The sequence below is a fragment of the Vicugna pacos genome, chromosome 22 (assembly GCF_048564905.1).
Source record: "Vicugna pacos chromosome 22, VicPac4, whole genome shotgun sequence".
NCBI classification, from domain to species: Eukaryota; Metazoa; Chordata; class Mammalia; order Artiodactyla; family Camelidae; genus Vicugna; species Vicugna pacos.
Window position 1 is genome coordinate 16,468,922 of NC_133008.1, and position 72,089 is coordinate 16,541,010.

The following is a 72,089-nucleotide window of genomic DNA, read 5'->3' on the forward strand; positions in this document are numbered from 1 at the left end:
CAATCATTTAATGGTTGGAGTCAGCACATCTTCACTAAGAAATGACACTTTATGGTACACAGAACAAACAGCTAGTGAGATGTATGTATATTTTTAATTTTTTAACCAAATATTGGATCAACATTTCTAATGTTAACTTTTTATATGGAAAAAAAAGACTGCATTTACAGATCCTCATCCTTGCGTAGGGTACTATGTTTTTACGTTTTAAGAACAGACATTTGTAAGGTTCCTCTGCTATACATCAAAGCATAGATTCAAGAATTTTATTTGAGAATAGATACCTTGGGCAGCTTCTGTATGTACTTGGCAAGGAATTGCATTTCAGCTCAGGGAAATTTCTCCATTTAAATTTTAAATAGAAAACTATAACTTAAAAACAGAGAGAGAGAGAAAAGTAAACAAAAAAAAACCTGTACATATATGGGATTTTGATTCAAGTAATTTAAAAGAATGCTACTCTACCCAAAAGGCAGGAAATAAATTATTAGTCACCACTAATCCACTGAAGTTGGTTGCTACAATCACTCAGTAGCTTAGCTCAGGGATTTGTGCATACTTTCACTCAACAAAACCTCTGCAGTCATTAAATTAACGTACAGACCCTGAGCAGAATATCTATTAAATTAACCTTTTTTTTTTTTTTGGATGCTGCTGCCTTTGTTCTCAAGGTTTTAACTAAAAAGAGATGCAGGTGGAGTCAAACAGAAAGAGTACTTCTGGATGTTCCTACCTTGTACTTGCACCCAAGATATATTCGTTTTAGCAGATTCAGTCTAGATTAAAGTGAAAGACAGAGATCTAGGAATAACAACTTGATCCTTAGTTCTGCCAGAACTGTATGACCTAAGCAATTCACCTGGCCCCTCAAAGACTTACTTTCTTTCATAAATTTAATATCCAAGCTTTTTTAACCACAGGATATAATGACATGGTAGATGGGATTGTGTTATGAAAAATTAAGAGAATTAAATGAATACATGGAATATATGTATGTATATATATATATATATATATATATATATATATATATATATGCATGACTGGGACATTGTGCTGTATGTCAGAAACTGACACATTGTAACTGACTGTACTTCAATTTTAAAAAATTAAGAGAATTAGAAGAAGGCAAATTATTATGAGGAAAAAAGTAACTGTTAATAAGTCATTATTTTCTCCAAAGCACCTGGCTACTTTTTATTGAGGTATGATTTTTGGAGTGTGAATGCATAAATCTTAAGAATACAGATTGATCAGTTTTAACAAATATATACATTCAGTAAGCTACATGCCAATCAAGATCCACAGTACTTCCATCATCCCACTAAGATCCTTCATACCCCTCCCAGCCAGTCTCCTGTACTCATGCAAAGCAACCACTTTTTTTAAACAGCTTTATGATGTATAATTGATGCACAAAAAAAGTGCTCATACTTAATGTGCACGATATGATGAGTCTGAACATATGCCAACACTGGTGACACCAACACTGCAATCAAGGCAGTAGACATATCCAAAACTTCCTGAGGTTGCTTGTATGTCTTTATTGTTGCTGTCATTTCTTTTAGTAAGAGCACTTAACATGAGATCTACTCTCCCAACAAATTTTAAAGTGCAGAATACTACACTGTTGGCTGTAGTCACTGTGCTGTATAGCAGATCTCTAGAATTTATTTACTCAGCTATCATAATTGAAACTTTATACCTGTGGAACAACACCCAACTTCCTCCAATGCCAGTCCCTGGCAAGCACTACTGCACTGTCTGATTCTATGAGTTTGATTATTTTTGGTACTTCATAGAGGTGGAACCACGCAGTATTTGTCCTCTGTGGCATGTTGTTGCAAGTGACAGGATTTCCTTCTTTATTAAGGCTGAATAACATTCCATTTTATGTTTATACTGCATTTTCCTTACCCAGTCATCTGTGGATAGACACTTCAGTGGTTTCTATGTCTTAGCCTTTGTGACTAATGCTACAGTAAATAGGGCAAATATTTCTTCACCATCCTGATTACATATGCTGGATCATAGGGTAGTGCTATTTTTAATTTGTTGATAAACCTACACATTGTTTTCCATAGGACAGATACACACACACACACACACAAATGGAACAGAATTGAGAGCCGAAGAATGATTCTATGTATAAAAAGTCAACTCACCTTTGACAAGGACACCAATAACACACAAAAGAGAAAAGGTGGTCTCTTCAACAAATGGTTTTGCAAAAACTGGATATCCACACACATTCAATGAAATTAGAAACTTTTACCCTACACCATTCACAAAAATCAATCCAAAATGGATGAAAGACTTAAAATGTATGCCTTGAACCTCTGAAATTCCTAAATAAAACATAGGGAAAAAAGCTTCTTAGCACCAGTCTTTACAATGATTTCTTGGATATGACACCAAAAATACAGGCAACAGAAATACAGACAGACAAGTGGAACTACATCTAACTAAACAGAGTTTGCACAGCGAAGGAAGCAATCACCAACGAAAAGGCAACCGACGAAACGGGAAAGAATATGTGCTAAACAGGCATCTGATAAGAAGTTAAAATTCAAAATATGTAAAGAACTCCCACCACTCAGCAGCGAAAAAAAACAAACAATTTGATCAAAGCAACTGCTCTTCTGGAAGTTTCCCTCACCATAGATTTGCTCTGCCTGTTCTGTAACTCCACAGAAAAGGAAGCACAGGGTATATAGCTGAGATGAACCCACATAGATTGTTCCCTTTTTTTATTCCGAAGGAGCACTCCATTGCATAAAAATTGTATCTTTTGTTATTTTCCTGTTAGAACAACAGAAAGACTGCTCCCAGGTGTTAGCGCTTATGAGTAAGTCCGCTGTGAACACCCTGGTACAAGACTTCCGTTGACAAGTGTTTTCACTTCTCTTGGATAAAGTCCTAGGAGCACTGTGCTACTTTACAAGAATTTACTCTGAACATAGACTCTAAGCATCATGGTTATTTTAATATGTAACCTAGATGAATTTAACTATTATTTTCTAAGAATCCGCATTCCACATTGAAGATGGCCTGTTCTACTGAAGGGGAACCTTTCTTACCAAAGGACACATGTTTCAGTAAGAAGTAGCTTTCCTTCCTCTGCTCTCTGTCCTTGAAGAAGAAAATGATGGGAAAGGACTTGGAAGTCATGTCCAGCATATTAAATGGGTAATATATGAGCAGATGACAGAACTGATGGAACTGATGAAAATATGTATCTTTGGGGCAAGGGTGGAAATGTGTGTGTATGTGTGTATGTGTGCATAATTTCTCACTTATTTATTCCTAATGGTCCTGAAATAAATGTATCAATGGAAATTAAAGTATGAAAACCTATTCGATGCTCCCATATGAATATCACCATTAAATTTCAGTCTTTAAAAACATAATACCACAAGTTATCCAGGACACTAAAAAGTACCAGAATTTTGATTCCTATTTTGGTTGAAAAACTGAAAGAAATATTCAATCAGACTTTCCTCTGATCATTTGATTCAACAACCTTTGAAATCATCTGTGCCATTACTAGATAATAATTCTGGGAAAAAAATCTTTCTCAGCCTCATTTTCCATATCAGGAGTTTGGCTGTGTAACTTGAAGGCAGAGTACATTATGTTTGTTTTTTCAAGAAGCACTTGTCCTGTTAATTTGCAAGTTAACTTTAAAATGTCAAATGTTAAGTGTTAGTTATATACTTTTATTCACTCCACGAGATGGAACATTATCATTCTATGCATCAAAATATTTATAAGTGATACAACTTCACACGTAATAATTGTGACTAACTTGGGCTCGGAGTCTAGGGCTATGATATTGCTACAGTGAACAAGAAGAGGAGAAATATATACTATTAAATACAAGACAGGGGTCTCTCATTATGAAATCAGTGCAGGCTCTGTTACAGGCAAGGTTTATGCAACTCAAGTAGTGTTTCAATATATGTCCAAACTAAGCTGGGAGAACCACCTGGGAGATAATGAAGGTGATGAACTCATGATATCACTTCACCCAGCAGCAGAGAAAAAGGACCAGGGTCCCATCACTCAGGATCCCAAAGGACCTTCCTGGAAGAAAATAACCTATAGATTAGAATCCCCCATGGTTATTGACAGAATATGAAATAATGCTCTTGACTTTCTGAAGTTAGAAGCTGGTCAGTCAACAGGAAGCCAGAAACCTGTCAGGTGACTACAGCATGAGCAAACATCAACTTCTCTCACCACTCTAAAAAAGTGAGATGTGGTATGTATACGCAATGGAGTACTACTCAGCCATAAAAAAGAATGACATGATGCCTTTTGTAACAACATGGATGGACATAGAAATGATCATACTAAGTCAGCCAGAAAGAGAAAGAAAAATACCATATGATATCAAGTAAATGTGAAATCTTAAAAAAAAAAAAGACACAGGTGAACTTATTTACAAAAGAGAAACAGACTCACAAACATTGAAAACAAACTTATGGTTGCCTGGAGGGAAAGCAGAGGGGAGGGATAAATTGGGAGTTCAGGATTAGCAGATACAAACTGCTGAATATAAAACAGATAAACAACAAGGTCCTACTGTATAGCACAGGGAACTATATTCAACTTCTTGTAATAATTTAAATGAAAAAGAATATGAAAAGGAAAAATAATTAAAAAGTGAGAAAGGCTTTGCATCTCTCATTAATAATAAAGAACTTTAATTTTACTCAGCTTTCATATTCAATGCATTTTTATGGTTAATGGGATTCTCAGTAAACAGGTCTTCCCATTACTAAATGTTTAACAGTTTACTCTTCAAGCTTAATATGAGACACAGAATGTGTATTCCTCTGACAGAGGGAACAAAGTGCTACTAAAACTAAATGTTATGTATGTATTTATGAGATATATGCCACTAAGTTTTACTATGTATCCACAGTTGCAGAAAAATACACTTTGGAAATACAAAAGACAAATAAGGGAATGGATAATTCACACTAGAAATTTCTAAACTGTTTTTATTTCTAAATTAAAGTCAGTAGCAGCTTATTTGGCTTCTCCATTTTACAGTTCAAGGCTGAACCAACTGACGCTCACCCCTCTGGTTTAATCTTATAAAGTACCTGAGCCAAACTTGACTGAAACAGGGACCACATCAGAAATGGTAGCAGCTCTATCAAGTGGATTCCAAAATCAGATCTCATTCCTCAGGACCATGATTTGGGCTCACACTTAAGTTCCCTTCAGGAGTAAATCAGACCCAAAAATTAAAGCTTCGCAGCAAAACTGAGCACTTGTTTGTTGCCTGAAATCTCCCATTGCTGTGTCCCAGATTTACAGAACTGGCTCTGGAAACATGAGAAAGGCCGGAAACAAACCTGGGTTCTGAATGTGGTCCCTCCCCTGGGGAAGGATGCAGCCACATCATTAACAATTGTCCTAAGAATGATGTGCAGGAACGGACCCAAACTGGCTCTGGATTTCATTACGTGTTCATGAATTTTGCGAACTTCTCGCTCAACAAAGCTATCATTACAAATTTAATTCTATAAAATTACAGTTAAACTGATTATGTGAGAAATAAAAAGTAAATGCTCCAAACCCAGTACTTCTGTACTGGTGTTGAGGGTTGCCATAACAAATTAACAAAGGATTACCACACATGCTGGAGGCTAGAAATCTCAAGTCAAGTAGTTCCCAGGCTCACACTCTAGAAGCTTCAGAGGAGAATCTTGTCTTGCTTTTCCTAATTTCTGGTGGTTGCTGGTCATCTTTTGTGTTCCTTGGTTGGTGGCAACATCACTCTAATCTCTGCCTCGGTCTTCACGTGAACTTCTTCCACTGTTGCTTCTTATAAGAACGTCAGTCATTGGACTGAGGGCCCACCCTAATCCAGTATGAACTCATCTGACACTGATTCTACCTCCGAAGACCCTATTTCCAAATACAGTTACATTCACAGGTACCAGGGGCTTTACAGCTTCATCACATCTTTCCTTGGAGACACAATTCAACCCACAACTTCCTAATTACTTGACTACATTTTAACTATTGTGTTACATTCTTGGGCTTACAGTGGGTATACTTACACTATAGCAAATACTACAAAAATTGGCAAACACTACACAACTCAGTACTTGATTTACCATTTTATCGACCGCAAATATTTTCTCTACAGGGGCAGAGAGTAAAATTTTTAGGCTTTTGTGCACTATAGATTTCTCTGTGGCAACTACTTAACTCTGCGCTTATACTGTGAAAACAGCCGTAGGCATTATACAAACAGACCTAGTAATGTTCCAATCAAGCCTTATTTACCAAAAAAGGGAGTGGACCATATTTACCCTGTGGGTGACAGTGGGCTGACCCCTAGTCTAGACTCAAGAAAGGAATGCAGAGAATGTTATTAAGGCAGACAAATTTCAAAATGTGTCACATTTGTAGCTGTTATATTGCTAACAACACAAAAAAGTGAGGACATATTCTTTGAGTATTTGGAGGTTATCATTCAATTCGACAAAGAAATTACCCAAGTCACTGATGGAATTTGAGTGAAGCTCCAATAGATGTGTCTTTTGTTTTCCTCCCTAGTGTAAATTAGAATAAAAACCAGTATTCATGTCAGAATTACGACATAAATCAACCCACTGCAACCACAAGTTGGCTACAGATATCAATTTGGCAAAAATTAAGGGAAAAAACAAAGAAAAATTCCTCAAAAATCAGTTGGCCATGTGGAATCTACAACCAGGAGTATTGCATATTTCTTTCTCTTTTTTTTGATAAATCATGTCCTACACATGATAAAACGTGTAATAAACTTACGTATGCATACATGTGCACATTTGTTTTTCCTAGAGAGCCGACTGTTAAACTTTTGCCAGGGCACCACCATGCAAACCCCTGAGGATTGCAATATTCCTGCAAAGGGCAGTTCATGTATCAGACATGTAAAGTCTGATAGGATGCTGCTGTAAATCCAAAATATCAAATGAGAGTGGAAGAGCAAAAAAATGTTTACCCCTGCCTAAGACTGACCAGAACTGAAACCCTCCAAAATACTGCCACTGACATGGATGCATCTGATTAGGAAACCAGAATCCAAGAGAAGGCCTTGCTTTGATAATTAAGTCAGACTTCCCTCAGGCTGTAATCTCCACAAATATACGTAAAGCAGCACCTCCCCAAGAGAAGTGACTGCAGGTGCCATGACCACCTGAGTCATACAGAAACGTGTGACACCTTTGGGACAGTATGGCCTGGACCTCTTTTTTAGGGCCAGCCCGCCCTTGAACCTGGGTCCCGTTCCTTACATGCTTTTCACTGGGTATTGATTCATTCGTTTATTTAGCCTAAGTTTCATCCCTTCTCCACGAAAAGAAAGATTATCAACATACCTCTGCACTATAAATGTTAGGAGAATTTTTAAAAAGTAAAACACAGAAAGATTTTTTTTTTACATGCTAAGCACCAAATAAATGTACGTTATAGCCATCCCTCCCACTAATTCTGCTTTTAATAACATAATTATTCATTTTCCGAGTAGACCTCGATTTTCTGAGAATCCAGGAAACCTATGTTAGGCTCCATAGCTGGATATAAATGATATCTGTAAAACAAAATGTAAATAATTTAATTTCTGTTCATTTTTCCTGCATGAGTAACAGGACTGGCCCTTGTGGTACCACACCATACAGTACCTCCTGGCAGAAAACGTTCTGGTCTCACATAACTGAGTCCACGCATGCAGGCACCCACTCTCTCTAACGTCAGGAGATGGAAATGCATGTTGAATTCCATCTAATGCCGATCACTGCACGTAAAATCAAGCCATCAACTAAGGAGTGGTTGTGGCATGATCATTTTTACATTGTGTGACAAGTTCCTGTTGTACTGTCAACAGACATAAACTTTAATCTCCACAAAGAGAGTTTCTGTAAACTGTATGTCACACTAATGCTTTTATTTTGCATGCCACTTTTCCCCAGAGAAATTCCTTTTACTGTGATTTCTCTACCCCAATTGTAATTCGTTTCTGACTGACAGGCTGACAAAACTATTCAATTTCTTTATATTACTGTGCAGCCATTGATTATTTCAACATATTTCTGCTCTCTCTTTTGCCTTTTTGAAATAAATGCTGTTCCTACTGTCTGCCCAGATGGCTTTGAATATATATATATATATATAAGTTCAAGGGGAAAGTACATGTCCCCTGTATTAGGCTTGCCATGTCTAATTTGAAATTTCGTGTCTTGACTTTGGACAGCAGACTGAAATCATTTCCTCATCGCCAAAAATGTCCCTTAGAATTTAAAAATCTATCAGCGTCAATATAGAGTGGTTTGAAAGACTGATATGGCCTCTTAATAAAGAGCAAAATACTGAGATACCAATGGAATCTTAAATTCAATTTTATGTCAAATTAGACCAATCCCAAAATGGGAATTAGGGGTGGATATTTTGCTACATGGTTGGATAGCCTGTTACCTGTGCTGTTGCCTTTCTCCAAATATTTTTTTCCCTTGTAAAGACGTTCCACACCCTGTCCCTTAAGGCCACATTATAGTTCCCTAGTCATCTTGACTTCTGATTAATTTATGAGCATCTACATCACCTGCCTCCCAGCAGAGAGTCTTATTCTAACCCATCAATGCTTAGTTTCCCTTCTTGCTTAAATGAGATCACAAAGACGAGGGAGACATGGATACATTCAGAACCGCTTTCTATTTGGAACAATGGATCTACGCCTTTCTCATCACCCTTGAGGACAAGGACCTTGCTCACCTAAGCTTCTGCACAGTTCTAGGCATGTAATTGTTACTCAGCGTATGTTTTGGTGACAGACAAAAGTAATGGAACCCCATGAAATGTTGATTTACACTCTCTTTTCTTCTGTTTTATCACAATAAATAAAATACTGTTCTTGAAAAGATCAACTTGGTTTCTATTTTACTGAAATCATCCTTCCTTGCCCTACATTTTCTTCTGGAATTGCTTCCTTTGCTGAAGTGTCACCCACTGTGGTCATAAACTTCAGTATATTTCATCCATAAATGATCATTATTTTCTAAATTGAAAAAAAAATAAGAACTTTCATTCAGGACATTGCTTCATTAATGCATCAAAATATATCCCAGTTCAGTGTTTACAGAAAAAGATGAAGGTAAAAGAAATCTAAATCGCCTTTGTTTTACACACAGATTTAAGTCAAGTTTGATCAAACAAATTTCACCTTAAGTCTCACAAATTAATTTTTTCCATTGTCTGAATTTGGCTCTTTGTACTCTGATGCTTTAAAATGGATGATAATTTGTCATCTGCTGTGAACGTGCTGTCAACTAATGAGAAAAGCAATATGGCGCCTACTACATTCATCACTTTCGAGCCCTAGAAGATGGACATATTTTCATGAGTTCAAAAATAAAATGGTTTATTGATTCCAGCTACCCAGAGATGTTTTTGATGGTCATGTCCTCACAGTTTGGTGGTAAACATTTTGCTCCTTTTCTACGCATTTAGAATCTTAGTTCTAATTGACAAAGTATCGCAGGAAAGGCAACAGACTGCAATGGACAACTGTGCTGATGACCATTCTGTGGTTAAAGAAATGAAGTATTACTGCACTGAGCTATGCTTTCTGGCGTGATCTTACTCGTACGTAGGCGTCAAACTGTCCTGCTGTCTTTCATTTTCCTTGAATGGCAAAAAAAGAAGAAAAATAAAAGCATCCTAGATTTAGTAGCCATCTATTATTGCATTACTACGTTCTTTCTCTTTACTTTTCCTTCATTAATAAAACCTGAGATCAAGATTTGAATTTACACTAAAAAATCTGGCAACCCTACTGATTTCAATCTTCTTTTTACTCACATTCCTTTAGGCTTTTTTTGTTTTTTTTAAATAGTCACTGAATCACTAGTTTATTTTTTGTTGTTGCTGTTTGCTTTGTTTTTTGCTTTCAACGCTGACATGCCTTGAACAACCAACAACTTTTAGCTAAATTGGTAACTACTGTATAACAGGTATCGAACTTACTGTGGAGCCAAAAGTGTTGTGAATTATTTTCAAAATCAAGGTATAGGTGACCTTGTCATTCAGACTCTACAAGCATAAGGCAGCATCTTATTTGTTGCGTTGTTAATGTCCTGTAACTCTGCCGTAACTAATGGAGATGCTCTTCTCGGAAATTGAGTGAGAAGGCATTCCTGTAGAGCGTGCCATTTCCAGACAATGTTCTCTTAATTTTTTAATGCAACTATTATTGTGATTTATAAGTGCATTGAAGGTACTCTGTAATCTTTTTCAGGATATGTTCATTGTTATTAGTGAAGTCCTCAACTCCTTGGGAGGGATGTTTCATAAACCTATTTTATAAATATAACACTTTCCTGAAAAAGGATGCAAACTTTACTTTTTTTATAGATCAGATTAACAAGGACACCTGCAAATTGTGAAGACCCTTAGAAATCTAAATAACTAATTCAATGAGATGTTGAATTTGAGGGTAACCTCTGAACACCTGATCTAGGAAGAAATGCAGGGAACCTATTATTTTCTACGTCAACATTCTAAACTGTTTTCTATATTAGAGTATGCGTAAGTTAATATCTATGATGTGATTTAAAGACATTGGGAATAACTTAAACTTCTTTCTTTTATAATCATAATTTGATTACAGTTTCTGCTAATTAATGAATTCTGTGCAGAGCATTTCAAAATGTGTTTGCTATAACTATTACACTGGCTTGAATTAACAATGACTAGTAGCTACTGAGAGAAAGCAGAAATATTTTATTAATAGAAACACTGTGCTTAAGACACATTGGAGCTCCAGCATTATACAGTATGTTAAAGAGAGAATTCAAGAGAAGGAAAGTCTCTTGTGGACTATGTCAGTAGGGTCTACTGCCTGAGAAACAGAAAGGAGACTGCCATAAACACATTTTGGTCTTGTAGTGTGAATCTTGCCCACAGTGAAAGAGCAGGGCTGCAGCATACAAATTGTATATGCCTCTTCATAGTATATTAACACAATAATAGCAAGACAGAATTTCAATAAATTCTTCACCTTACTCTTTTCCAAAGTTCTCAAAAGCAGGATTCAGTTATAGGGAAGCTTTGGACATTATTTCCAATTTATCCAAAAGGTTAAGGAGGAAAGAAAAAATCTACTGCTAAGAAGTACATTTAGCAAAATTAAGCATTAGTTTGAAGTTAAATGTTTACTTCCTTGCCTTTTAAATGTATTTGATACTGGAGGTAAAACTTAAAAAAAAAGCTTGACTAGAAATTAAGAGTCTGTTAATGCTTACCACTATTTATTCAATATATACAAAACAAATTCAAGAATAATGTGGAAGCTACCAATGGTGGGAAGACATCTACTGAATGACTTCTAGAACAATACAAAGAAAATGTAAAGAGATCAAACCAAACACTTGCTAATGGGCACAGAATTATTGGAATTTTGGACCAACACAATTATATATTTTAAAATCAAGCACATGAGAATTATCCCTATGATAATAGAAATTTAAAAAGAAAGGCCAATGAATCCAGGTAACCCAATCAAACTATCACACCGATTATTACGGAGCCTCTCAGGTACCAGTTTACGTATGTTCTGTCGCAAGAAAGCAAGTCCATGGCAAAACAAACAAACAAACAAACAAACAAGTTATTGCAAGGTGTTTCATGCTAGAAGCAATAGTAGCCATTTTTATACTCGGAAACAATCCCTAATTTTACCAGAAATCAACAATGTACTCATCCCAGCTAGCGGTAAAACTACAGCCTACTCCTTGTGCCTGCATCCTAACAAAAAGCCATTTTGGCAAAGTAAGAATGTCCACAGGAGATGAAAAATTACCTTAGGATGAAAGAAGAGAAGAAATACGAGTACAGATCAGCAAATTTTATTTTGTTTTGTTTCTAAATAGACTAAGCGTTAATCATGGATTCTAAAAGAAAAGAAGAAGGAAAGTAGGAAGAAAGGGAGAGAGGAAAGAAAAGATCAGATCAACATGACCTGTAACACACACCGCAACATCCCAAGGCTTTGCCGTCCTCTCAAATTTGCTACGAGACTTGTAGTTTAAAGAACGTGCCCTTATCTTCAGTTGCTGAGCTGGGAGGCACGTAAGAATTAACTATTATTTATACTAACGAGACATTTTATAACACTGGTATTAAATTCAGAAGTTGGATTAAACCACCAGGAAATGCATATGCCAATAAAATATTAATTACCTGTCTTTAGACAGTAGGATGTGAACTTTGGGGCTTAACACATTACTTTTCAACTATAAAAATATCCTTTAAAAACACTCTACCTCTCATTTCTAGCCTCTAGTATTTCGAAAGTGAGATTGTAGAGGTTCTTAGTGTTCACTCCAGGTTAATTACGTGTGGTGGCCATGCCTCATGCTGGCATTCCATGCTACGTAATTTATAATATACTAACTTAATTTATAAACTGGCTAGATTGTTTCGTTGTGTAAGGAGACTCAAATGGAACATATTTAATTATTTGAGCTCCCAGAAGAACACTATGCAGAATGAAATGGGCTTAAATTGGCATTCCTTACAACATGCTAGGTTTCAGAAAGACACAGCCCAGTGGCTTTTAGCTAGATCAGACAAATGATCTTGCCAAAAGCCAACAGTATAAAACTCCTGGGCTATACGTGGATGTCATCAGACAAAGGGGCTGCCTCCATTGCTGGTAAAAATGAACGTTTTTAGAGATATGAGGTGAAGGAATCCCAATCACTGCTGCAAAAACAGAACTGAAAATTCTTCAAAATATCCCAAGTAAGGCACTTTGGTCTAGCATCCATTTTGTAAGTTCTCAGGCTTTAAACTCTCTCCTCCATAACATTCCTTTAGGAAGCTGGTCTTCTTCAGACGTCCCATGATTTTCCTCTCAACAAACATCACAGGGAGAAGAGATAGACAAGACGTGGTTCCCTGCATGCCCTGCCTGATTTAGTGCAGAAATTGAGGTTTTTCCCTCTGTGGGTCCCTTTAGCAGGGATTCAAACATTTTCTTCCAATTTCACCACACATGACTGTGGCTACTGACATCCATAAACCACACGTATAAGGAAAGGTAAGCTATGACTCTGTGCTTTATAAGGGAAGGAGAAAAAAGTCCATGTATCATCTTAAAAGCTGCTTCCAGCATTCATTATTGAATGAGCTCATTTTGCTTGAGGAAAACAAATCAACACACACAATGACACCAAATACAACAAACTTGGTAACTATCTGGAAATAGAAGGTAAAACCCTGAGGGCTCCAGGGCTAATGGCAAGAAGAAGGAAGAGCTGCTGTATATGGGTAAAGGGCCCAAAGAGAAGTGTGTGTGTGTGTGTGTGTGTGTGTGTGTGTGTGCGCGCGCGCGCGCGCGCGCACATGCACATGAGTGTTCTTTGAAACAGCAAAAGGCAGAAGAGAGAACAAAATGGAGGAAGGGAGGAACAGAGAGAGAAGGCAAGAGAGAATGCAAAACCCTACAGCAAGGGTTCCCAGGGGACCCCCACTTAGGGCATCAAGAAAGCTTTTGGAGAACTTGAAAGTCTCATACAAAAACTCAAGTTTTGTTATGATACTTCTCCGTTATTAGCAACTCTGCTGTGAAGAAGACTATGCCTGTAGGAGTGACCTGACTTACAGATATTCGTAGAAAAGAGGAGTTTCATGTCTTCATTGACAAGGCAAAGAACAGAGACTACACAGAGATACAAAGTAAAAATCTTGATCCCCTTAGGGATTTGCAGAAATCTCCTTGAGAACCTTGGTCTTTCACAGAATGTGGAATTGCAGTTGGGATCATACCAGTTTTCCTTGGAATGCGAGGGACAGCTTACATCTGAAAAAGTTCAAACTGCTGTCTGAACTCTGGGCACGATTCTTTACCGCAAGGGCTCAGGTAAAGTCAGTGAGCAAAACGATGTAGGCAGGAGACACTAGCGCGTGTTGGGGACTGTGGGAACCCAGAGTCTCCAGCCATCTCCAAATGGGTATAATGTTCCTTAGTTTCACAATATTTGGGCCATTTTAGAAAGTGTACTCAGGGTTGCTAGAGTAACTTTTTCTTTCCATGAGGAGATCCAAATTAAATATTTAGGCAAAATATCTCCATTAAAAAAGTATCTGTGATATGGAGGCTACCTGTTGGCAGGCCCTAACATACACAGCTGAAATTTCATTTCCTTACAAAACTAATTAAAATGGTACCTGTTTGTTCTTTTTCAGCTTATAAAAAACACAAATCCAAAATATTCAGTTCCCCACTCCCTAATGAATGACTCACATTTAATAGTCCAAGACTGAGTTCCAGATATCACATCCACATTTCAGGAGGCAGTATGAAGGAACTTGACAATGTCAGGGAGGTACTCTTTCCATCGTAGATAGAAACTTTCTTCTCCCCCAAGGACAAAGGCATGAAGCAGCTGTCTCTTAGGGAAGGTTCCTATTCGCTGTCATCTGAGATTCCAAATATGCACCACTAGCCTAGATTCAGTCATGTGGTCATACTTACTATGAAGGAGCTTTGGAGAGATTAGTCCTTTTCTGATTGCTCACTTGCCCATATGAAATATTTATTATTATGGAAGAAGAATGTATTATAATTTGGGACTATCCAGGACAAATGGAGTTCTCTGTACAAAAGGTGACTTTAACATTGACCCTTTCCATCTTTCTCACATCCATTAAAAATTCTCACTGCCATGAAAAGAATCCACTTAGACAAACTGTTGTTAATTTCACTCATTCTCAATTAATGTGTTGGTGACGTGCCACAGAATAAAGTTTGAAACCATTTTTTTAAACATATGGAGAAATTTCAAAAAATTGCAACATTAATGTTTGATTAAAAAATATTTTAAAATAGAGAAAAGGAAAATAATCAATGGTACAGATACCCAAGTGCCCACCAGCTAGATTTAACTGATATTAATGTGTTCCCATATAAGTTCTCTTTCCTGAAACACGTTTTTAGGGGAAATCCCAATATGGAAAAGCCTGTGTAGAACTGACTATTTTCAAGATGAAGGGTAAGCTCAGAATCCCACCCTTTTCCCTGTGCAACTCCCTTGACCCCCAAATCTCCAGGGTTCTTACTGAGTGCTCAACTAGCACGATTCAATAAGACACTGACAATGAAAAACAAATGCGTACTATTTCTGAGTTGACTAGAATTAAGACGTCTGATACACAACCATACTTTTTCTTCCCTTCTCCTTCCCTCCCCTCCTATTCCTTCATTTATTCCTCCTCTCATTCCTTTTAAAAGAGATCTTGGTTTCATTATTTATTACACACGGAAACATTGGTTGTTCTGACTTTCTTATTCGCTTACATTTAGAGCAACTTGAAATTTCTGAAACATCTTTGGCCTATATTCGCTCTGTTTGGAGGGGATTCTGAATGTCTATCTGTTACGCACTCTAAAGTGAAATATACTACATACGTCGTCTGTAAGTACACTATGGTTTTTGATTTTACACAACTGATTACAATATCACAAGCATTTTATCCTTTCATAAAGTCAAATGCATGTCAATTTCAAAGCAAAGCAAAAAAAAAAATCTAAGTGATGCTAAAATATAAAAACACAATTACATTATAATCCACTCTGGTCTCTGACCTTTTGCATCTGAACTTGAATATGAGTCACCTTCAGATGCCTTGCTAGATACACACTGAGGTTTTAACCACTACCTTTGCCACACCACGTTAAAAGGAAATAAAACAAAACTACATAGAAAGATGAGACTCACGATTCTACACCAGGAATGCATCCACAGTTTTTCTTGCCACTTTGGCCTTGATCCACTTAACAATATGGAACAGCAGGGTGGCTGGCAGCGGAAAAACTAGGGTCTCAACATGTCAGGGACAAGTGGCGTATTTCTGCATAGCACGGCTATAGCAAGCGTTTTATTTTCCCCTGAAAGACTCAATTTGTCTAATTTTATCGGAGACACGAGCCCCGGAGAGTTCCTGAATGAGTTTACCACAATGTATTCTGCACACTTCAAAAATAAGAAATAAATATGACATGACTTACCCTGACCTCCCTTCCAGTAATTCCTGCCTTCATTCACTCCTCGTTTCTAAAGAAAGAAAAAGCAAGAAGCACTCATTGTTAGTATAGCTACCAGTTATATGATTTAATCCAGAATATAATTCTGCAAAAATTAACTGCTGAATGGCAGCTCTGCTTTTTTTTTTTTCAATCTTTGACAAGTTGCTGAAATTAGTTCCTTGAAAACCACTCATTGATGTATGATTGGCATACAAAAAGCTGTACATACTGAATGGGGGTACACAACTTGATGAGTTTGGAAATAAGGATGCACCCATGAAACCATCACCCCAATCTACGCCGTAAGTATATCTGTCACTTTCAGAAGTTTCCTCAGAAAACTGATTTCATGTTTGCTGTCACTACCATCCACTTTACCTGTTATAGACCAAAGAAGGTCAGCACACATCCATTCCAGAAACCAGACTGCTCCCGTTTTCTTCAGAATTCAGCTCTCTTTAGATTTTGAGTCAAATGCAACTTTTTGATCTATATTTCAGTTTGGAATTTTTTTTTTAATCTTTACATTGGAAAGAGAATACATCAACAAATCTTCCCTTCTCTGTTATTTACTTAGGTCAACGGCTCTCTTCCATTTACTCATATTTTGCTAATTATTGCTTATCTCTTTAATTGTTGCATCTCTAAATGTGTCTATATTAATGTAGAAGAACCATTCAGGAAGCCAAATTCAATGCATACTAAGAAAAATGGAATACCAGGGATTTCAAAAAGGAGCCTATATTTTTCTCTTTCAAAGATACAGAAGAGGAGGGGGGTGCCAAGGAGAAATAGCTGAGTAGATTTTCAGATCATACAGTGTTAATTTGAAGAATTTAACCATGTATACCTAATCAATGGATTCTATTCATTTGAAATGCTTTCAAAAATAATTAATCAGACAAAAATCGCTTGATACCTAGTGAAGTTGATAATAATCATGAGAAATAAGTAAAGATCAAGGTTCGTTAAAACCTAGAGAGTCACCTCATTTTTCTAATTGCAATTTTATCTAAGTCAAAGTTGAGCTCCGCATGGGGCCCCACTGCTATTAAAACTACAAGTCATGGCGGGGAAAAGACACTCTAACTCCTTAGCCATTGGGCAAAACTGACAATAAAATAGCAGTAAAATAAGCAGCTGGCACAGCCGCTTCCTTCTATCATAAGCTGACAGGGCAACATAATGAAAGCTGCATCAGAAACTATACTTAAGATGAAAATGTATTTACATAAAATACTTGATTCTGAGGCAATTAGGGCTTCATTTATAGCAGCTTGTTACCAGAGTGGTACCAACAGTCCTTCATAATTAAAGGTGCCATTCCATCCCCGGGCCCTTGGTGAGCAAAGTGAGAATTCACCTCCTGTTTCTTGGGAATCGCAGTGTTGTAATCATTTTGAAACAGAGGGCGATGCGCGTTGTCACCTCCCCACTCGGTAACACACAAGCAGCCTGTCCTGGAATCGGCTTCTGAGGACCCAACCGTCCCCGCCCTCCTTGGTAATGTGTGTCATTTTGTCACTTTCCTTCCTAATGCTGCTCACGGTTCTTCTAAGGTGTCGGGGCTCTGAACTTTTAGAAAGATGTGTTGTTTTACACTAAGGCCAGAAGCTCTATATACATCAAGGGGAAGGAAAAAAAAAACAACTTCAAGTGATGGGGGCTTCAAACGAATTTCTAATCTTTACAGTCCTTCAGTACTTATATTTTAAGAACGGAGGCATAATTTATTTCCGATGAAACCGAATTGCTCAGCTCTCTGCTAATAGGATCCTCAGGGCAAAAGGGGGTAGAGAGAGTGGCATCATAAAAAAAGCAGAAAGCTTCACAACTTTTTGAAATTTAAACTAGAAACAATGAATTAATAATTATGTTTGCCATGATTATTGCACATTTATGATAAATTGTTCTCATTTAGTAAATGGGACCATGAACTTGAGTGCCCAAAGGGTTTAATATACAGACCGCTTATACTGGCCTAAGAACCACTGGTGACCGTTCTTATCTTAGGAAGGAAGCCATCAAGCTATTTGCAGGCACCAGCACATAATGTGATTCCGTTACCCCTAAGTCCTAACGCTGTTCTCTTCTCAGAGTCAATCTGATTGGCTGCCAAGTGTGTTTTCCCACCTGAAAGCAAATCACTGTGAAGACTTTTCTGTCGTGGCTACAGAATGGTCAATTTCCCACCTAGTGAAAACACTATTTTTGGAGCCCAGTCATGAAGATTTACTTTTTCATCAGACCACATAAGCAAAGGAATGCTTCAACATCTTGAACTGTCATTGTGGAAGGACGGAGCAGCATCCTACCAAAGGATCGTTAGTTACTAAAGCAAGGGAGGTCCATCTGCCTAATTACCCAGCGATGGAGATGGCCTCTGGTAGGCGCAATACTGAAACTGGGTTTGGTTCGTCCAAGTGTGCTGGCCCGTCATCTTCCCTTGAAAATAATGAAAGGAAAGAATAGAGGGCTGAAGTGGCTGACATGTAGCCAGGGCTCCAGGCAAGCATCGTGCTTCCTCCCGTGAAAAGTACCACCATTTATTATTGCTCATTAAAATTTAATTTTATATGGCATCTTTAAAAGGTCATTTTTTAAATTGGAATTTTGTAAACAACAATACTGACTGGTTAACGACTGTGGGGAAAAAAAAACAAATCTTCGTAGATTTATTGTTTTAAGCGATTATTAAGGAGGAAAGCTTAAACAACAAAACAAACAAATGACTTCCCTCTTACAGAGCCAGAACGTTCTCCTTTCTAAGTAATTTAGTTTACATTATAATTTTCAGTTGGTTTTTGCAGTAGAAGCACCTTGGAAACCTAATTAGAACTGAATAATCATTAGCATATAAAGGATTAAAACCCATAACTGAACTACGACAAATTTAAACCAAGACTAAGATGGTAACATAGAAATAGCACTAGAATGGAAAGTGGAATTTAACTATCTTTCCCTTTCATATACTGCAATTAAAATCTATTTTTCTCCTACTGAAACCTATTTTATTATAGACCATGATTTTTTAAACTTCTGATCTAAAGTGGTCTCATATAGTTGTAAAGCTGTAATAAATGCTACTACTTATAATATCAAGATAAAATAAATCATTTATTCTCCAAAAGAAAAGAGGATATTTTTTAGTGAGTACCAGATTTCCAAGCACTGTATATACATTTTTTTTTACTTAACCCTGCAAGAACACATCAGAGTGGACTCTGAGCCCTTGGAATGAAGGAGACTGATGATTAAGGAGACAAGTGGCTTGCTAAAACCATGCGAGAAGACAGTGGTAGAATGCAAAATTTAGAATATTAATCCAGATCTCCCTGACTCCAGTGGATTTTTTACTACCTAGGCTATCTTCCTAAAGAAAGTGTGTTTATCTGCATTAGTGCAGAGATCAGCAAACTTTTTCTGTAAAGAGAAAAAAAAATGGTAACTATTTTCTGCTTTGTGAGGCATGCAATCTCTGCAGCAACTATTCAAAGTCACTGTTGCAGAATGAAGCAGCCTTAGACAAAATACAAAGAAATGAGCTATCTGTATTCCAATAAAACTTTATTTACGAAAATGATCAGTGGGCCAGATTTGGTCAAAGGGTCATGGTTTGCCCTACACTAGAACGTAAGCTCTGTGGAGGTATTAACTTCATTTTGTTGAACATTATATTTACTTAATACCTGAAAAAGTAATGCTTAATTAATGGCGATATTAAAAATAAGACTAGTTAATACTTACATGGAGTTCATTATGTGCTAGTCATTTTTGCATGTAATAATTTATTTACTTCTCATAATACTCCTATTAAGTTAGTTATGATTTTTACTCATCTTGAGAGATAAGGAAACTGAGGAATGAATAATTAATTTTTCAAGATAACGCAGCAAGTAAGAGGAGGATCCAAGATTTAGGCTCTAAAAGTACATAGTACACAGTAGAATCCTAATAATTAATTAATTAAATGAATAAAAGAATGTGTAATGGAATCAATATAGAGAGTTAGACCTGGGTACTTTAAGACAGAATTATGTATCCTGGTAATCCAGGAGATTTCTGTCTTCCAAACTGTCTAGGTTTACAAAGCTAAATTTAAAAGAGAGAAAGAGGGAGAAGCAAATGAAGTCAAGGCAATAACATGTAATAACATGTATATAGAAGTAGAAATATGGATTATGTTAAGGGCTATAAAGAATTGGAGAAAGGCTCTGAGAGTGTACCAGTGGGACTGAGGGGTCTGAGAAGGTCTCCAAACGAAGGATCCTGAAAGGAAGAGTTGCTGATGAACAGGAATCATCCAGATGAAGAGCGGGGAGAACAGCTTCTCAGGCTGGTAACTAAGGTAAAGGTCCAGAGACAAAAATGATGCCGTATCAGATAAGGGAGTAAATGGTGCCGCTGGGAATGCATGGATGGGCTGGAGATAGATGCTGGGAACGGGGCAGGGGAGAGAAACAATGTCAACTGAACTGAAGTGGGGAGGTGAAAATTCAAGAGTAAAATTTTGGACAATTTAAGTTTGAGAAACTTGAGAGAAATTCATGTGTTGCTGCTCAGAAGGCAATGGATTCATAAACCTCTCAGAGGATAGGCATGGATGAGTGATAAGAAATGGTAAATATTAGCATTTGGATGGCATTAAGTCATGGGCATGGAAGATCACTTGGGCAAAGTTTGGACAGAAGAAGAACTTTGATATTCAGGAATGTGCCAGAGAGAGTACCTTGTGAAGGAGGCTGAGGCACAGTGGTCAGAGGGGCAGGAACAAAGCAGGGAAACTGTAGTCGTAGGGAAGCTAGGAGAAGAGTGTCTTCAAAAGGAGGCATGGATGACTACGTGGAATGAGGTGGGACGTTAAGTAAGTGAGGACTGAGAAGTGTTTTTTGGATTTCCAACATGGAAATCATTGGTGTCCTTAACAAAGCTGTTCTGGGGTCATAGGGACAGAAATAAGACAGGAGTAGGAGGGTAATTATGACAGGTGTAACAGTCCATATAGACAACATTTTTTTTTTAAGAAAAGGTAAATATGTATGAGAGACTAAGAACACAGGCTTCAGAAAAGGTGGAAAACAAGTGAATGAAACCGAGTTGGGATTGGTATGGACAAGAAAAAACCTAAAACCAAAATGCCCACTGGTTTGTGCTGTAGAGATTCCCTGGGATGCCTGCAAGGTGGCCCCACATAATAATCCAAGAGTAGTGTGGATCGCACACTCTCACTTCCTCCCACTATTGATGGGTGCAGTCAATTAAGCTTAGCAACATTACACAGTAGTAACAGAGCTATTGCGTTTGCTATCCTGTGGGGCTGTCAGCGTACAGAGTCATTTTCCAACTGTCAGGGCAGAGGATTCGCTCTCTAGATAGTGATTACAATCCTTTGAATGTTTATGCAGAAACTCTTCCCACCCAGAGGAGAAACGATTATGATAAGCACCATCGGTGAATGATACACTGCTTCCTTTTGCATTCTCAACACAAGCATAACTAAGCTACCAAAGGAATCAGAGAAGCAGACTTATTCCATAGGAATTAACTTCTTGAATTCAAATGGTTATTGATTGGTAGGGGGGTCCGTTCTCTGCTTCCATCTATGCTCTTTTTTTACTTAATTTTAACCAAGCCCTGGATTTTACCTTTTACTCATTACAATATTCAATTAAAAAAATATATAAGGTACTATTTAACAGGGACAAGAAATATCAAAACGAACAAGACATGCTCCAGCTTTCATGAACTTATACTCTAGTGAAGGAGACAAGATTTATATTTATTTTGTAGCATTTCAGCAGTTTACTATTACATGAAACTGATGGCAACCTTGAGAGGAAGACAGAATAGATAATCTGATTTTAAAGGTAGGCGGAAAGGATTTGGGGAAGATAAGCCTGAAGAGTCTAATGGCCAAACATCATGGTTCTCAAAGTGGGAACCAGCATCAGCTGGAAAATTAGAAATGCAAATTCGTTGAACTCATTTCAGGTCCACTAAATGTGAAACTCTGGGATGGGGCCTAAAAGCTGTTTACGAAGAGCTCCAGGTGATTCTGAGGCATACTTGAGTTTGAGAAGCACTGGAATAAGAGAAAGATATTGGACTGGACTAAAATAATGGGCATTGGGGGTAAGGGCCAAGATAGTAGTCTAGGAAGAACTTGAGTTCACCTCTTCCCATGGGCATGCCAGAATTACAACTATTTATGGAGCAACTATCTAAGAGAATGACCTAAAGACCAGCAAAAAATATTTTCCACAACTAAAGACACAAAGCAGGAAATACATCGAGATTGGTAGGAGAGGTGGAGACATGGCATAGTCAAGACCCACAATCCTGGTGTATGATCCACAAACAGGAGGATAATCACAGCTTCAGATGTTCTCCCCAAGGAGCAAGGGGTCTGAGCCCCACATCAGGCTTCCCCATCTAGGGGTCTTGTATCAGAAAGACAGGCACCTGAAACATCTGGCTCTGAAGATGAGCAGGCCTTGTGTACAGGAGAGCTAGGGGGCTGTGGGAAACTGACGCTCTGTTCTTAAAGGGCATACACAAAATCTCACGTGCCCCGAGTGATCTGAAAGGAGCCTGGATCAGACCTGCTTTCTGATCTCAGAAAGTGTCTCAGAGAGGCAGAAGGTACCTGAGACACCCCTGGGGTAAAGACACTGGCAGCTGAAATTTGGGGGAGCTGGCAAGCACCATTCTGGAATCCTCCTTCTAACCTGTTAGTGCCAGGAGCTTACCTGCCCACCAGAGGGAAAGTACCAGCCAGTATCTCCTAAGCCCCACAGCCAGCTGCCCTGAGACCCAGCTCTGCCCACTAGTAGGTCAGCAGCCACCACACCAGGCAAGGCCTGGCAGCCAGTGGGGCCAGGGGCCAGCCTCGCCTACCAATACACTCACAGTAGCTGGCCTCGCCACAAGAGAAAGGCCTATGCAGTCCACAGAGGGCATACCTTGACACACACTCATGATGTTATATATGAATCTTATGGTAACCACAAATCAAAAACCTGTAACAGAAACACACAAAAAGAGAAAGAAATCCAAACATAACACTAAATATAGTCATCAAATCAGAAGGGAAGAGAGCAAAAGAGGAAGAAGCAAAAAATGAACTACAAAAACAATCCGAAAAAAATTGGCAAAATGGCAATAAGTACCTATCAATAATTACTTTACATGTAAATGGACTAAATCAAATCCAATCAAAAGATACAGTCATCAAATAAAAGAAATAACACTCATCTGTATGCTGTGTACAAGAGACTCACTTTAGGACTAAAGATATGCAGACCAAAAATAAAGGGATGGAAAGGTAGTCTATGCAAATGGAAAAAGAAATCTTGGGTAGCAATACTTGTATCAGAGAAAAGAGACTTCAAAAAAAACTGTAACAAGAGAAAAGAAGGATATTACATAATGATAAATGTATCAATCCAACAGGAAGATATAACAATTATAAATATATATGCACCCAACATAGGAACAGATAAATGCATAAAGCAAGTATTAACATAAAAGGAGAAACAGCAATGATACAATAATAGTAAGGGACTTCATTACCCCTCTTACATCAATGGACAGATCATCCACAGAGAAAAATCAATAAGCAAATACTGGCTTTAAATGACACATTAGAGCAGAGACTTAACATATACATAGAATATTTTACCCAAAAGCAGCAAAATACACATTCTTTTTGAGAACACAGGAAACATTCTCCAGGACAGATTACATGCTAAGCCACAAAAGAAGTTGCAATAAATTTCAGAAGACTGAAATCATACTAAGCATTTTTTCCAATCACAGTATGAGACTAGAAATCAACTATAAGGAAAAAAAACTGCAAAAACATGAACATGTGGAGACTAAATATTATGCCATTAAATAATCAATGAGTCACTGAAGAAATCAGGAGAAAATAAAGAAATACTTGGGAGACTAATGAAAATGGAAACACAGCAATCCGAAATCTATTGGACACAACAAAAGCAATTCTACAAAGGAAGATTATAGTGATACAAGCCTATCTCAAGAAATATGAAAAATCTCAAATAAATAACCTAATCTTACACCTTAAGGAACTATTTTAAAAAAAGAACAATCAAAACCCAAAGTAGAAGAAAATAAATAAAAAGATCAGAGCAAAAATAAACAAAATAGAGACTAAAAATAAAACCAGTAAAAAAAGATCAATGAAACTGAGAGCTGGTTCTTTGAAAAAGATGAACAAAATTAATAAACCTTTGGCTAGACTCATCTAGCGAAAAAGAGAGAGGATCAAAATAAATAAAACCCAGAGTGAAAGAGGAAAATTTACAACCTACATCACAGAAATACCAAGGATCCTAAGAGATTACTATGAATAGTTATATGCCATTAAAATGGACAACCTGGAAGAAATGGATGAAACCTTGGAAACATGCAATCTCCCAAGTCTGAATCAGGAAAAAATAGAAAATATGAACAGACTGATTACCAGTAGTGAAGCTGAATCAGTAATCACATTTTCAACAAACAAAAGTCCAGGATCAGATGGCTTCACAGGTGAATTCTACAAAGTATGTGAAGAAGAGTTAACACCTATCTTTCTCAAACTATTGCAAAAAAATTGAAGAGGAAGGAATGCTCACAAACTCATTTTACAAGGTCAGTATAACCACGATACCCAAACCAGACAAAGACACCACAGGAAAAAAAAAACAAAGAAAAAAAAGAAAATTATATGACAATATCACTGATAAAAATTCTCAACAACACAACTTAACAATACATTAAAAGGATCATACACCATGATCAAATGGGATTTATCCTAGGTAAGCAAGGATGGTTCAGTATTTACAAACCAATAAATGTGATACATCACATGAACAAACTGAAGAGTAAAAACCATATGATCATCCCAATAGATGCAAAAAAACAAAAAGGTTTTGAAAACATGTAACATCCAGTTATGATAAACATTCTCAACAAAGTGAATACAGAGGGAACACACATCAACATAAAGGTCATATATGACAAGCCTACAGCCACAACAAGGTGGTTTCTGATGACAGCCAGAGAGGAAGACAGCCTTAGTCCCATGACCCACAAGGTTATCAATCTTGCCAATAAGCATGTGAATTTGCAAGTGGATCCTTTCCCAGTCAAGACTTTAAGACTCCAGCACTGGCTGACATCTGACTGCACCCTCTTGAAAGACAATGAAGTAAGCTAAGCTATGCTCAAAGTCTTGATTCAATAAAACCATGAAATAATAAATATGTGGTGTTCTGAAAAATCAAACAACAAAAAAAAAGACTGGGCATTAGGCAACATGACCTTGGGAAAATTATTCAACTATTTCACCTCAATTTTCTAGAAATAAATCCTATTTTGCTTGAGGCTGTAAATACATCCCCGCCAGGGGTCACAAACACAGATCTCTCTAGAGATGAAGCAGGCAACATATTAGTGAAAGAAGATGGGTAGGAATAAAAGAAAATAATAGCATAAGTGAGCTGATAAATGACAACTAGGTATTAGGAGACAGAAATGAGTAGTAGGAACGATAGCAAATTTGAAACAAAGCCCTTTTAGAAAAAAAAATCAAGAACAAATAAAAACCTGAATTTGTGTGCGTGTGATTACTTCATCATTAAATACACTACAGGTTGAAATTGTACGTGTATAAGAATAAAATAACAAAAATGGAAGGAAGGAGGAAGAGAGAGATTTGAGGCTGGAGGGTTAAATTTAGTTAGAAGCCTTCTGGAATAAACTATGCTGAGTTTTAGAAGTCCACATGAGAAAAACAGTATCTCTCGGAGTGAAGGTAAGGACAGTAAGGGTTGTGGCAGGAGGCAATCAGTTAGACAGCAAGGTATAAATGGTAGACTTCCATGATGGACTCCTGCCATGATGGTCTTGATCAAGGTCATACAGCTGGTAATTAGTGGAATCACACATATGACTGCCAATTAAGGCATCCAATTAAGACTGGGAAGAAATGGCAAAGAGTTAAAGTTGCAATGCTCTTGAACTGACCTGTTTGGTCTCAAAGTGTCAAAGGGACAGAGTAGGCCAACAAAGACCAGGACTAGGAGTCTTGATTAAAAAAAGGGGTCTCACCGCTCACGTAGGCAGAATGCTGTGTGTTAAAATGACACGGAGAGATAAAAATACTGAATAAATGCAATAAATGGGGTGCAGGAAGATAAGGTTAAAAAAGAGAGGGAGAGGTGTTTTTCAAAACCTAGGTAAGGGGAGATTGTTTGAGCAGGAAGGCAAATTTAGCAAAAACGGCACAGTCAAGTCTAGGGTCATTTCTTTCTGTCCTTTAAAAATACACACAGATAACTCTAATTCCTCTTTTGGAATTGGCCAAGATGATAGACAGAAAAATATGGCTACAACTCTTTATTTCTATTATTTTTAATGGAAACATAACAGAATATGAAAAATAGGGAATATGGAAACATTTTTAAGGATCCCTCACTATAAATGAGAATGCATGATCTGGAAGCACCCACTGACACTATTTCCAATGAATTAAATGCCTTGCTTAACAAGAAATAATTTTCCCCTTTTCTACCTCCTTTCCCACAAAGCAACACAGTAACATGGGATTCAGTTCAAAGCCAAATTGGCAAATTTACAAATATTGCCTGCTTATATGTGTTTCAGAATGTCATTACCTGTATCAATTATAACAAATTTTTACAGGATTACAAGATGACCCAAATCAAGATTTAAAAAAATAATATTTTTTAAAGCAAGAAATGTTTGTTATTTGCATGAGTTCAATTAAAAAAAAAAAACCAGTTCAGGTTCTGGTCTATGCTGCTTGACTTCATAGCCTTATTTAGGGCACAGAGAGGAGGAGACAGTTTCTACATTAAAAAATAAAATAAAAAAGTACCCAGGAAGGTGCTTTAAGTCACGTCTGGGCTACAGGTTAGTACCCATCCGAAGGCAACATGGCAGAGGACCTCAGGACATTTGCAAAGGCTCTTTTCTCTCGGCACCACCTATATTTCTATCAGATTTTCAGCAGATTTCTGCTCCTCCTTCAAGATCCAGCACATGTACCATCTTCTCTGTGGAGCCTTTCTGGACTATGATAGCCAGAACTGATGGCTTTCTTCTTGTTTTCACAGCACTCTGCCCATGGCTCTGTTTTGATAATTTTCTCATGTCTTATATCCATTTTTATAGCTGCCTTCTACTTTAACTATGAGTTTCTCAACAGTAGTGCCCTTGTCTCATTCATCCTCTAACCCCCAACATTTATCAGAATATCTGGCCTACAACATATTCATGAAAAAAGCACAAATGTGAATGAGTGAGTAGGTAAAGCAAGGAAGTAGGATATGGAAGGGAGTATGCATTTCACCAGCTCAAGACCAAAGTTCCCCTCCGTCATGTGACGAATTTAGGCAGGAGGTATTAATCTGCAACTGAGCTTACCAGCTCATGGGTCAGTCTACACTATCTAGGTACACACCCACACGTTGAAATTTCCATGCTTTATGTAGGCAAAGAGAAGCAGAGACTGGAAGGGTGTGAATTATGTCTGCGTAACATTGGAAAAACAGTCAATTTAAGAGGATCCATTCTGTCCTTCAGTATCACTATGCCATGGGTTTCTGCAATCATAATCCGATTTTTCAGGAACAAACACCCCTGTTTATTTTTAAATTTATGACCCTCTGGCCTCTAGTACTTAAATATGCATCTACCTTTCTGCTAGGGATGCAAGACTCTACCTAATGCAGTCTTGGCCTGAGAAGTAGGAAAAGTGGTGGAAGAATCTGGTCTTGTTCACATTCATCACATATTTATAAATTTAATTTCTAATTTTTAGTGACCACCTTCAGTAAGGTAAGGGTGGGGAACCGTGGAATATTTTCTCTTGTGAACTATCTGTATTTGGTTTTTATACTTATCCTTTCAAAGTTCATTTTTAAGATCACACCTATTGTCTCTTCCGTTAAACTTGATGCAAAGAATATTGTGTCAAGACAATGTTCATATTTTTGCCATGTGTATCCATATGTATACACACATTTATACAGATACAAAACAGTAAATGACTAAAACGCTAGAAAATGACACACAATTTGAACCAAAGGGTGAGAAATTACTAGTCTGTGTCATTTCATGTAAGGGAAAATAAAGAAAATTGCTTGAAAAACACCGCAAAGTTGTAGGTAAATGTTCTGCAATTGCAAAAGGATTGCTACTTCATGAGACATTTTCCCTTACTATTTGTATCTTCAAGCAGAATATGCAGTGTTCTGTTTATGTACAAGTTTACATCTCCACTTTGCTCTCTGATCCTCATTTGGACCCAGCCATTGATGCCACCACCGTCCGACGCTCTCAGTCTCAAGAGAGGTGAGGCATACCCAGCCGTGCACCTGCAAGGGCGTACAGACATTTCTGATTTCTCAATAGCGCAAAGACTGTACTGCTGGCGTCATCACTCCTACACTCTTCTAAGAAGCTTCCAAGAGAAATGTGCAAAATCGAATGTTCTTGGTAAGAAGCAAAGGGAAATCTTCGTGTTAAGTCCCTAGATTTACTACCTTCCCATTTTATTATGTACATCTTTCAGTGTTTAATGGGCCAGTCCTCCATGTATCATTTTCTGATATTCACATTCTTGCTGGCAAGACTGGTAAGTCCAGTCTTCTGTTGGGATGTAATTCTGTCCATGTGGCTCATTTCTCCATTTCCCTGCCCCTACCCTCTCTCTTTACTGCAAAGCATCACTAGAGACTAAATGAGATTTTGCTGTTGTTGTTTTTAAGCCTTCAACTGTCCTGCTCCTCAATTTCCAGCTGACGTGATAATCTTCTGTTTGGGATACCACAGTTGATTACTCTAGAATGACTGTAATACTCATTATCCACCATTTGTTGAAAGGGTGGACGAAAACTGTGATTAAATAAAAATTGGCTTGGATTTTGCCTCAAACTTCTACTACATCACTTTAAGGGCTTAATTAAAATTTTGCTGTGGCTGTTTCTAAATGTTTTTCTCCATCACTTCCTCGGTCACTGCAAATGCGGTAGACTTAATTCCTGACACCATTATTTACCATTGCCAGAATTCACACCCTTTTCCACAGAAGTTGGCAGTTCTTCAGACGGGGGATTGAATATACGCATCTAACTCGATGGTGGGCTCAGCGATGTGACCTTCTTTGACCAATAACTCTTATGACGTGCTTACATATTTGGACTTGTCTTCTTGCATTGCTATCATCTTTATAAAAATAACCCACTCTATCAGGCATACTGACCCAAAGAAAATGAAACAGAAACATATTTGGACTCAACCCCAACCCTGGGGTCTACCTCAGCCTAGAAAGCCAATTCTCTGCCTACTTGCACATAAGTAAGAGAGAATAGTGACAAGTGTTTTAAATCTCTGACCTTTGGGACTGTTTATATATGCAACAGTAGCTGACTCATACAACGACCCACTTTGATGACTATGAGGAGGAAAAAACATAGAATTAATTTCAGTCATGACATGAATTAACATTTATAGAGCACTCATTGTGTGTAGAAATATGCAATTTGGGAAGCCATAAAAGACAGAGAAACTTTGAAGACTGCTCCAGAAGATTCTGGTGGAAGGGCATGACTCTCACCTGATTACTTTAATACTATTTACTGAGAGCTTCTTCTGTGCCAGACACTGTGCTACAGCTTGAAAGAACAAAAATAACCAAGATGGAGACCTGACCTCGAAGAGCATGAGGTCTAGTAGGAGACAAGCTTGCAAACAAAGCAGTGCTTTATAGAATTACACGCAGTGGCTGAATTTGAATTGTATCTAGCACAGCCATACGGAGTCCAGCACACGGTGTCAGGGCACCTGGGTTAAAATCCAGGCTCAACCACTTCCTTCACTTTTATTTGCCTCAGTTCCCTCACTTGTAAAAGCCAGAGAATTAGCAGTTAGGCCATTGCTTAATGTATAACACGAACTCAGTGGTAGTCATTATTATCACTATTATTATCATCATCATCAATTTCAGCAACATATTTAATATAATTAATAGGAAATTAGTCAACATTTCCTTGAGCATGGCACACCTGGAGACATGGCAGGCACCGTGCTAAATGCCAAGAGGGGCTGGAAGAGGAATGAAGGAAACCTCTACTCTTAAGGAGCTCAGCAGAAACACCCATGTGAAAAGGCCAGAGGTTATACAGAGTGAAGAGAATGATCACTGGAAGAATCATGTAAGACAGATATGCCTTTTCAATTCAAAGAAATGAAAGAAAGTATCTCATGTCTACGTAACAACCAAGACTGACCAGTTAAGAGTTTTCACTGTATGTTGACACTTTTTCTCAACCCTGCTGAATGCAGTACTGTGTAAACTCATAATTGATGGTTATAATTAAAATTCAAAAGTAAGAATTTGTATTTTTTTTCCTTGATGAACTGACCCAGTCTGACCCACATCTTCAGGAGCATGGTCTCAGACAACAAATCCCTGTGTAATCCTTTATATAAAGCTGCACGGGTGGTCTGTAGCCATACCTTTGCCATTTGCAAATGAAAGATAGACCATTTAATCTGGTTTCCAGAGCTTACCTTGTTTATATTATTTCTAACATAGACTAAGTGCCCATCAAACAGCACTTACATGAATTCAACTTTCCTAATTAACCACAGCATTTAATTTCCATCCCAAAAACACATTCAGAAAGAAAACAACAGAGTAAGTTTGTTATTAAAGTTTAGTATGAAGTACAACAATAATCGTAACATTCTTCCCTCCAAATGAAACATTTGGTTGATAAGAAAAGTTTATAAAAACAGATACATACACACATACACCACCACGACCACCACCACCACCACCCTCACAAATTAATAAATAGATATCTTTACAAAAGAGCACAAAGGAAATGAAGTAATTCACAGAAAGGAAATATAAATGGCTGATATATAAAAATGTTTGAGCTTAGAGAAATTATACTAAAATTTAAACATCATTATTTTATACTTTTTGATTAATTAAATTTTGAAGTGTCCTATGCTAGCAAAAGTTTAGAAGAAAAAGAGAAAGGTTCTGTGACATATACAACTTTGTCATGATGGATTCTAAAGAGGAACTCGACACTATGAAATTTAAAAACGTACTTAGTAGAGAGTCTACATATTCTTCTTGAACATACCCGTCTTACAAAAATATCTGTACAAGTATACAAAGAGGGATGTGCAAGGCTGCTCATAGCACACATAATTTCAGTAGAGAAAAACTGAAAACAACCCAAGTCTTCATCAAAATGGGAATGGTTAAACAGTCTCCCCTTCATCAATTCTATAGAAATTAAAAAGAAGGAGGTAGACTTCTGGGTATGGGAACAGAGATGTCTCTCATATTACTGGATAAAAAAGCAGGTTTCTGAACAGTATAAAAGGTATGACAGCATTTGTTTTGAAAATGCACAGACGAAATTTATTATCCTACACAAATATGTATATGTATACATGCATGGAAAATGGTTTTGAAGGATACAAATCTAGTTGTTTCTGAGAAGAGGAATAAGATTGCCAGGTACTAAGGCAGATTTTTGTTGTATTAATCCACATTGTATTAATTTTTATAAAATTTCTCATAGTTTACTATGTAATTAAAAATAAGTAAGTAGGACTTTCGTTTTTGAGCAAGACGGAATAGCAAGGCCTGCATTTACAATCTCTACTGGAACAACAAAAAATGGATAAAATACAGGAAGCACACATTTGAAGACACTGGATATCAGACAATCAAGGTCAGTAATCTCTGAGATATGCCAAACGAACAAGGTGAGGCTTATGACTACTATCTCTGTCTGTCTGGGCTGCTGTAACAAACAGCACAGACAGGGGGACTTATAAGCAATAGAAATTTATTTTTCCCAGGTTTGGAGGCTGTAAGTCCAAGAGCAAGGTGCCAGCATGGTCAGGTGAGGGCCCTCCTCCGGGCTACAGACTTATCATATCCCCACACAACAGAAGAGGCAAGGGAGTCCTCCTTGGGCCCCCCTTTTAAGGCAGCAATGCCCTTATGACCGCATCATCTCTCAAAGGCCCTGCCTCATCGTATCATCACACTGGGCGTTAGGATTTCAACATATGCATCTGGGGAACATAAACATTCAGACAACAGCAACCATCCAAGCTTATTATCTTGACAGCATTTCCAGGCTGCAGCAAAAGGAGGAGGAATCCAGGCGATGCCCAGAGGACTCTGTGAGTCAGAAAGACAAAGCTGAGATTCTGGGAGAGGCAAGGTGGTGACTAGAATTTGCAAAAATCCCTTTCAAGGAATACTAGAATTCCTTTCAAGTATGCAGCTGAGGGCTGATCAGTGAAGACATGAGAGGAAACGACCTAAGGCTGGAGGAAGAACCACCCAAAGCAGTCATTAATCAGGGCTGAGAGCAGTGCTGCTTCCACCATCAAGCACTGAGGAGAGTAAAGAGAAGGGTCTTGTCACTGCAGCTCTGAATTAATTACCCCAAGACTGAGTACTGCTGCGGTCTACTTAACAAATCTTAAAACCAAACACTGAAGGTTCAAAATATTTGCAAGTAACTTAACTGCACCACAAAGCAAAGCTTAACGATATTTATAGGGAAACAGAGAGAGAGCCAATAGTCAACAAGATAATGTTTCACATTTGACATCCAAACAAAAATTACTAAAAATGGAGAAAATTACAAAAAGAAGCATACAAATACAGTCCATACAAAGGAATTTAATTAATTAATTGAACTGATCCAGAAAATACACAAATAACATAATCTTCAGACAAGGATACTGTAACAGTTACTAAAATGACCTTCCATATGAGCACAAAATTAAGTACCAACATAGAAGATTTTTTTAAAGAAATAACAACTTAAATACTAGAAGTGAAAACTACAGTGTGTTAGAAGAAAAATACATTGTATGGGCTTAATGAGAGCGTGAGTTACCAAAAAATGCCAGAAGACTTCAAACTATATCAGTAAAACTAACATGAAACACTGAGAGAAGCAAAAATTAACAACAACAGAGAGAGAAAACATCAGTGAACAGGGAGACAACTGCCTGTATCCTAATGTACGTGCAAGAGAACAGAAATGAAAAAATTGAAAAATAATTATCCAAACACATCCAAACTTAGTACAAATTATAAATCTTTAGATCCAAGAATCACAATGAAACTCAAGTACTTTTGTGAAAAGACATGAAGAAAACCATACCAAGGAGGGTTATAATCAAATTGTTCAAAGCTTGTAATAAAAAAAAATTCTGAAAGTCAATTTTATCTACAGAGGAAAATATATAGGGATGACTGCAGTTCTATGGTCAGAAAAAAACTGCACCCCAAAAGATAGTGGAGCAACATTTTTAAAATACTAAGGGGTGGGGGGAGATACAGGCATACTTTGTTTTATTGTGCTTCACAGATACTGTGTTCTTCACAAATTAAAAGTTTGTGGTAACCCTGCATCAAGCAAGTCTATTGGCATCATTTTTTTTTCCAACAGCATTTATTTGCTTCATGTCTCTGTGTCTTCTTTCAATCATCCTCACAATATTTTAAACTTGCCATCAGCAAAAAGGTAACTCAATGAAGGCTCAGATGAGAATATTTTTTAGCCTTGAAGTATTTGTAATTAATGTATACATATTGTTTTTTTAGACAAAATGTTCTTGCCCACTTAAGAGACTACAGCATAGTGTAAACGTAACGGTTATATGCACTGGGAAACAAACAAAAATTCACATGACTTGTTTTATTGCAATATTCACTTTACCGCAGTGGTCTGGAACTGAGCCCACGGTATCTCCAAGGCATGCCTGTAATTTAGGAATCTATGTCCACTGAAAATACCTTTCAAAGACAAAAGTGAAATAAAGACATTGTCAGATACACAAGAGCTAAAAGAACTGATTATTAGCAGATGTGTACTGCAAGAATTATTAAAGCAGGTTATTCAGGCAGCCAGTAAACGTGATATGTTAAAGTGTAAATTACATACCCTAAAGCAACCACTAAAATGACAAAACGATGAGTTTTAGCTAGTAAGCCAACACAGGAGATAAATGTGAATTATAAAATATATTCAATTGATCCAATAGTTGGCAGAAAAACAGTAATACAAGGAGCAAAGAACAGATGGGACAACTAGAAAGTAAACTGATGAGAGACTGAAGTTTAATTATCTCATTAATCACACTAAATGTCAATGGTCTGAATACCTTCGATAAAAAGAGTAGATGAAAACAGAGCGTAAGTTGTATACAGTTGACCCTCAAATAACAAAGGGGTGAGGGTCACCAACTCTCCATGCAGTTGAAAACCCACATAACTTTACAGTCAGCTCTTAGTCATCTGTAGTTCTGCATCTGCAGAGTCAAACCCACAGATTGTGTAGGACTGTAGTTCAGGTTTACAGAAAAAAATCCATCTATATATGGACCCGAGCCATTCAAACCTGTGTTGTTGAAGGGTTACCTGTACAAGAAAAATACTTCAAATATAAAGATACAACCATAAAAACACAACTGTAAAGTGAAAGGATAGCAAAAGACATGCAATGCTAGCTAGCACTAGCAAAAAAAAAAAAAAAAAAAAAAGCCAGAGTGGTTGCATAGTATCAAATTATATCTCAGAGCAAAGATCTGATAAAAAGCAATAGAAAACATTTTTCCTGAAAGTGATAGTGTCACTGTATTCACAAGACATAACTTCTTACGACAAAATATTATTTACATAATAGAACTTCAAATTACGTGATGCAAAAATGAATACAACAAGAAGAATAAATAGACAAATCTGCATTTGTGGTCAAAGATTTCAATACAGCTCTCTCAATAACTGATATAAGTAGAGAGAAAATCAGTAAGGATATAAAAGAATTGAAAACCAAAAGAAACCAACATGACCTTTATGGAACATTTCATGCAACAACAGTGGAATACACTTTTTTTTTCAAGTACACATGGAAAATGTACCAAGACAGATAATATCCTGGACCATAAAAATAAGTCTCAGTAAACTAAAAAGTATTCAAGGTACATAAGTACTATTCTAACATGAACTAAATTTTATAGCAAAAATATTTGGAGATTACCTCTCAATATTTGGGAACCAAAAACATACTTTTAAATAAACTGAGTCCGAGAAGATAGCAAAAAGGATACTAGAAAATATTTCGAACTGAATAAAAGTTAAAAGAAGCCATTTCAAAGAATTTGGGGTAGTTAATTCACAGCATTAAAAGCTGATATTTAAAAATATGAGTGGTCTTAAATGACCTCAACTTCTACCTCGAGAAATTAGAAAAAGCAAAGCAAATTAAACCTAAAGTAAGCAGCAAAAAATAAAATAATAAAGATCAAGGTGAAAATCAATGAAATAGAAAACAAATGGGAAAATTAATAAAACCAAAAGCTGGTTCCTTTATACAACTAATAAACTTAATAAAACTCTATTTAGACAGACTTGAATAAAAATAAATGCCTCGAATTACCAATATCATGAATGACATTAGTATAATTTCCAGAGATATTGAAAGGATAACAAGAAAATATGCCAATAAATTTGACAACTTAGAGGAATAGGACAAATATCTTGAAAAACACAAAGTATGAAAGCTCATCTAAGAATAACCTGGATAGCTTGCCCTATTCGCATAAAGGAAACTGAGTTTGTAGATCCAGGCTTAGGTGACTTCACTGGTTAATTCTACAAGACATTTAAGGAGGAAATAATAACAAATTCTACATAAATTCTTTAAGAAAATTATAAAGAAAATACTTCCCAACTCATTTTATGAGCTCATTATTACTTTGATACCAAATCTTCACAAAGACATTACAAGAAAACTACAAATCAATATCACTAACAAGTACAAATGAAAAAAATTCTAAATAAAATTTTATAAAAAAAGAAATCCAATAATTTATAAAACAGGATTTTATGTTAAAAAGAACCAAAACATGAACATCTCGTCATAGAAAAGACATTTGACAAAACCCAACATCCACTCCTGATAATAAAACTTATTAAACTAGGAATTGTAGGTAAATTCCCTAATCTAAAAAAGTACATCTATGAAAAATTCATAGTTAACACAACAGTAACGATCAAAAAGTGAGTGCTTCCAACCTAAGATCAGGAAGATCAGGACATCCATTGTCACCACTTCTATTAAATATTTCAGTAAAGGTTCTAGTTACTGATACAAAGCACACAAAAAAAGGAAGTGTTTTTTATTTTCAGAAGATATGACGGTCTATGTTGAAAACAGGATAGATTATAGAAAAAGTTAAAGATTTATAAGTGGATTTGGTAAGACTGCAGGATAAAAGATAAATATAATATCAAAAGAGGAATTGCACTGCTGTGTACTAGCAGTAACTAAAATGTTAAAATATCATTTGCATTTTATCAAAATATAAAATCGGGGAAAAGGGCCAAGATGGCGGAGGGGAAGGACGCTGGGAGCTCGCCCTCTCCCACAAATACACCAAGACTGACACCTACGGGCCCACCCAGCCACTCAACACCTGCTGAACTTGGACAGAACATCGCCTTCTTCAAAAGACAAAATTTGCCACAAATCCGATAGAAGAAAAGGCAAAAAAAAAAAAAAAAAGAAGAAGAAGAAGAAAAAGCAAAACAGTGCGGGCGGGGTCCCGCGGGGAGGGAGCGGCAGAGGAGGCCCGGCGCTCGCTCGCTGGGTCTCCCCTCCCCCGCGGAGAGGCCAGCGGGACGGAGGCGCGGCCTCCAGGCTCCGATCTGTACGGAATAGACCTTGACTGGCAGAACTAAGATAAATGGGTACAAAGGGTCACCGTGACCCCTAGGCCCAGACGCAAACTGGCAGGTGGGGGATGGAGCCAGGCGGAGGACTCGGGCCAGCTGCACAAAAGCCACCCGAGGGGAGTGCAGGGTGCTGTGCCGCATGGCTGGGAGGGGTTACAGAACAGAACAGCCTGGGTACCCCAGAAAATAAATAAATAAAAAAAAAGCAAAGCAACACGGCTGGTGTGCCCTGGGGGAGGGGCGCTGTAGCCTCTGTCTCCACAGACCCGCGGCACCATTAGTGGGAGAGGAGAGGCTGGGCGCAGCCACCGCCGCCATATTTACCATATTCTCCCCGTGGGCAGCTCCCAGGCGAGGGCGGGTCGGAACCTGAATCCGGGGCTGAAATTTGTTTACAGCCCCAAGCAGACAGGAACGGTCGGCCCCGGTGCCTCTGTGACCTTGTGCCTCTCAGACAAATGGAACAAGGAGAGCTCCGGCACAGCGCAGGGGCGAGCGCTGGTGCGGCCGTTTTCTCCGAGCCCTACTACGGAGCGGAGCGTGGACCCTGTGCAGCATGGGGAGCAGCGCTGAGTGGGGGAGCGACTTCCCCACCTACTTGGCAGGAGCCCAGCGCCAGGACGCAGCGCTGTGAGAGGGGCTCCACGGGCCCGCCTACCATGCACGAGCGACGAGCCAGGACGCCGCGTGGAGAAGGGGCGTGGCGTACGCGTAGCAGCGCCGGGACGCTGCGCTATTAGGGGCACCCGCGACCCGCCCACCTACCAGCTCGGAGCAGCACAGACAGGGGCGCGCCCAGAGGGCCTGTGGAACCAGCGAGCGGAGTTCGCACGGCAGGGCGAGGGCAGGAGCTGCAGCAACCACAGAACGAAAAGGAGGCCCCGCTGCATGGCCAGGGCAGGCTCTGGTCACCACAACACTGGCCACACCTCCAGCCAAAGGATAACAGACAAAAGGCATGGACGGAAGACTTGGCAACCACCCATACTTAAGAACCTCTTGACAAAATTATTAATAGTGCATAGCCTCCGCGGAAACACATCTAGCTTTTTTTCTTTTTTAATTTTTTAATTTTTTAACCCCCTTTAAAATTTTCTCTTAATTTTTAATTAATTTTTAAAAATGTGTCAGTTTATTTCTCTTTATTTTGTTCTTCTCTTGTCAATTATACTGTTTTTGAATCTTTTCCTCTTTTAAATTTTTAAAATTTTTCTGTTTGATTTTTATTTCTTTGTTTTGTCTGTCAGTTATTGATTATACTTTATTTTCAAATCTTTTTTTCTTCTTTAAATTTCTTTTCTAGCTTTATTTCTGCATCCACTTTAGATAAATAAATAAACCCCTCAGGACCACAGTAGATAACTGATACTCCAAAATCCACAGTACCAGAGAGATATAAGTAAAGTGAAGAAGCAGAGGAACCACTTGCAATTAAAAAAAAAAAGAGAGAAATCCCCTGAAAGAACAATCAATGAAATAGACCTTGATAGTCTACTAGATCATGATTTCAAAAAAAAAGGAGTGATCAAAGTATTGAAGAAACTAAAAGAGATTATGAATAGACACAGAATATATCAAAAAGGAAACTGAAGCTATAAAGAGGGGCCAATTAAAATTGGAAAACTCATTTGCTGAGATGAGAGCTGACCTAAAGGCTGTACAAAGCAGGCTAGATAATGCAGAAAACCAAAAAAAAGTGACCTAGAAGACAGGACAACAGAAGTCATCCAGTCAGAAAAACAAATAAAAACCAGTGAAAACAATATAAGGGACCTATGGGATAGTATAAAGCATGACCATGTACACATAACAGGGGTCTCAGAAGGAGGAAAAAGAGCAAAGGGTATTGAAAAGGTATTTGAAGCAATCATGGCTGAAAACTTCCCAAACCTAAAGAAGGAATCAGATAGCCAAGTACAGGAAGCACAGAGGGTCCCAAACAAGAAGAATCCAAATAGGCCCACACCAAGACATATTATAATCAGGATGGCCAGGGTTAAGGATAAAGAAATGATCCTAAAGGCAGCAAAAGAAAAACAAAGAGTGAGTTACAAGGGAAACCCCATGAGGCTTTCAGCTGATTTCTCTACACAAACACTGCAAGCCAGAAGGGAGTGGCAAGATATATTCAAAGTCCTGAATGAGAAAAAGATGCAACCTAGGATATTTCATCCAGCAAAGCTATTGTTTAGAACAGAAAGAGAGATAAAGAACTTCATAGATGCTCCTTCAGTTCAGGATTCATCTGTGGCGAATTTCATATAAGCTTCAGACTGGTTCTGTTAGAGGAAATTTCTTAGCCTCAACGCCCATGCTTGTGTTCATGTAATAATAGGTACTTTCAAACTAAGGAAAGAAATAAGAACAAAATAAAACACAACCAGCCACTGTTGATACCACCTTAAATGGCTCCAGTATTACCATGTATCCCGGGCTTACCTTCTTAATAGCAAGCTCTGGACTAAATACTCCCCATTATCTTATTTATTCCTCAAGGCAGTGAAGGAGATAGACAGCATCATATCCATCTAATGGATCATTAAATCTACACACAAATTGTTTAAGAAATTTCCTGGTAAGGAAAAGGAAAATTAGCTGGTAAGGAAAGAGGTCAAAGAAAAGCCACACTCTTCAACTAGGACTTTACCAATACGCTTAAAAAAAAAAGATCTGGAATTTCAGTGTACAACAGTAAGGAAGGCATTGTGTAAAGGGTGCAATATTGACATGATATTCTGCACATATTAGGAGCATATATTCCTAATTCATTAATTCAAATAAAGCTAAAGTGTAAAACATAATGATTTAAATTTTGTTCAAAACTGAATGTGCTATGAGATGGAAACAGGTCTATATTGTTCCAAATCATTTTTTTTCATTTTACTTTCCCTGAGCATTTATGAAGTCTATATTTGTCAATTTATTTTGCAGTCAATTTGGGACCACATGATACATGCCACTTACATGCCTGGATCTTTTAAGTATCTTTCGTGAGCCTCCTCCTGTCTCCCCTTACCCCACCACAGCAAGCTTGGAGGACGTGTGTTTCAAATACTTTAGCTACAGTATCCTAAAGCCTCCAACAGACTGGGGCTCTGAGAGATTATAGGAAACAGAAGCCCTGCCAACCAGCAATGCAAATTAGAAACAAACCTTTGTCCTGTTAAGTCCCTGAAATTTGGAAATATGTCACTGCAGCATAACCTAGCCAACCTGGCTAATAATTTCTCCACATCTGCCCCTATGCAAAACTTCTAGGGAAATATATACCAAAAGAAGAGATTCTTCTTTTTTAATTTTTAGATTACATATTTCTTCTTTTTCTTATCCATGCATTTTAGAATTTTTCTTCTAAAAAATACCTATTATGTAATTACTTAAATCATTTTTTAAAATTACCCAGGTATCTTTTGTAGTTATTAATCAGACTCTAATTCCAAGAGAGTTTCTCTATTGCTCTTTGGGAAATTTTTCAAATGTATTTCTCTTTCACAGCTTAACATAAATTTTAATCTCGGCTCATCTGTCCCATTATTTAAAGTCTTTCCAAACTATACTAATCTGCATTTATATCTACCTTCTTGGAACAAATAATTTTCCTTTAAATGCCACATTACTTTATTGTTTTTATTAAATGTTTCAGAATATGTCTAATTTATTTCAGATTTTCTTTGAAAACTCTGCATTGTTTTATTGCCTTCAGGTCCATTTAGGGTTTTTTTTGGATACAAGACAACTGTCTTAGAATGTTTGGTATTTTATATAAGATGAAGCATAGCTGTGACTCCAAAAATATTCCTAACTTGTGCCCATGAACATGGAACTCTTCACTGTAATTCTTATATTTACTTAAGGAAGTCTCCATGTGTCATATATTGACAACTAAAGCAAGAGGGACAAAATAAGGAGGGATAAAGCGATGATTGACAAAGAGAAGGTAGAGTCAATGGTGGATCAAACGGTGGCCTTCAGGAGACTCCGGGAATTGTGTATTGATTATTGGTATCTCTCTGAGTCAATAAGCTGATCAGTTGTGAGTGCTTCTCTAAAAATAACCCTTAACGAATTTCTCTCAGTGGTTCACAAAGCAGCTGTTCCGAATGTTTGTTGCATTTATATGTCTGTCTGTCTATATCTGTGCCCACAGAAGGTGACAAGGCCAGGAAGGAAAGAAGGAAGGAACTTGTCAACAACCAGATCCAGAAGTCATTTTCCAGCTGCATTTCTCTCCTTACCAAATAACGACTCACCTTATAGACTCCTGCATTCAAACAAAAGATATACCGGCTGAAAAAACATTGGTTATCAGGCATTGTTTGGTTTACTGGAGATTGAGAAATAGTAATTCACCATCAAAAACTTGAACAGCATCAGAAATCATGGGCTCTTTCCTCCTTTACCCTCATTACTCTATTATCATCAGAACACAAAACCAGTCATGGGCAGAGTTTTCCACTGTGGTGTGATTAGGCAATGAAACATGTTTTAAAGAAAAGAATTCATGGTAAACATTTTGGAGAATGGGCTGCCTTTGAAGCAAGGACTTTCTGAAGCCCTGGGCCAGGGAGAGGAGTGCCCAGTACTGACGGAGGTTTTAGTCATTTTTAACCACATGCTTTATGTTGAGTAAATATTCCTTCTTGCAAGGTGGGCAGCTGTTCTCACCCTCTTAGCATCATTTAGACAGTCACACAAAATTGAAAATCAGCATGGAATGTGTGTCATTCCTATATCCCCTCATCCCAGAATGCCCTGGTCACTTTGGTTACAATCTCAACCTGCTTTCATTTTTAAATCTTTAATTAGCTCTGTTCTGCACCTTCTCCATTTTTAATGTGTGTTCCCCGACAGGTAGCCATGCACATCACCAGAGCCCCTAAGTAGAGTGTAAGAAATGACAAGACAGAAACAAAATATCCTTTAAGATGTAGTTTGCAAACTTTTCCTTGTTTGCTGCCTACTGTCGGTTTTAAATAATGCAGAAATCAACTTCAGTACCATGGAAATAATCAACACAGGATCAAAACCTGGAGTTTCTAGTAGAGCACAAATCAAAAGCTGTAGGAATCCAACAGCTGGAGCCTGCCTCATTATTTCCCTGTTCTTTGATGTGCTTTTCAGCCAAGTATCTTAGAGAATTACTCACAGATATGTCTATCTACAAATTCTACATTGCTTACATATTATAGTTTCCAACAGAGATAAATACTGTAACTGAGTTCTCATTTTCAAAATAGAACCCCCCATTTTTTTCATCTTCCATTATGCACACAATCTTGTAAATGGCAGAACGGAAAATCAGCTGCATCTAATAAGAGAATCAAGTTTGTTATTGACTCTGAAATGCTAGTTTCCATTAGATCATCCATCAGAGCTTTATTATGTGATCAACTGCCTAATTAATTTTGTACTGGGGTATTTAGACAGAACACTGAATGTTGCAGCGGGGTTTGGCTATAATCCTGCACCTGCGGCCTCAGAGATTTAGAGATTCTCCTATCATAAGTTTGTACTGTGCCTATAATCACTTCTGCTTCACTAGGATTCCAGCAATTCAGTCCAGTGAAATTCAGCAATATTAATTTCAGAAACACCAGAATATTTGCATCTGTGGTTATGTTTCTTTGGACTTTAATCAGATCAAAGGCCCCACAAGATATTAAGAGCGCTAGATACAATATTTTGTTCAGACAGTTTTAGTGGTTCAATCAGACACTGTTTTGATTTTCTGTGCTTATCTGTTAATATGAACAGATGCAATCATGCTATTGTATAATGACTCTTGATTGCCAGCAGTATTTGATTTTGCAACCATTCGGTGGCGATAATTAAAGATAACAGGATATCCTATACAGTAATAATTAAAGATAGCTTTGTGGGCTTTATCGCATGAATAAATGCCAGAGAGGAAGAACCGGTTCTCTGAAGTTCATTATTCAATGCATATTTTTGGAAGGCCAAGTTTGAAAAGTCTCAAAAAGAGACACTGAGGTGCAGCGGGCTTAGCGACACGTGAGCTGATTTCAAAATTTCACTTGTCCTGCTGCCGTATATTGAGGCTTTGTTCTTTGTTTGGGAGAATACCAGTTGAGTACGCTGCTCACAGGACAGAAACATAGAAGAGTCAAATAATATGGAATCTTGCATTTCACATCTAAATAGGCATTCACAAAGGTACATAAAAGAATCTTTGAATCTATCTTCAATTTGAGAAAAGGAAATAAAAGCTCTTAAAACTGTCATTATCTACTCTGCGGAAGCTAGGGAATAATTCAAGACGCTGACAATGCCTCTCAAAGGACAATATGACTCCCGAGACTGAAGTGGAAACAAAATATTTTATTAATTTTAGTTTCAATTATTTTAAAGAGATAACAGTGGCTTATCCAAAAGGGCAATCCTTAAAGTAAGGACGTCAGTGGGCCCAGCTGAGGACGCCCTCCTGTAGGAATCCATTGCTCATAACTGTACGGATGCCTTATGAAACACAGGACCCTCAATTACGTGTGAATCTCAGATTTTTAAAAAATGATGTATACGTCTGTTCCATGAACTACTTGACATATAACTACACAATAAAGTTACTTGCTGTGTATCAAAATTCAGATTCACCTGCAGGTTTTTTTTATTTGTATTCACAAACCCTGGCAACCCTATATATAAACATCTATACTTTCTCTCTCTCTCTCTGGTGCGTGTGTGTGTGTGTGTGTGTTTTAGCTGAAGTATACTCTTCCTGACCACCAGGCTCAAGCATCTGCTGTGTTTGGCTAAGTGATACTTGATGGGGTGGCTCAAGGGTTAGACTAATAGCAGACTGAAGCCTTGTCAGGAGGAAAGTAAGGCTTGATGGCAGGCATTAGCCATCTGAGTGGTACCCAGGTAAGTTTCCAGGGCAGGGAACCAACCTCTCCTCCCTCCTGTGGCCCCTGAGGGCTTAAGCAGGCAACACTTGAGGATAATGCTATCAAATGAAGGAGGGTAATGGGTGATAGATTACGTTAAGTGGCTTTAATCTGGAGTCTATTGCACTTGGAAAGGGGAGTTGACAGTTTTTATCAGCTTCTTAAATGACGGGATGTAAGGAACTATCCCCTATTTGCCCACAAATTCTACCAGACTGGACTAGTGTCTATTTTTTGCGGTTCTCTTCTTCCTACTCCACCCCCATCCTTTTTAGATTCTTGACCCAAGGGGGCATCTTTGTCCCAGAATTAAAGGAAGAATCAAGATTAAGTATCTCCATATGTGGTCTTTTAAGTTCTTTGATAAGACACACTAAAACCACACAAAAAGAAATACAGAGCAATACATTTATTAATCAGCAGAATGTTCTTCAGTCTGGAAGCTCTGACCCAAGGGAGGGGAGACCTTAGGAGCTCTCCTGCTCAAATCTCTATGTCAAGAATTCAAGATTTCTCTTAGTGAGAGGGGCCGAAGAGCCTGAATTAGAAGACCTACATAATTAGCCTTCCACTTATTAGCTACATGAACCTGGAGAAATGACTCAGTTTCAGCTATAGTGTCCAGTTCTGTAAAGTGGGTGTAGTCACAGAACCGGCACCGGGGCTTAAAGAGAACAACAAATGAGATGGATGATGCACTTAGAGGGCAAAGCACAGTTCCTAGCACACAGTATCGAGTCAATTAAAATTACCTCTTTTCTGTATAAATGTGACGTGATAATTCTTAACAGATTCAAAAATTTCAGTATTTCTTTGGAGAGTAATTTTGCAAAGATTTGACAAATACTGTTAACCCTCAGATAGGAAAGACTGTTAAGTGGGTTTGAAAAAGCCGGAAAGTGCACAATTCCAACAAACCTCTTATATAAATTTTTCAGCCTAAAAAAAGTACATTCAGGAGAAGTATATTCTATGAATATTAGCATTTTGACATGACAGGTTGATGACATAACAGGCACATAATTTATAACTAAAATCTCCACAGATTCCAGTTGAGTGAATTCTGCGATAAGCTTGTTTTGCAAATGCAGATTTGGTCCAATGCAATTGATATATTAGGGAATACGGAGCTGAATGTGGATGGTGTTTACTCATGAGCCGTTCCACCTGGGTGAGACACTGGGTGAACACGAAAGGGGCACTCAGCTGACGGACCCAAGCTTCGTGGAATATACAAAACCCTCACTCCACAAACATCCACCAGCTACCACAGTTAACCGCCTCTGATGTGAGACACAACCGTCCTAATTTTGTGTTACAGCTTCCCTTTGGATTAAGATAATCCTCCTTCCAAACAAACATCAATTGCTCTGACACCTACTTCCACAAGCAAACTTTTAGGGGTTTTCTGAGATGAAGCACTGTATTTACATGCATATATATATTAATCATTTAACATCTGTAAAACTGTGCTACCATTTTTACTAGGTTCCTATATTTATTTTTAATGTCAACGATATATAATAATTAAGTAATATCAATAATCAAGTTTTTGAGTGTCGAGTCTCATCTCATTTTCCCCGTAAGTCCCCTGGTTTTCTTTGTGTGGTTTTTCCATTGCAAAGTGATTTTTACAGATGGATGTACTGTGTTACAACAGAACTGACTGTATAGTGAGGATACACACTTCTCAATTTTGAACTCAGTTTATGTTTGCAGGAAAAAGAAAATAAATTAATCATTTTTGTCTGTGAAGTTTCATTTGCCTGTAGAATAAGCATTTAACTCATTGTCCTGTATATAATTTGCACATTTATTCAAGATCAGAGAATAGAAGAATAGATTAAAAGGTTAGTATTAACGCTCTCCCTGTTAATAGTCTGACACCTCATTTTCAGTAAGTAGCTGAGTTTTGCCTAATGTACATAGTAGCTTGCTGTCTAAACATCTCTATGAATGCTTAGGAATTGAATGAAATGTAGGTAGGTCATTTATAATCTATAAACTCATAGTTAATAGTTTCACTTTCTTCTCTCAAATAGAAAAAAAACAACAACAACAATGTAACAATCTGATTTTTTAAAAGGTAACAATTTCCAAACTCCTTCAGTTTTAAAAGCTCCTCATGAGTTTTTTCTCCCAGCACTTAATTACACAGACACTGATTTCACTTGCAGGAGAAAACATTTTCTGTCTTTGGGCTGGGACACATCAGTGTTGAATGGGCTCACGCTATTAAGCAGATGCTGCCATTTTCAATGTGGCATTCAAACGCTTGTCACTAAATTCCCGGCTGCACAGTTAATTTTGATCATGGTTCAGGATCCAGCCTAGCCAACATCCCAGCTAGTCCACTGGTATTTCATCTAATAAGTGATAAAAAATATATATACAAAAGGACTTACATGGGAACTTTATTCTGTTTAAGAAGTGATGTGTGTCATGTATCCAAAAAGACCGCTTAAAGCATTTATTTTCTTTCTTAAAGCTGCTGACTGTACACTAAGTTGTACCTGTTTTTTTAAAAAAAAAATCATATATGCTTTCCTGTTATTTTTACCCACTGGGGCTGAGGAATGTCTATGTATGTTTTCTATATACATAAAAAAAAAAAAGTAGGTGGATAATGGTGCTTTAGGTGTCCTATTCTTCACTTTGGTCCTGGGTCTCAGGAAGAGATCAGTTTCTTCAGGAAAAAGAGCTCTAGGAGCACTTGTGCTGACAGTGTGCTAGGACCTTTTTATTTCAAGTTACACATGATAGGGTGAAATAATTTTATGACTCCATGTGTGCCCTATTAGGGTGACAGTCTAAGCCCTGATTAGCTCATCAGAGATCAGACTCTTTAGCAAGTTACCGACAGACGCAGTTTTAAATCTAGGAAGTAGGTCGGGTTTATTACCTACATCAATCCTTTTCTAGAGGAGGGCAGAGACATATAGGGGAAAAAAGAGAGCGTTGTGTGTGCAGGAACGAGTTGACAGACACAATACAAAAATAAGCCTTATCCTTCAGAATATCGTTCATTTAAAAAAAAAATTGAAAGTTATATCTCAAGGTAAGGATTGTACACATTCCCAGCTGCCCTGTGCAAAGTGATTGTGCTGTTTGTCATGATTATAAAGACACTTTTTCAGGATATGTAGCTGGGAACAATAAACATCATTCTTTTTATGCTAATACAGCTCTGATAACTAAATAAATACCAGTGCAAATTTTGCTTTTACTATGACCTCTGATTTGAAATTATACATAGATTTGTCTGCTGAAAGTTCAGCCCACTGAAGTTATACAGAAAGCATGCTCAGAAGTTCCCACAGGTGATGCTTGTCTGAAATTCTCGATGCTTATCTGAAACTCTCAAGAGAGTACTTCCGTTAGAACATTGGTTCCACGTTCAACCTCTCTCTCTCATGCCCTCTTAGCACTTCATTTTTCACTGCTGTTAGTGAAAATCAATTTAGTTATCCCCAAATCAAACTTAACAAAATAAACAAATAAAAATGATGTGCTAGCCTTCGTTTTGAGGAGTATATTTACTTAGATTTTGGAGGAAATAGAATTGCTATTAAAACAGTTTCTCTGTCCCTTTCCAGTTGAATAATTAATAGTGGAAATGAAGAACAAAGAGTGATTTCCATGAAAAAGTAGAGCCTGCTATTTACATTGATAAATTATAACATGACCACAATTTTTTTCTTTTTTCTTTTCTTGATCTCTCTTTTGCATTTCATTTACAACCAGCCACTAAAAGTAAAAAAATAAATGTCCCGGATTAAAACACTTTACATATGCTAATTATTAGAGCTTCAAAGAACTAAAATAATAAACGGAGCCAAAAATGAGATCCAAAGAGAGCCATATTTCATAATTAAGACATATGAATCTGAAATATGCTTTCTTGGCCAACCATGCCAATTCTATGGATATACCATAAAATCAGAATGCACCATATATTCCAATTAATATCTCCATCTTGGCCGACATACTTGGTGGATTCAGAAAGCCAGAATATGCTAACAACTTCACATACACAGCATCTGAGTTGGGTACATTCTTTAACATGTTACTCTTTCCAAATACTGACACATGCTCTTAATACAAATGGCAGGTATAATTCGAAAGTAACACTCTAAAAAGCTGAAGAAAAAGACAGCAAAAATGCTATTGGATATTAATGCTTCTCATTAAAAACATGACATACTTTCTCTTTTCAGGTAGAAGGACTGTATAGGTCAGCCCACATTTGCAAATGTATGTTTTTGTTTGTTTGTTTGTCGATTTTTTTTTTATCCTGTCCAAATGAGTCCATCAAAGCCATGAACTTGAGAGGCCATCCGTTAAAAAGTGCTGACCCACTGCCATTACAAACCAAACCAACGGCATTGTCAAAGTGCTAAAAGTGATTTGTTTATTTGTCTGGACAATATTTCTGAAATAAATTAATAAATTCCTATGAGTCAATCAAAATCTCTAGGCTGTATATCATCCGTCTATTCCACCAACAAATTCATGGTCTGTCAATGCACGCTTGCCAGATTATAATCTTAGTTAGGTACCATCGTTTAAAAGAATGGCAGGCAGACAAAAGGGAGAAAGGCATTATTAGAAGTATTCGTGGGGCTAGGGGTAGATGTTAGCCCAGAGAAATATCTTTCAGGATAACATATGTTCTTAATTTAAGTTTGTCTTTCTCTCTGACTTGTTGTTTTTCTTAAGCAATATTTAATTGGTTTCTAAGGCAATTGACAAATTCCCTCCCACCACCACTGCTGCCTCGTATTTGTGCCCCCTTTGTTTCCTATTAGATATTGAAAAATAGAGTTTCATTTCGCTCACCATGTCAAATGTAATATAGCTAAGGCAGTTTCTATTCAGTTTTCTAGAATACAGCATCTGATTATTCAGGCTTTACTTCTGTGCTCAATAGTTTGTTTTATTTCTAGGCTGATAACTACATGGAAACCAGACCATTTTTAATGATGGTAGCAGAATCCTTGAAGGAGAATTGCATGGGGCACTGAATAAAATGCTCATTCTTGGGCTCCAACACTGCCCTATTGACCCAGACACTTAGGGTCATAAATCTGCGATATTAACAATTTTCCCAGTTGATTCTTAAGTCCACTAACGTTTGGAGACGACTGCTTTCAACAATTTCACAGCTCAATAAAATCTCCACTGTAGGCTAACAAGCAAAATCCAAGTGGAGAGAACAAAGCACCATTCTATTTGTTAGCCACACTTTGGTGGAAGCAAGAGAAAAACCTAAATGAGGCTTTGGAATTGTGCCTAGCTTTTATTAATTCCTGCTATTCATTCCCTTATGATCATGAAAAATAAAAATGTGATGATCTGAACTTTGGATCCACTATATAAACTGAATTTCTGAATCCATTTGTGGAAACCTATCTGATAACTAGTGAAATGGAGTCATATTCTATGCCTTTTTTCTTGTATCAATCACTTATTAACTGCTACATGTTATAAGTACCTCAATTATTGTTTTGAATCTGGGGCAAAAAAAAAAAAGATGATCTCTGCTTTCTCGAAGAAAAGCTTATGACTGATAATTTGGAAAATAAATACAATGACTAGAATCTACTCTAACTGAGGCATGGACAAAGTGCTACAGGGATGATATATTAACTCAGGTTTTGTGGGCAATGAACAAAGGAAACAATAGAGACCCTTTAAGGCATGAGCTGGGTCTTCTTTGGGCAAAGAGATTGCTATGAGCAATGGCACAAAGGCATGGAAGTTGGGTGCATTCAGGAACCAGGTTAGTGTGACTCACTTACAAGGTACACGGGAATGTTAGAAAGTGAAGAGAGAATGATTAGTTGTGCTATGTGTATTTGTGTCTCTGTTTGAGATGGGTTTAGGAAGAGCATTCACAAAAGAGTTGACATAAAAGCTGGCCAGAAAGATGAATAGGATTTTACCACCAAACAATGAAAGCACACTCTGACAGCAGAAACAGCAGGAGTTAAAAGCATGAGAACATTAGAATGTCCCTTGTCACTAGGGAACAATGGAGCTTCATAGCCTCAGGATAATAATGCATGTAGTAGTAGGGAATGCCGTTCTGTAATGCTGGAAAATAAGAATAACGTTAGATTATAAAAAGCTACAAATTATGAGCTACATTGTTTAGATTTCATTATAAATGGAATTAAAAGGAATGGGATAAGTGACTGTATAAAATGGAAATATTTAATAAAAATGTTTAATAATGGACATAGTCAAAGTTTCCTTCTAAAATCATAATTATAGAGGCGGTGTAGAAAATGGATGGAGCCAAAAAAGACGTTCACTGCCAGAAATGGTTTTACTAAGTGTTTTGGAAAGGACTTCCACTGAAGAAAAAAATATATATATATATGTATTTATATTTATAATACTTAATATGTGTGTATGTATTTACAAACTGCTGGCAGTACTATTAAAATAGCAAAGAATTACTGGTCCAGGAAGATAGAGGCTCAGAGAGGTGAGCTTGGAATTTGAGGCCAGTTTTTTAAAGTTGTTTTCCACTTCTACAGCCATAGGCTGATCACGGTTGTTACATCCTTGTTAGGTTAAATGGACAGATATTGGTGTCTAAGGTACCAAGTGGAGGAAATCTACAGCCTCTGCCTTGCTTTGGGTAGGGATACTAAAATGCTGCCTCTTAGGACTAGGTTTTAAAGAGAAATAGACAGACTCTTTCAGGGACTTGCAGATCATCTCCAAACGAGCTGAGTCCAAGACTGTTATCTCCCACAGGTTAGGAAAACTTTTATCTTGTCTGGAAGAAGACGACAGTATCAGAGACCACACAGATTACCATAAAGCATGCACAGTGAGCGGGGTATAGCTTCTCAAAACAACACACATGAAACTCACAACCTTCATGTTAAGTGAAAGAAGTTACATACTTCTGTTGGTATAAAATAGAAAGAACAGGAAAACCTAGGCCATGCTTAGATGGTAAAACCAAAGTGAAACCAAGGAAGTGATGACAGTAAATGTTAGGATGATGGTTCCTACGGTGATAAGGAAGAAGCAGTGATGGGGAGAAGGTAGGAAGGAGCTTCTAGGTTACACATTCTGATCTATTTATGATCTGAATAGTAGTCACATGGATGTTGCTTTATGATAATTCATTAAGTTTTATGTTTGTTTTGTGCATTTTTCTCTGTGTTACATTTCTTAAGACATAGTTTAGAAAATGTATTGGTGATAGGGTAGTTTACAGACCAGGAGACCAGTTATATGTTTAAATTTTTAAAAATGTCCTCTCAACATTTCAACACTGTCAGATACAAGCTAAATTTAAAATCATTTAAAATAATCAAAATAAATTTACCTTTGCTTAGTAGGCAATCACTGACTTATATCATGTATATCCATTTAAGGAATTTTATTAACGTTTGCTGTCAATCTTTTTCATGTCCATCAGAACTGCTTTAACTAAATGAATGTTCTTTATCCCCAGTAACATGTGCATTTAAATGCTAAACCTGCCTTTTCCTTTACTAACTTGCTTTTGACTTTATCTAGTCATCACAAGTAGTTTCCTTGCTCTGGAAGTCTAGGTATTTCACAAACCTGTTTTTAAAATTATGATGAGTAAAGAAGAATTTAGATATTCTATTTCAATTTTAACTACAGAAATGTGATTTTTTAAAATGATCCTAAAACATGGTTTTCATTCTGTCATTCTTCTACTCAGAAATTTTCAACACTTCATCACAGCTTGCAGAGTAATAATACATAATTACACAACCAAAGGACTAAACAGGACCTTTAGATCACTCAGCCCACTTCCATCACTTCACAGATAACTCAAACCCATGGATGTCATGGGAATGGTGGATTGTCTTTTTTCTGTTCCTTTGGACTATAACAAAAAGCAAATTCCAGAGTCTAGAATTTAAGGCCTTCCAAATTCAAAGGTCCTTAAGAATTTTTTTTAACACACACTATACCCTTATAATACAATCAGCCATATCTGCTATATTTCTGTCTTTGCCTAAGCCCTTATTTCTTAAACTCATCTAAATGGATGAAGGTTTTGATCTCATGGTATCAGTTAATGTTCTTAGACCACAATACAAAGAATTAATTTTGCTTAAGATTGAATATATTGGAAGGAGATAGAAAAGCTTCCAAACTAAGGGACTCCTTTGCAACCAGATCTTAGCAGCAACAGGATGCAAGACAGCTTTGGCAACGTAAGGAAGAAGAAGCAAACAGGAGTTCTCTTCTGTTTTCCTGTAGGGACGAATCAGGCCCAGCCCTTTTCCATCTCTGAGTCTCTGTGCTTCAAATTCAAATGTAGGAGAAGGGCAGTCTTATTGGCGTAATTTGTGGGTCAAATGTCAACCTACTCATGGCTCAGGAAGGTAAGTTATTGCCATCGATGGTCCTGGCAAAACTGCAGACAACTGGGGATGAGAGGAGGCCACAGATCCTCAAAGGAAATGAAATCAAGGAGCTCCTACCAGAAGAGGGAAGTGACACCGGGAGTCACAAATAACTCACGTCTACAAACTCCAAACCAATTAATGAGCTCTTTCTACCGTATCTTCCTTCCTTAGAAATTCCCAATTTAGAAATCACAGTTAGTTAAGCCCTCTAATTTACACCTTTGTAAGTCTTATTATTTATTATTAATTGCACATTAGCCTATGTACACAGTGCAGTTACAAAAACCAGGTAAAGCAAGGAAAGATTTGTTAAAAACTAAATTCCTAAGCAACAACTTATCTTTTCATAGTCTAGTAAAGATGTCATCTTAAAAAAAAAAAAAAGGCATAAGAGAAAAAGAAACTCAACTTTTCGGCTTAACAAAATGAGGAAGATTCTTTTCAGATTATTCTTTCCCGCCCATTCCCTTTAAATTTTCACCGCAAATATTTGGTCAGTTCCTCCACGTCTCGCTTTGGTGGATGAGAATCCCACGTAAATCCCAGCCGCCTCGCCCAGCTGCCCGTGCTTTCTGACAGTGGGCGTTTGGACTCCATCCTGTGCAGTCCAGAGCACTCCAGATGGATCTGGGAACCGTGCCATGGAGCTCCCTCCCTATCCCCACACGATTTTATGGCCTTATGTTGGAGCATTATACAGCACTGGAGAACCGAGGTGACATTTTTCAGTCACAATAATAATGACATATGGCACTGTCTTCTCAACCCTTCCATTTGGGAGAAAACAATTCTCGCCTTATTTTCTTAAAACACAGGGGCTGAGTGACTGCTGCAGCTTCTGAAACAGACACTCAGCACTAATGAGCACCAGCCTACGGTGACCCATTCAGGATGGAAAGCTCACAGTGTGACATTCTGTTTAAGTGGGCTAAGTGATTGGACATTAGTCACAGGAGTTGAAAGGTCTGAAGAGACGGCAAAATATTATTAATTCAATATCTCTTTAATGCTAAAAAGTATGGCCGGAGGGACCCTTTGACAATTTCTTGGGCTATCAGAATACCTAATTGGAGATTAATCTCTAATAACCTCTTAACACCATTCAGAAGTTTAAATGAAGCCCAAACAAGAAAGAAATTGTCAGTTCAGTAGTGTCATTTACAGCTGATGCTAGGGAAAACTGTTTAATTCATTACAGAGGCAGAGAGGCCCATTTCAATTGTTGCCCTATTTCTATCTGGCCAATGAAATATAGTGCTGGTGAAACAGTGAAATCTAAGAACAGGAACCCCCGCGCTGAGCATTCGCTTCTTCGAAGACTTTCTGGGCTGCAGCTTCAGGTTTCAGGCTAACCATCAGTCCAGAGGCTGCCTTCCTTTGCACCTCAGGCTAGGCTAGGCCCCCTTGTACGTTGTAACACTTCACAGGATCGAAGTTCTGCTTTTTGTTTGTTAATTCTGTCGCCTCCCACGTAGAGCAAACTATGAGAACAGGAGGTTTATTTTGCTTACCAGCGTATCCCAGCACACAGACGTGCACCTGACTGGGTAAACAGATAGGTTCTCACTCATTGAAAAAAGAATGAATGCATATATACGGAGGCCTAATTTTGAAATCTATTATGAATGTTTTCTATTTGCTCCTGCCTTACAAATATTAATACTCTATTAGCACATGGTTTTGGAAGAATGAAAGAACCTTTTACATCCTCTACCAATTCCAGCCCTTTAGAAAAGCTGTATCTGAGTGTCATGAGGTCCTAGAATTTCATTGCTCCTCTGTGCATGGTCCACATTTAGCTCAGGGAAATAGGTACAAAAGGAATACAGGGACCAGACCCCGACAATCTTCATGCTTGCTCCCCAAATTTGTTTGGTCAGCTTGGTTTCTTAGCAGTCCTTGCTTTATCTTCATTTAGTCTGTAAGGAAGCTGCCCTTGGCTTCTGGAGTAAGGAGCCTGAGGCATTCTCACAAAGCAGGGAAAGACCAGTGTAAAAGAGTTTGACCCCAGTTTTTGATGTTGGACCACTGACTTCTTTTAAGTCTCTGTTCCCCATTGCCTGTTAGCTCCACATCTGGACAGGCTGATAAGAAATCAGATACTTGTCCCCTCCTGTGGCCCCTGTGGAACATTCCAACCTCGCAAATCACAGACCCAAACCTAGCAAATTCCCTAATCTCTCTCCCTAACCAAGATAAAGTGTCAACCCATTTCTCTGGCCCACTTAAATCATCCAGGACCTGTTTGTGTCCACCCTGCCTTTCCCAGTAATCCCTTGCATAAGTAACAAACTTTCTTACTAATTCTCTCAAGTTCTCCACATCCTGCCTATTAATTGGAAGGTGGTCCAACCCATGGCCATTGAGTGATCACAAAGGAGCCAGCATGACATAAGACATTTTCATCATTGACCTGCTCTATACCTCAAGATAATTTGGATACCTTTGTGATGAGTTTATCTCTAGGAATTCTGGGTGAACATTCACATTTGATTCATGATTGTGTGTTTGTTGACTTCACAGAGAGAGATTCTAAAGGAAAAGGTTTTGAACAATAAAATGTTAATACCACCTAGGGCCGGAAGACCCCTGGGGATCACCTGGCGCTGGGAGGACTGTGTAAACAGAGAACAGTGTGGTCAGGAAAGGAGTAAAGAGGAGATAGGAGACATAGGAGTTTGGCCGTCAGGAAGAATGAAAGCTCAAGATAGAGACAAAGTTAAGTTGTCGAAAACAAGGATCACATTTTTTTTCCTGCAGATCTAAGTGGCGGAGAAATATTATCTCCTATATCTCCAATTAACGTGTCTATGTTAGAAGCTAGCTTGTTAAATAACTCTGTCTTAGAGAACTCTTTCAACCAAGAATTTACTGACATATCACTGACTATTTTACACAATAACATTCTGAAAGCAAAATGAGCAAGTCACCAAGGACAAATCTTGTCCTCTGGTAGATTCTGCATAAATGATTTCTGTTAGCTTCCTTTCATCCAGATTTTTGCCAATTAATTCATAAATATTAGCATTTCATTAATTGCACTAATATTAACATTTCATGTCAGTGGGGATTTTTAAGCAAATTTCTAATTACATTCAAAAAGTAAAACAAGGAAAAGGTTTTCTAATAATGCTGGCATTAGCAGGCACTAGAATTAGTTTTGTCTTGAGTACACATACATTCCAATATGAAAATCTGTTGCTCTGAGTTTTAATGATCAATTTTATGGGTATATTATGAATAACACATACTGAGTGCCATTAATTGGATAATGAATTTCAACGCTTAGGATGAATTTAAGAAGCAATCCATGCATCTTATGATTCTCTCTCTCTCTCTCTCTCTTTTTTTAAACAACAGAAAATCAATTCCCAGGAAGTAAAACATTTTCCACATGCTTATTTAAGTAGTGATCGATAATTCAAGTGAATTATAAGTATAACATAAGCATACTTTTGTTTTAATTATTTTTTGCAAAAGAAATTTTTTCTATGGCATAATAACACAGGGAGCATCTTTGAGAAAACTCATCTTCTTTTTAATTTTAATGATCATCCAAATAGACATTTCTATTATTTTGAGATTTCCTGGCTATTATAATCTGAATCTTTATGCTAATTTACCATAATTTAATTTGTTTTACATATAAACTGTTTTCACACTACGCAACATGCTACAGGAACTAAAATAACAATTTATTTGTTTAATAATCCCTTTCTGGAAACTCCTGAGATCTAACAGAGGTGAGGAAGCTGAGAAACAATGACTTTGGGATTTCAATTGGCATTTCGCTTGTTTATTTTAACCCTCTTCAGACTCATTTTAATTTCCATGGGGAATCTTCAAATAACTTAAGGGAAAATTTGATAATGAGTAACAAACATAAAGGTAACTTGTGAATTATATCTGCATTTGACCTAAATCCTTATTCATTGCTAAGAATATCAAGTGCTTTTTGTATCAGTATTTCCTTACTTGTGTGACTATTTTCTTCAAATGTTAAAATTAATAGGAAGTAATTAGAATTTCTTTCTCTTACAACATTTAGAGGATATGTTAGCCTTCTGAGTCCCTCTCCCATATTACTTTACAGCAACATTGGCCTTTGATCCGTCTAATCTTGGAGTGTTCTGAGGTCTTTCCCACCTTAAGTCCTTTGCACAAGCTATCCTTTCCTTTAGCTAATTGCTAACTTTTAAAAATCTCACTGGTAAAACTCCCCCTTCCTTAGAAGCTTTCTCTGACTCTTAAATATGGATTAGACAAATCTGTTCTTCTCTTTGATGACATTCTGTTCTTTATCTTCTTGGCATGCATTAAATCTGAATTTTGTATTTTTTGGTGTATTTATTCTATCCGTACCTACCTCTCAGACCAGATCAAACCCAAGAAGACAAAGACACTGTCTGTTTTGGTCCATTGATGTTTACTGAGCACAGGGTTTGGCAAACGATTGGAAATCTGAGAAACAATGATTGAACGAAAGAAATGCATTTGCCTGTAGGAAGACCTAATTTACTAAATTACATAGAATCCAGCACAGCATCACTATACCAGAACACAATAATGGATATTCAGAATGACGTCCTAAACTCTCTAGAATAAACTGAAATTATATGCAACGTATTCAGTTTAGGAAAGCAGGAAATATAGATCTAAAATAATGCCTATGAAAACTTAAAAGTAACAATGAAAGACAAGACTCCAGTTATGGAGAAATTTGTATGTTGTAACGTATATAGCAAACCAGCTCCAAATACATTTCCCATCATTAAGGTCAATTGCCCCCTCAAAAATCTAAATATTGACTCCCAACGGAGACGCAGTTAACAGTGTACACCTTGAAAAGTTCTTCTTGAACTTTAATTTTATAGCAGTTTATTAGCAGCTCAAGAGAAGACCAGAAATTTACAAACATGAATTGAAATTTGTAACCTGGTCAAATACTGCAAACCTAACGCTTTTTTTTTTTTTTTTTTTACCAGTTCATTATTCCAGATATTTTAGGTAGGAAAAGGAAGAGATGCCAAAAGTGGAAAAATCCATGCAGGGACTGCTTCCTTCGGATCGGAGCGTTAGGGAAAGTTGCTAACTGCCACACTGATTGACTGAGAGCAACAGAAAACCCCCGAGGCGTTCTGGTTCAGTTGGGATTGTAATGATAGACTAGCAAGATAAAAGCCTGCCAGAACGTTAGCTTCGGCAGTATGACAATGCCCTCCCCAAGAAGATATGATGCTGTGTGGATGAATATAGATTGAAAATGTGTCTCCTGTCAGCAGCAGTGATTTCAGTCAGAAAGCTTCTATGCTGGGAGGGTTCTGTGTCTGCTCAGGGTTAGGATTCCAGCAATGTGTGAAAAATTCGTTTTCTCAGCTGGAAGTACTCCTGTGTCTAGTTGTACAAGTGGTAAATTTGGGGTCCATACTAATGCTGAAGTTTGAGAGAGAGACAGAGGCAAAGAGGGGCGTGTGGATATCTGCCCCTGGCTGGAGTCAGTGGGTACTTCTTGGCTTAATGCTAGGGCCTGGGAGAGGATCACATGTTGTTTCGAAATAAAATTTCTTTCCAGGATTACTTGAAGTCCTACTTTCCAAATGCACCCTGATGCCATGAAGTAATTCATTTTCCTCTCCTCTACAGAATGGGCTCAGTTGTCATCATTTTTGTTATTTCTCTGACTGATTCTCTTCTTCTGACACCAAAGAGCAGAAAATTTACCCTCCAGAGGTGCAGAAGGGATGGATTCCCCTTAAAAAAAAAAATTTTTTTCCCCTCCAAATAGGAGACTTGGGGGAAAAAAACCAAGAAGATAAATTTCTACCCCTCTAAGTTAGAGCAGTAAACAACATTGACTTTGGAATTAGCCTGCAATTTTGAGTAGGATCTCACGAGCTCTGAGATCTTAAGGAAGTCACTGTAAGCCTCTAAACATCGTAGGGCTGTTGTATGAATTTGACAAGATGATGAAAATAAAGTGAGGCACACAGAAACTCTATACATGTTATCCAATGGCATTATTATTACCACAGGTACAATGGAAACAACATCTTTCAGACATGTTTATTGATATTTTGTCCTATGAACTTAGAGAAGAAGCAAGCTGAAGTATGACAATTAATTTATACTTTTTTTTTTTAAGAAAAAGGAGCCAGGAGTGGCATAAAAATTTCACCTGAAAAATCTCTCAAGAAGGCCAAGTGGGATGTATGAATTTGAATCTTTACCTCAGAGAAATAGTGAGGAAAAGTCCTTTCTGTGACATGACTTTGAAGACATTCTGACATTTGGGATGAAATAAAATATTTTCCACTAAACATTTAACTGTCATTGTACTCAGTACCTATGGGATATGTGTAGTTCTGTACCAACAATTCAATAGTCCTTTTTTAGTCTTTATCTAAAATAAATCAAGTCCTTTGCTTTTTCTTCTCTCCTCTGAGTTGCTCGGCTTGCTTTCTTGGTGACCGGGGATAGCTGAATAAAAACGTAACTTTTACTTTCAGTTTGTGTTGATGAATATTTTTGAGGGGATAGAAATCTGATGATACTGTGACATCATATACCAGGTGTGCGCAAAATCCTTAGCATTTTATTTTCTTCTCCTGTGAGTTGCTAAATTGGTTGCATGCAGGAAAAGAAGCTTGAGTTTTGAACTCCAAGATCAGAGACGACACAGGATTAAAGATCATAAACGATTACCTTTCTTTTGGGGGGTTAATGTACGTTTTCCCTATTTATTTATTTATCTATACTATTTTTATAATACTAGTATTTAAAAATTTTTTTTCTTTTCTATTCTTTCCATAAAAATTCAGTCTATGCCCTCCATGCCTTAGAGAATTAAAACTTGAGTATGGCAACAGCATTTTTTTTAATGCAAGATCTTTTTATTTTTTTTAAGAAAAGCATCATTAATATTGTTAGATAAAAATGATTTGACTTTATCTCTCCATTACCTCACCATTAATATGAAAAGTTTATAAAAAGAGAAAGATAATGAATTTGGTTTTGAACATATTGTGCTTTACACACCTACTTAGACATCAGCCATCTGGAGACACTCGGCTTGCTAAGATACAAATCTGGACCACGTTAGAATGGCATGTATTAAATATGTAAGAATTATCAGCAGAGGAGGCAGCCGAAATCATAGATATAAGTTACAATACTACTTCTTTTCAAGCTTTAATATGTATTCATAGGAATCACCTAGGGATGTTGTTAAAATGCAGATTTGATGCAGTGGGTCCTATGCGGGGGGTTCTCCAAGTCTACAGAGCCCACAGATGCTGCTGCGGCTGGCTGACAGATCACACTGTGAGTGGCAAGAATTTAGACCACCCAGAGGAAAAGTCAGATTGGAAAGAACAGATAACCAGGGAGATGATCTTGCACAACACATCAGAAAAGGATTCAAGAAAAAGCAGTGACAAGGATCAAAACCGACGAATTAGAATTAAAAAAATGAACAAATAGGAAAAATAACAACTAAGACAAATACATTTTTAAGAAGTGGCTGGTCACAAGGGCAAATGATGGGGGAAAGAAGCCACAGGAGGAAGAAATGAAAAGCCCATACATTTAATAATTAAAAAATCATCAGTTATTTATATATTTTTCATACACGTACTCAGCAAGTATATTCATGTTGAATATTTTCTCGGTCTGTGGCTTGCCTATTCATTTTCTTAATGGTGACTACTTATGAGCAGAGGCTTTTAATTTTATGAAACCTAATATAGCAATATTTTATAGATGATGCCTTCTCTATCCCCTCTAAGAAATGTCTGTCTGTGTTGTGAAGGTATTCTCCAAGTCTTCTACTAATGGTTTGCAATTTTTGAGGCTTTAATGCTTCGTTCCACACTTCATTTTAAATTAACTTCTGTGTGTGGAATGAGGTAGGAGTTTCCAACAAGTTAATAATTATAATAATAATAAAACAACTAAATAAAAATGGGCAACCTACTTGAACAGACACTTCACAACCAAACAATGAAATCAAGAAAAAGTGCTCCACATCTTTAGTCATTAGGAAAATGTTAACTAACATCACATGCAGATATTTCATTTTCAAAATGAAAAAGACAGAGGACACTAGATGTAGTTACAGACGGAGTAATCGGAACTTTGATTCAGTGCTGGTGGGAATGCAACATGGAGCATCCACTTTGGAAAACTGTTTGGAGGTTTTTCATAAAGTTAAACATACACCTACCCTGTGATTCAACAACCCCGTTCCTAAGCATTTACCCAAGAGAAATGGAAACGTCTTCACAAGGGGACATGGGCAAGAATGCTGATAACAGCTTTACTCATAACGGCCCCAAACTAGAAACAACCCAAATATACAAAAACAAAAGGCTTGATTAACAAATTGAGATATGATCATTTAATGGAAGTACCTGGTAGTAAAACAGAATGAACAACTTCTGCTACACCTACTAACTTTGATGAAACTCCAAAATACTACACCTAATCAAAGAAGCCAGATACAAAAGAGTACACACTGCACGCTTTCATTTACCTTAAATTCTACAAAAGAAAAAAAATAATCTCCGATGAAAGAAATCAGAATGTATTTTCCATCCTGCCAGAGGCAATAACAGCTCCAATTTCTTTCATCACACCTACATGGTAGCAGGAAGGGATGTTCCAGAATGAGGCAAATGCACTCTGTCTACATAGGTGTGTGGTTTATATGGTGTACTCATTTTCAAAAATACTTAAGAGTCTCTGCTTTTTCACTGAATATAAATTATGTCTCAATTTAGGGAGAAAGGTTAACAATGAATCATTATATTTGAAAGTGATATTTAAGTGGCGTGGTAGGGCAGACCTCTGTTTCAAAGACTGAAGGAATGCACCGCAAAACAGGAAATGGAGACCCTTCTTTTGAGAATTTTAGCTTTGAAGGGAGATCCCACAGTTGGCTAAAATGAAACATGGCAGCTTTGCTGTAATGTTGACTTTAGTTAGGTTTAATACAGTTTTTGGCATACAAGAAGGAGTAGGTGAACAGGCTGGAGAAAAAAAAAAAGAGATCAAGAAAGAACCAAAAACAGATAATCCTGCTGATAAAATGAGGTTAAACCATCCTAGGCCCCACATATTTGAATTTGTATTGGTTGAAGCAAAATATGCTTTGGGCCCTTAAACTCTTCTTAGATTCTTTTTTTTTTTTTTTGTCCCCCTATAATAACTCCAGCCTACGTACTACAGTTAAAAGCTAAATGTATATCTGCTTAACATTATTTTAAGAGTTTCAGAAATGCCTATGCAAATATAGCATTTAGCAAAATTTATTGTGTTCCCTCTTCATATCTGTTTGGTGAACCATTTGTTAGGGGGGTTGAGAAGGCTTGAAGAAAATGTGTTATTCAAGCTTAAGAAACACCTTCCTGCAAGCAGACACTTAATGTGAAAAGGAGCGACTTCAATGTTCTTGGGATTCTGCTCTCAAGTTCTTAAACGAGTGATCTCAGCTTCTTTAGGACCATCGTAATAATTCTCAGAGCACAGGCTGGTTTTCAGGACCTCCTATCGAAAGCAAACGGTGGTCGAGGGCCTACTGGATTTTCAAATAAAATATTACCTAAGATAATTTATACTTAAGAACTTTGGGAAGGCTCCTGGGATAAAGAGATAGCTCGGGTGTGACAAAGATAAACACCTAAGATAGAAAGGAAGATAAAGGATCTGTGCATACCAAGAAACAGCTTTGGTATCGCTACATCTGGGATAAACAATAGGAAAGCTATTTAAGTTCCATATTTAGCTATAATCTGTTTGGAAGTGATACCATTGAACCCAGGCTGCACAGGGCCCTCTGGGGCCTTCTGCAATGAAGCAAACGTAGCGGAAGCCATTTGCTAATATTTTTCAGGGGCTCAAACTTTAATTTATTACATGCTTTATTTCCCAGTTTTACATTATTCTTTTGCGGGGGCTGAGTGGATTCATGGTGTTCTTTCCCATCTGTTATTATTTTATCTAGACTTTTAGAAATTAAATCTATTGTACTTGACACAAACAGTATCACCTTATTCATCCTAATTCATCAGTTCATAGAGTGGATTTGCACAGAATGCAAACTCTATAGGGAGACTGCTACAGGTGATTACAGAAGCACAAAAGAAATTAGTGGTCCCTAACCTTCATGAAAATATAGGAGCATTCCATCAAGGAAGGTTTTTCTTGAGAATAAGAATCTGGAATTTTGAGAGGAATTTACAATGTAACGGTTAAGAGTATTGGCTTTAAAACCAGAGTGTCTGGTTTCAGACATTACTTAGTCTCAACGTGCCTCAGTTTGCTTTCCTGGGCAATGGGGTTTGCAATAGTAATGAGAGGAATAATAATACGTTCAAGGAAGGAAGGTGATAACGTAAGTCGCATTGAGATTAGTGCCTCAGCACAAAAAGGCACTCGGGAAATGTTAGCCATTATTACTGGAGAGAAAATAAATACCTTCTTGCTCCCAGTAGTTTCTCTACCTTGCTGAAATGCTGTACACACATATACAACAACATAGAAAACCAAACACTGGATTTATGTTCCAAAACATGTTGGAGTTCACACAGCCATTGCTCTGGATTCACGACCTCTCAGCATAGACTTTGAGCTCAAGAGCAGCATTTCACCCATAACCAACTAAGACCCTATCTATCAAACGCCTGCCAGAATAATCCGCGTAACTCAAGTAACATTTCACATTGTGAAGCACACATCACCCATTCTTGTCCCTGTCTGCTCCCCACGAAGCTTTCAAACCCATCTCCTTTCCTGAAGTACTTGGGAGACTCTTTATTAAATACCCTGGTTCCTATTCTCTTCTTTATAAGGTGGCGATACGCATTTCCAGGAGTTCCCCCAGTTCTCCATTCAGTGCACAGATAGCCTGCCCTGAAATCTGTAATTACTGATCACACCATCCTCCTAATCTTCCTTTCTCTGTGCTCTATTCACCCAAGGCTGATTTGTGTCTTCTGTCAAAGTCCCTATAGATAAAATTGCTTCTCAATTAATGTATGTCCTCCTCTCTACCCCCTGATTTATTAAAAAAAAAAAAAACACCAAAAAACAAAAAAAAAAACCGCTCCTATTCTGCAAAGAACACCACTTAGAAAGGTTGTTAATCACCACATGCTTGTTCTGAATTGTATTGTTCCACACTGTATCAGGCTGCTGGATTGTAAACTCCCCGGGGCAGGCCCCTTGTCTGTCATGTCCTGACTATTGTTCAGTGCTGCGCATGCTGACAAAAAAAAACAAACAATGGCTTTTCCCACGTTTTCTCCATTTTAATTGTCATGTGGGATAGTATAAAAGCACGAGTTGAGAACACAGCCTCTGAAGTTGCTAAAATAAACCATGTGAGCTTTGAGGCAACGTCTGGGTTTTTAAAGAATAATTTGCACATCTTGTCCATTTGTCATTCTATTTCCCTAAAATTAACCCAAAAGTCAAACTTGTCTATTTAAATGATGGCAGGTACCTTTAGCTCATTTAACTTCAAGGAGAACTCTGAGTGTGGAATCTAGTACCTGAAGACACTTGCTACTGCCAGAATTACACAGATTAAAAGCAGTGTTTGTTGCAGTCTTCTCACAAACTGGCTCTATAAAAGGTGCCATTTTCCAGAAGGTTCACAATTAGCACCGGGGACAGCAGCTGGCACATTTTAACTCGTGTTTTTTGGTGAGGTAGCGATTTCAAAGAAACAAACAAATACTAATCTCTTGCTGGGGCACAATTTGCCTTATCTCTAGGAAATCCACACAAGGCAGGGACAGCAATCCAGTCGTGGCCAAGTATTTGAACTGCTTCTGCCTGACATTAGCGCCTACAGTGCATCTCAGCTGGGACTGTTTCAGTGCGTCTTTGGATTCAATATCTTACTAAATAGAATGGTGATGGGATGGTCAGAGCCCTGGATGGACTCAAAGAAACAGCAATATTACAGAAGACAGGCGTATAAATACCCTAAATAGAAAAGCAGCTGCCAGGAAAATTGACTCATAAATGGACAGCACACGGGTCCGAATGTAAGGCTTCCCCAAAGCCTCACATATAAACGGAGGCAATTTAAACATAAACTCATAATGATGTATTTTAGAAAGTTTCACAGAGGCTTTAAGTGATGAGTAACGGTCTTCAATCTTTGGCGACAGAATGGTGCAGCGCCAAGCTTTCTAAATTTCTGCAGCATGAGAATCTCCAAGGGCACTTGTCCAAAGGCAGATTCTCAGGCCCAGCTTAGTGCTAGTAACACAAGTCTTGAAAGGGAGACTCTAACAGTATTTGTAAGTGTTCTCTCGGTTGAGTCTCATGATCACGTCGTAAGTGACAGAATGGTAAAAGGGTGAAATGAAATCGGAAATACCAAGCACTCAGCTCTTGCTTGGATTGTTTTTATGGGTCTTAAGTTGGCTGTGTTAGCATTCTGGACCTCTTTTTTTCCTCAAATCGAAAAGAAAGTGCCTAGACTGGATATTTTCTAAAGCACTTGTTTTTACTCTAACATTCGTTCTATGATTCTAATTAAGAAGATGAGCTGGTTCGTATTGTTTTCTGATTCATCTTTACATATCTGAGAGACCGAGTAAGCTTGCTAAGAACAAAAGCACACTGGCTTTGTTGTTTCTCCTGATACTTATAACTCTAGGCTAATTTCCCTACCGCATGCCCGTGCGTTATCACTAATGTAGAAAAAGGCTTCCTCGAGAAATCTGGATTGTGGGGTGTTTGGAACGGGATAAGCAATAAGTAAAAGTGTGTGATATAAAGATTAAACGAGGTTTGAGAAGACTCTTAGAAGGCTCTTTCAACATCAATTCACAAGATGGCCTCAAGCCCCCGGAGAGTCAAACAAATTATTCTTCAGATTCTTTCGTAAGATAATGGAGACTCATTTGAAGAAGTAAATAGTAATTGCAATATTAAGCAGTTCAAACTACCTTTGCAACTATTTTTGGAACTCCCCATGCTGACGGATTTATTTGATGCTAAGTCCTTTTCCCTCTTCCTTAAAAAAAAAAAAAGCGTTTTACATAATCCGGCATTACCTATTTTATATACGTGGCATTTTGCTTAGCATTAAAGTAGCTTCTTTGGAGAAGATCTTTTACAGACTATTCTGGGGAACAGCCTGCCACCCGCTTCAAGTAGCAGCGAAAGATGCAGGGATGCTTGTTTAAATGTGGCTTCTCTTAACAGCTTGTTGAGATAGGGAGCAGAACAAGAGCGTAAACATTATTAAAATAGCCTACAGTGCCAAATGCAAGGAAGCAAATGCCAAAAAAATTTCCAAAAGCAGCATGGAACCGGCAAAAAAAATGCATACTCCAGTATTTACACTCTTGCTTTACTACGACTTACCAGGGTTCATGCACCAGCCACGTGTTCTAATCGGTGCGCGGGGGCTGCACCCCTTCTCTTCCCAACGGCTCTGCAGGGAAAACAACAGGTGTTTCTAGTCAAATAACCTGGTGGAACACCATCCGCAAAGACCCAGATGGGCCTAGGAACCCACAGATTTGCTTGAAGGTTTTCCCATAATAGCCTCCTTTGATTTTCTGGTCTTTGTGTGACACGGACACACGGACACACACACACACTGACAGTCACACACAAGGTTGATTGTTCAAAACCCATCCCTCCACCATTGTTTAACAGAATTCAGCAGTGCTCCCCACCTGACAACAAAGGCTTAAGGTAACAAAGAAGGGAGAAGACCCATTTTGTGGGCTCTCATGAAAAGAGTACAAACAGAGGGATTTCTGATAATGCCGAGTACTTTAGATGTGACCGCCCCTGCCCTTTGTAAAACACGAGCTGCTCTACGCTGGTACATGAACAGAGTTCAAATGCAGAGCTGAGACAATAGCTAAGTCCTTGGGATCCTCTTTTGAATCCAGCGTACAAGAGTGTGGCGGGAAGCGGGGAAGCTGTTTCTGCTAAGCATGAATTTTAATCTGAACCCTCTGGCCTCCTGAAGGCCTGAAGGGTTTGTACGGATGAGGCAGAATTTACCCGTGCCCTGAAAAAAAGATGATGTTACAGGCTGTTATCCTTGGCAACAACAGTATGCATGTGGTCCCTCCAAGGAGACGAACCCTGCCTGACAGCTGGTGAGTCTCGCGTTACTTCAATTGGTTTTCTGGTGGTTAATCCAGTTTCAGACATTAATTGACAGTGGCTAGACATGACAGAGCTATTTTGGTTTTTGCTTTTTTACTATAGAATCTGGAAGATTAAAAAAAAAAAAAACAAAAAAAAACCTCAGGTTGCCGGATAGCTCATTATGGAATCTTCTTGAGAACAGGAAATTTTATTCTCAGCAATTTTTTAGTCATTTTTAAGACTAAAGCCTTGGCTGTTCTAATTTGCCACATGCTTATCCATCATATCCCACTGTCAATTGTGGAAATACTGTAATCTAGGGAAAATATTTAAATAGATTTTAAGCTCCTAGAAGTTAAGTTAGATCTAGCATATTTCTGGATACATATGCTGACATATGTTGAATGAATAAACAAATACTGATAATGGGGATATTAATGATTAATGTCTTTGAATGCTTCTTATGTCAGGCACTACGTTACATATCTTATTTGCATTATTTCATATAATCCTCAAAAGAACTCTTTAAGTGAAAATATTTTTTCACAAAAAATAACAGAATAAGTAATTTGCTCAAGTTCATAATAAATAAGTGGACAGGAAACTCATCATGTCTTGCTTATTTATTATTTTAGAATGCCTCATAAAGGACTTATACCCTACTAATAAAATTCACGTAAATACACAGATGGAAAGATGTTAGTCATATTTTTAAACATTTCATTTTTTGGTACAATGTTCAGCAAATGAGCAAGGTATAAGATAATAAATGCTATATAATTTTCAAACACACACACACACATGCATATATATATATATATATATATACACACACCCCTATATTTCTTTAATCATACACATATTCTTATATGCAAAATATGAGCACAACTTTCTTCTTACTGATGAAACTGCAGATTATTGTTTTTATTCTTTTTGCATCTTCTATTTTATTTTTCAAATTTACACACGTATTCATTGTACAATAAACATTTTAAAAGAAATTTAGCAAATTAGAACTCTGAGAAGAGCGATTAAATTCAGTGTAACCCAGGCAGGTTTTCACGAAGAAAGGAAACCGAGCTAGTCTGAAGAATCTATCAGATATAGGCAAATGGAGAAGGTGGAGAAAGTTGGTTAGAGAGAGGGGAAAACCTTTCTGGCAAAGTCAGAGGCAAGAAAACAACAGAGCGTACTTCAAGGACAGGCACCATTTTCCACACCAGTTAACATTCTACACCAGATCCAGGCCAACACAGAAAACAGAATAAGCCGTACAGAGAGAAGTGCCTTCAAGATGAATATATTCAGCCTTCCCCATTCCAATGAAGCAGTCAAGGTATCCGTGAAGCCACACAAAAACTAAAATTCATTTCCAAACAGCGTCTCAGTCATTTCAGTCAAGGTCCACCATATACACTCTGCCCTTTGTTCAACCCTTACCTGGCCAAAAGGTCCTAATAATTTAGATAGAAGCCAAGTCATACACGGGCTTTGACGACATCCAGACTTGACAATAAAATTCTGTCTCTTGAAGCGGGAGGTTATGTCTCAAGTGGTAGAGCATATGCTTTGCATGCGTTTATTCCTAGGTTCTATCCCCAGTATCTCCTCTAAAAATAAATAAACCTAAATCTGCCCCCCACACTGCCAAAACAAAATAATTAAATAATACAATGATAAAGACATTTTTAAATGTTAAAAAAAAAGTTTAAAAAAAAATGCTGTCCCTTCCAAAACTGGCCTAACAATTTCCTAGTGTTGAGATCAGAAACACATGGATGACTGCCTTACAAGGACTTAGCACAATGCCAAGCACATGAAAAGCAAGTCCATAAATGGTAGCCACTAACTCTTGGGTTCATGAGTTCCACAGACAACTGAAGTAGGTAGTCACAGACCGAAGTCACTGCTCTTGGTAGAGCAGTGAACGCCATCTTGCAGGAGAATACTTTCTCCATCCCATTCACATAGTCTACATCCAATGTACGATTTCTACCATCTTGCTGGCGTAACAGGCAAAGGCTCCTGCTAAGATGCCATAGGCTTATTTAAGGAAATGGAAAAGAGGAAAGGAACAAAACATGTACCAACAAACCAGTATGTCCCCAGGCCCTTAACACATGTATCTGTAGTTAGGCTTCACAAAACAAACAAACAAACAAACAAACAAAAACAAAAGAAAAAACTTGTAGAGCTTTCTATTTCAATTTCATTCCAAAAATAAGAAAACAGAGGCTACAAAAGACCATCTAATTTGCTACTGATTATTTGGACAGACGATGGAAAGCATGGAATTCTCATCTACTCTCAAGTGCTTCTGACATGCATGGTCTTTGCGTGAGAAGTCACGCTTTATGCGAAAGAAGTCAAGACATATGGTGGCGTACCAGGAGCACAAGAAACATGAGTTCTGCGCTCATAACCATCTCTATCTTTGCCGGATCATTTAATTTTTTGTATGTAGCTATGTCAGATGTTCAAAAAGGGAATTAAACTCTGTGAGTATTTCAGGACCCCTTGTCCTAAAATCTGTCAAGTCTAATTATTTAGAGCACTGACAGTGGACATTTTTTAAATAAGAATTAAGGCTTATATAGTCCTTAAATATGCATCAGAAGCTGTTCTAAGCTCTTTGCAAATAGTAAATATCATTGAATTAATTGAACTCATGGAACAATACCTACGATGCAGTTATTATTATTAGATACTACTGTTATCAGCACCATACATATAAAGGAATTAAGGCCCAGAGATGTTACGTAACATGGCCAAGGCCACGAAAAGGCAGAACAGGGCCCTTAACCCAAGAATCCTGGATCAGTTTTGTGATTTTCGTGGCTATGCAACCATCAGAACATTGAGTCAGTTTCTTCTGAGGAAAACAAGCAAAAATAAGAACATGTATTGTGATTCCGAATGGTCAAGATCTAGTGCCTGAAGGGGAGCAACCTTGTGTAACCAGAAAAGAATGATGAGGTTACTGAGAAGCGAAGCAGAAAAGGTCAAGGAGAAAAGGGCTAAAATGCAAGCCACTGCCGGAGGCTCCCGAACGTGCACAGACAGTCACAGTTTAATTCTGTAGATTCAGCCAGCCTGGAATCCAGGCCCCTGTCTTCAGGTGACTTAGGACTTAGATTTTTTTCCCAGGAAAGCATCCTTCCAATTCTCAAAGGTCTTCAAAGTGTGGTCCTGGACAAGTAGCATCAGCACCACCTAGAAGCTTACAAATACAAACTTAATCTGCTCAGATAGACACTCTGGCGAGTTCAGTCCAGCACCTGCGTGTTAATACGCCCTTCAGGGGAGGCTGCTGCATATAAAATTTGAGAACTACTGCTTTAAGACATGTGATCTGAATAACCCTGATCTGGATCTGACTTTGATGTGGACTTCTGAATCAGACGGGGTCCATCATAACATAACATTGGATACGCCTGAATAAAAGGGGCTGATCACCGATGTGGACACTCTGAAATATCACTTCAAGAATCTTATGGGAAATTTTGAGAGGACAATATGTGAGATTAGAACTGCTCACCACTAGTACAGGAGAGCTTGCCTGAGAATGGAGTCCATCCGGAGAAATGCAGAGGAGATCAAGGCAGGTGGAGCTACGCCATCCCTTAACAACATCTCTCTGCATCTCTGAGTTCTCTGCAGCCAAAATGATATGCGGTTTCATGTTTCTTTCTTCATGTGGTTTCCTCTGTTTGCAATGCTCTTCCCACTGTTTTACCTTTCTCATGCAGAATTAACCATTCCCTGTTCTCATTCACACACCAGTCTTTTCTTATCCTGAACACAGTACTAATTACCCTCCATTATGGTTATTTGTGTATATCCTCTCCTCTCCCAAAAGAGGAGCTCCCTGAAGGTAAGAGAGTAAAATTGCTGCTTATTTTTTTAATACTTGTATCCCAAGCACTTAGCATCATAATAGATGCCTGAAATGTTTGTTGAATAAATAACTTTCCTGCATTCCTCATAAGGTTATCGCAAGGATCAAATAAGAATAAGACTTAGAATAAGGCTTAGTTAGAATATAAAGCTCTATACAACATGCAAACATGAGTCATATTTATAATTACTAATCTTTTATCTTGTGGGCTTCTCTTTTCTACAGATGTGTCATCACAAGGGATGACTAGGAAATAAGACTGGGCAAACTTGTAAATCTGTGGTAAATTGATTATAAAAATGGCTGTGATTCTTGACTGCTCCCATATATAAAATTAGCACATAAATACATAGAAAAATCACCACTGTATTAGGAATATAAAAGTGAGACTGAGGTTCCCTGAGTTACGTGTTATCTAAAGATTTGATTTAGTCTGAGTGATTTAGCAAAAGAGTAGCACAAGGGAGCAACTGGAATGAGACTTTCAGGCAAAAGGAATAGCATGCATAAAGGCCCTGTGGCAGCAGGCATCTGGTGTGAGGGGCCTGGAGAAGTAGAAAAAGACTGTACTGGACACTAAGCTATGTTAGGGAGTTTGGTGATTTTTTTTTTCTTTTTAACAAAAGTAATGAAAAACCATGAAAAGGTGTTATGTAGAAGAATAACATGATCAGATTAGTATTTTAAAATACTGCCCTGGAACTTACGGCTTTTCCATAGTTATTTCAGGCCCAACCCTGATATTTCATTGCACTTATTACTTCTGAATTGTAAGGTTAAAGAATAATAATCATTCTTAACTTTTAAAAGTTATGCTTATTTTATGTTTCCTAACTTTCACTTGAGCTATGAAATTTGTTAAATATGGACCCCCTTTTCATCTAGGAGAGTATCATCACCTTTCTATTTCCCCATTGTGAAAAATTAAGTGTGAATTTAACAGATTCCAGTAACCCTCATTTTAGGAAGTCCCTCATTCAAAGCAAAACTGCACTCATGCAAAAATTAATCTACACATATCTGATTCTTACACACATTATTAGAACAGCTTTACTCATTTCAAATGCTTATATTTAAAACATACTATGGACTGTGTAAGCAAATTAACACATAAAATTCTTTTTAAAAATTATAAAGTTGCCAGATTTTATACATAAAACACTGCAAAAGAATTTGTCCTTATTCAATATTGAAATCAGAAATTATAAAACTTGGGCACTTCCAGCCACTACTATTACTTAGCACTCAATTAATACAACATCACAATAAAAAAGAATAGAGAAATCCCAAAGGAAATTAAGATTGGATAACAAATGCCATGGTATAATCAATAACATGTATTGACAATATAAGCCCTTAATTTAGCCTAGATAAGTAAGAAATATTTTGTTACATTAATATTCGGCAGATTCTACAGATTGTACTGACTTTACATTCTTTTAAAAACTGGTTTTGTTTCATTTGGATGTTCTAGCAAAACTGCAGCTGTTTGACACCGCCCTGCTCTCTGCTCCAAATCACAGATCCCACACTCCCACATCATCTCCGTGTTTCTCCACTGCCACTTTAGGAACACATGATTGCTATTGTCAGCTGCAATTACCACCCACTGCAGAGGTTTGCTTAAGCTGATTAGTTACAGAAGGTATATATGTTTTAGCAGCTTTGAGACAGAGCAAACTATACATGTAATTCACCATATGATGTTTACTTTGTATTCCAGTATAACAGAGGACAAAAAAGGCAAAGAATAGAGACAACCATGTAATAAGGAGATAGCTTCACAGACATGAACTCATCTTTGGCCCGTTCCCACTTTGGCCCA